General features: G+C 53.7%; 2 protein-coding genes across 4 annotated transcripts in view; both read right to left on the bottom strand.

Moving 5' to 3' along the window:
• LOC144253269 (interferon-induced GTP-binding protein Mx1-like) overlaps positions 1-11,839 on the bottom strand; it is a 27,228-nt gene extending 15,389 nt beyond the window's left edge. The window contains exons 1-8 of one of the 3 annotated variants that reach the window (XM_077795055.1): positions 11,593-11,839; positions 9,317-9,497; positions 6,985-7,177; positions 5,859-5,996; positions 5,008-5,162; positions 3,919-4,057; positions 3,185-3,383; positions 2,548-2,626 (exon numbers count right to left, since the gene is read on the bottom strand). In XM_077795055.1, coding sequence (XP_077651181.1) covers positions 2,548-2,626; positions 3,185-3,383; positions 3,919-4,057; positions 5,008-5,162; positions 5,859-5,996; positions 6,985-7,177; positions 9,317-9,424 — 1,011 coding nt within the window. In that variant the 5' untranslated portion in view covers positions 9,425-9,497; positions 11,593-11,839. The remainder of the gene's footprint in view (positions 1-2,547; positions 2,627-3,184; positions 3,384-3,918; positions 4,058-5,007; positions 5,163-5,858; positions 5,997-6,984; positions 7,178-9,316; positions 9,498-11,592) is intronic. The other 2 variants (XM_077795056.1, XM_077795057.1) reach the window with 2 other exon arrangements.
• Positions 11,840-26,299: 14,460 nt separating this feature from the next.
• Positions 26,300-56,380, bottom strand: Fam3b (FAM3 metabolism regulating signaling molecule B). The gene is made up of 8 exons (XM_026382457.1): positions 56,362-56,380; positions 52,139-52,282; positions 37,501-37,624; positions 32,399-32,457; positions 31,553-31,603; positions 30,973-31,060; positions 29,778-29,910; positions 26,300-26,389 (listed from the first exon to the last, which is right to left on the bottom strand). The coding sequence occupies exons 1-8, from the start codon at positions 56,378-56,380 to the stop codon at positions 26,300-26,302; spliced, it is 708 nt and encodes a 235-aa protein (XP_026238242.1).
• Positions 56,381-70,322: the final 13,942 nt, after the last annotated feature.

Here is a 70,322-nt window from a genome sequence, read left to right as displayed (position 1 = left end):
CTTGGTATATCTTCCTCCCTTCTGCTTGTCATGATTGTTCAGCTAAAATTTTGGGGCCAACAGAGGTGAGGCAAAGAACCTCACCCCCCCGCTGGTACCTCTCCACAGGTGTGGCTGTATACTGGACCGGTAGTCAATGACGGGTAAGATCCAATTACAATGGTACCAACCTAAGACAGGAGGCTGACGCCTTGAGGTCAGCTCATCAGATAATGGGTAAGGACCATATGTAGTATTGGACAACCTAAGGCAGGCACGGTCCCTAAGCCACATGCTTGTTGTTTAAACAGAGAGAGGGAGATGTTGAGAGCCACAGCCAAAGGGGCCCCAGCAAACTTCCAGCTGCCAGCAAACTTCCAGCTGCCGGCTGATGATTGGCTCACAGCGGCCCCAGCAACATCTAGCTGATTGGATCCTCTGCGGTGATGTTCATTGGGCTGTTTCCCTGCCCTTCAGACTACGGAACTGCTCATTGGGGGACTTCTTGGGCTCCGCCCACGCGACCGAGACAATCGGCTTCAAGAGCAGGAGGATTGGGGGAGGTGGTGAGTTTTGTGTGGGGGAGAGGCTTGTGGAAGCCAGTGGTGGCAGTTGGGCTCTGAGGGTTTTTTTTTCTTCCTGAGGAGCTGTTTTGCTTGGCATTTGTAGTTCTAAAAATAAAGTTAGTTTCTTTTGACAAGTGGCTCCTGAATTGTGCCCAGCCAGACTGCGGCAGCCTGCTCCTGCACACAAGCCCAGGAGGTGCACAGAGACGCCCACTCAGCGTGATTCCTGGCCACCTAGGAGCCACCGAGGGGCCACTGCTAATGCATCATGTTCCACGAGCTCTGGTGGTGCAGGGGTGCAGACAGATCCACTGTCTGCAGTTGGAACAACTTGAGATTCCTCAACATTTAGATGTTGTTCTCAGCAGGGAGAAGCTAGCAGGGACTTCTGTTCCTAACAGGTGGCTAGTTATCCCACTACCTGGGATATACCCAAGGGACTTAAAATCAGCACACTACAGGGACACAGCCACATCAATGTTTGGAGCAGCTCAATTCACAATAGCTAAACTATGAATCAACCCAGGTGCCCTTCAACAGATGAATGGATAAAGAAAATGTGGTGTATGTACACAGTGGAACATTACTCAGCCATAGTGAAGAGTCAACCAGGGCATTGACCACTAAAGAAATGGAACTGGAGATTATCCTACTAAGTGAAATAAGGCAATCCAAAAAATAGCAAAACAAAACAGAGGCCAAACATTCTGATATGTGGATGCTAACACCCAAAAAATGAGGAGGGAGGGGGAAAGAGAAGTTCATTGATTTAAACAAAAGGGAATCAAGGGAAGAAATGAAAGATGAGAATAGGGACGACTTTAGAGAGAATCAGACATAATTTACTACATTCATATACATAAATACACGACCAGTGCAATTCCACATCATCACAACCACAGGGATGGGAAGTTGTACTTCACGTATGTAAAATATATCAAAACGCACTCCACCCTCATATATATATATGTAAAAACAACACATAAAAAATGGACTGGTTAAAAATGGGGGGGAATCTGTAGCAAATACCAAAAAATCTACCAAGTTTGTACATAAGTGTCTATTAACTGTTTTCTATATACTTGATATACTTCATATGTAAAGAAATCACCTCACGTCTGAAGCAAAATCAGAAATAAATGCAAAAGTCCTATTTAAAAATAAAAAATAAATACAATAAAATACAAGGTGCCCTGCTGCCCCCAGGTCCCCACCCCTACAGCTTGGAGGGTGCAGCCAGGCCCTCAGCAGCCTCCCTCACATGCGCCCCTGACTGGCAATGTGAGGAGAGAGACTCAGAGTCCGAAGCCAGCTGATGGGCCTCAGACTCACCTTGGGCCTCCCAGGCACTGACCTAGCTAAGAAAAATGAGCTTGGGTTTAGGAGTGTGACCCAGTGAAGGGGCCAAGATAAGTCCCAGGCAGCTCTAAGTGGGCAGTCAGCTAAGGGATGGGCTCTTTCTGCATGACGCTGGCCCAGAGAGCGCCACCCTCCTGACCAGGTCCACCAGACATCACCCTGCTCTCCACCTGCACCCTGAGACTTTGGGAAAGACCTTGAACGCTGGTGCTGGGCAGCATGGCAAGATCTCTACTGAGAATCTGTGCCCACACGGGAGGCAGCTCTCCAACAGGGCTGCTGCCCCAGTCCACACTGGCTGAGGGCCCCCACTGCTGAGAATCACAGTGGTGTGAGCGGGATACTCTGCCAGGTCCGACAGCAGCCCACACTCTTCTCCCTGGAGACCCACTGGGAACCCAGCTCCTAAGGATACCCACCATCAAACCCCAGGACAGACGGACCCACAGCCAGGGTGCCACCCACATCTGCTGTGTGAGGCAGCAGAGTCCCCACACCAAGGCTTCTCGTGCTGGAGTCACCAACGGCAAAGACAGCACGATGTGTGCTGAGAAGCCTTGAGAGGTCTGGGTACAGGACCTGCCCAGCACTGTGGACGGCTGGGTGCCAGGGACCCCTCAGAGAGGACATGGGGTCTGCTTACACAGATGTGTGCAATGAGCTCAGTGGTCAGTCTCTCCGCCAGGCAGGGAATCGTGGCCTTTCCTTCATCCAGCAGAGCCCTGGGAGAGAGCAAGAGGGACATCCGTGTTCACGTGGACAGCACATCAGAGTCTGCATGTGCAGATGGGAGGCCGGGACAGACTCAGGCACTTCCAACCAAACACAAGGGCATACAGCTGGTACCCAAGCAATGTTCAGAGCTGGATCAGACCTGGTTGCCTGTGGGCAGCTCGGGTATGTCCACAGGGGCTGGAACTGTCCCTTCCAGCTCATCAAATAAATGTGTCTACAGACATCCAACTGCAGATTTGGTCTATGAAGCATACACATGCGCTCCTCAGACACCATATGCTTAGATGAGCGCAGCAAGCAGCCTCCTTATTCCCTTAAATTAGGGGGCAACGCCCTGTGCGTCCCTTTCCTCTCAGGACACCTCTGCAGTCAGTGCTGGGGGCACACAGGCTGACGCACACTCACTCCCATGTGCGCGAGCACACTCACACACACACACACACACACACACACACACTGCTAACACCTGCTTTAGCCCAGCCACTCTCCCCGGCAGGGGCGGCCGCCTTGCTTGGGGTGGCCTTGGGGAAGTGCAGCTGACCAACCTGAACTGAGGGTGGTCCTCGAAGAAGGCCTTCTCCTTCTGCAGGGCCTCAGCCAGGCTCAGCCGCGACTGGATGTCCTGCTGGCCGCGGCACTTGACCATCATGTAGCCCTTCTTCAGGTGGCACACGAGGTTCCTCACCACGTCCACCACGGTGTCTTCGGTGCCTTTGTCCACCAGGTCGGGCTTCGTCAGAATTCCTGCCCGCCAGGGACTGGGATCAGAGACCGTGCAGTGTCCCAATGCAGAGGGGAAGAACCAGCCCCCAGGCCTCCTCCCAGCCCAGGTGACAGCATACCAGGGCCCCTACAGAACCCATGTGCCAGCTGGAGTCCCAGTCCACAGAGACTTGCAGGGAAGGCCTCAGGGAGACAGGAGCCATGCTAGAGGGGTGGCCCTTCCCCACTCCTGCACCAGGCCCATGGAGGGACAGGCCGTGTTCTGTCCTTCCTTCACCATGCACAGAGCAGCCTGGCTTCCCTCCAGAGATCTCAACTGGGAGCTTCTTCCTGTTCCTGCCCAGCCCTTGGAGCCCAGGGCGCCTTCCAAAAGGGACATGGGTCAGGAGGCCATGAGGTAGCCAATAAGGGTCAACGTGGCTCCCTTGCTCCAGACCCAGCGGACACGTAACCTACACCTGGGGGAGTTCCTGAGCCATGTGCAGGTACCCTTGGCCATCCAGCCTCTCCCCTGGACTCAGGGATATGGTCCCACCATCAGCTCCCTGCTTCTCACCTATGGTCCTGTCTCCGTCAGGGTCCTCCTCCTGCGCCATGCTCAGGGCCTCCGTGGTGGCGATGTCCACGTTGCTGGGGACCACCACCAGGTTGATGGTCTCCTGCTTTTGGATATATTTCCTGATGAGTCGCTTGATCTATAGGAAACAAGAGGTCGTGACTTCCCAGCACTGGGGTGGACAAGCAGGAGACACACTGGGGTGGACAAGCAGGAGACACACTGGGGTGGACAAGCAGGAGACACACTGGGGTGGACAAGCAGGGGACACACTGGGGTGGACAAGCAGGGGACACACTGGGGTGGACAAGCAGGAGACACACTAGGGTGGACAAGCAGGGGACAGGCCCAGACCATGCACTTGCACTGAGGCACTCAGGGTCTGCAACCGGTTCCCCAAAGGAGAACCCATGGGCAAGTGAACCAGCAAACACAACCCCGTGGCTCTGCCAAGCCAGACTCAGGGCCGTGGTGCCTGCAGACTGTGGAACCCCAGGTCAGGGAAGGCCGTGAGGCTGTGGCTGCCTACTGTCCCTGAGGCCTCAGATCTGAGGGTCCCAGTGGAGAGCAAGACGTCAGACCCACTGCCTGACTCACTTCCTGAGTCTTCCTTCCTGGGGTGAGAGCCACGGAGGCCAGATGTGACCTCCCCTGCGCCTTCACCCTCTCTGCCCACTAGGAGCCCTCTAAGAGATGGCAGGGTGCGTGCCACACAAAACGTCACCGTGACCCAACCCAGGCTCGGCCGAACACACAGAGATGATGCCTTCCTGCATTCTGAGGTCCAAAGTCCCTTCTTCTCTAAGGAAGGGGACGAGGTGACGCGCCGATGTCTGAAATGCTCAAGGAGCGTCCAGAGCTCCTGACCACTCTCTGTGGAGGCTACAGAAGTGCAGGCTGTGCTCCCACAGGCAGGAAGGACAGAGCTGCCTGTCTGCACGGTCGTCTCCGTCCACTGGGGATCGTGACACTGGCTCTCCACTGCCACTCACCTCCACACGCCCCCTTCAACCAGGACCTGGACTCCCGGCTGCACTCATGCAGCGCCCCCTCATCCCGGGCACAGGCAGATGGAGGCTGGAGTCTCACCTGGCGCCCGATGTCAGTGGGCTGATTGCCAACAGCCACCCTGGTGATGCCAGGAAGGTCGATGAGGGTCAGATCCGGGACGCTGGGGGAGCTGACCTCCAGGCTGATGAGCTCGTCGCTGATGCCCAGCCCTGTTCCGGCGATGAGGTTCTGGGCTGTGCAGAGGAGAGGACACGGGGTGCAGCTGAAGGGCGGTGCCCATCTAGGGAGCCTGCCACAGCAGCTCTGACTCGGGGGTCCTGGGGCAGCAGGTCTGGAGCACCGTCCCCTTTGGAGATTGGCCCCATGTTTCCTCAAGAGGTTCTGGGTTCTTTCCCTGCTGTGCCCAGGACGGTCTATAGAGGCACCTGGGACATCTCCACTGGGCCAGCCTAGAGCCCTTCCTGATGGCATGTCCCCTGGGTGTGGGAGGAGAGTCACAGAGAGGAGTGTGAGGACACAGGGGACCCAGGCCAGAGCTGGGGACTCGTTAGGGCACCAGGAACCGGTGAGTTCTGTTAGGAGCCTGCTCTTCTCTGGACCCTCTCGGTATTGACACATTTAGAATGAGACAAGGTTCCTGGGGGCCACCAGGCGCTTCTCAGCATAGACACCATCTCTCTGGAATGTCTGTTACAGTCTAGAACATGGCTGCAAATAATGACGTCCGCATGCAAGGCCTAGGCAGCTCCCTGCTCCTGCAGTACCCAGGTCCCCAAGTCGTGTGGGTGACCCTAACATGAGGCAGAGGAAGTGCAGTAGCTCTGGGGTGGGTGAAGGGAGGGCTCCCGAGGGAGCAGGCCCAAGGCAGGGGAGACGGGGACCCTCTGCACTAGCTGGGCCTGGTGTCCAGGCAAGACCATGGCACTCACCTTTTTTGATTTCCTCTTCCACCTGTGAAGCCTCTGAGAGCTCCAACTCCATGTCCAGGTAACTGACCTTGCCCCTCCACTCATCCTCCTGCCCCAGCTTCTTCATCCTCAGCACAAGAGGGCACCTGGTGACGATACCTAGGAGACCATGCTAATGTCAGTCCTCTGCTCTGCTCTTGAGGCTGGAGGGGCCATGCACCAACAGATCTCCAAGGTTTATGCCATCCTCAGGGGAGATGCCCAGGCAGAAGCCTCTGGTCTCAAAACCCTGCAGTGACCTCTCATGCACCTGGGCACCGGGTCTGTGGTGACCTCAGACATGAGCTTTGGAACAGTCCTCCCAGCGACTTTCTCTCATTTATCTAAACCCATGAACACTTCGGGTTTCAACCCAATGTACTGCCTTCAGCTCAGGTGACAAACTCCCAAACACAGGCAAAGAGCCCTGCCTGCTCCTGAGCCACCCCCCACTCACTGCTCCCCCAGGCCACATTCCCATACAGAAGGGGCTTCTATAAGCCCTCTCTGAATCCTGGCTGTCTAAGAGCTCAGCCTCTGAGCTCTCACAGGCACCCCTGTCCATGCAAGTCAAACGCATCACTCTACAGAGTGCCCATCACTGTCCCCCAGCTGGCCAGTAACCTCGTGTGATGAGCTCAGGAAAAACATCGAAGTGTTCTGGGCAGGGACACTATCCATTCAGACTCTCCACCAACTGCAGACCCCATACAATACAGAAAATCGTGCAACCAGTCGGTGCAAGAGACAGAGAGCTCTTCACCCCAAATGCACAGGCTGAGCCAATCACCCCGAAGTGACTGTTTTTGCAGATGGGGCCACTGAAGACGCAATTAGAGTTGACAGATGTCATCAGGGGTCACAACAGGAAAGCCCTGACCCATGTGATTGGCATCTTTGTAAAAGTAGGTGGAGACCCCAGGAATCTTGCACAGAGAAAAGGCCATGTGAGGTTAGGGCACAGTGAAGAGGTGGCCACCTGCAAGCCCAGAAGGACCCCAGGAGAACCCACATTGACCTTGCACCTGCAGCCTCCAGACTGGAGAATACAGAACTGCTCTGGGAGCCACCAGGTGCCCGAGGACAATAGTTAGAAATGAGTTCTCACCACTGCCCCTGGGGAGAGCCACTCCCGACAGAGCCTCCAGCACAGAGCTCTTGCCCGAGCTCTGGTCCCCAATGACGGCGATGGCAGGCAGGGCCAAATCCCGCTCCACGCCCAGGGCCCGCAGGGAGTCGATGAGGTCGATGCAGGGGCGCACCTTCTCCTCGTACTGCCTGCAGAGGTTGAACTCGGACCCCTGGAGAAGGCCAAGAGGACACTCTGTTATGTGCAGGTCACGCTCCACCAAAGGTGGCACTGTGGACAGGAGTAATACAGGGTCCCTGGAATCCCACCAAGGGGAGGGGGAAATACCTGAAGCACTCGTGCACGCCCCCCTCCATCGAAAGCAAAACATAAACCAAAGGTCCAAAACCCTCATGAAGACCCCGAAACAGGAAATACAAAACAAACTACCTCCATGCACCTTAGAGTCAACTTGTTGTAGCACAGGGCTGAAAGGAAATGCTAAAAGTGGACAGCACGTGAAACACTCTCTACAGAGGACCAAAGACGGGCTAGACAGCGGCTTCCTACCACCCACCAACCAGGTGGGGAGACATTGCTTCTGGTGCGGGTTGGTTTATTTGGTGCTGGGTTTCAGTCCAAGGCTTCCCACTCTACTGAGCACAGCCCTAACCCTGGGCTGTACCCTCCTTCTCTGACAGGCTTAACACACTCAGAAAACCCCAGGAACGTGGGATTCTAGACCCACCAAAACCTCTACTTGAAAAGAAGCGGGATGAGCATGGCTTGGGCGGTGGGTGACCCAGGGACGGAGGGGCAGCGTGTCTCCTGCCAGCACACTTGGCCTTCATCTAGAAGCAGGCAGGAACCAGGCCGGTAACTCTGTTCTATTTTAAGGAGGATTCATTAGGATGCTATTCTTTTTTTAGAAATTGCGTGCCTAGGCCAGGATGTTATGGCCAGTGTGGGATTCCGACAAGGCAAACTTTTCCTGCTCTGCACTCTCCCCTGGGCTGGTTCCATGAAAAGTGATAAACACTGCTGTGCAGGAGGCCTCCAGGAGCACACGGTTCCAGAGGGCGAGAGACAACCCCCGGGCCATCAACCTGATCCTGGCCCCATGCTACGTCTCTAATTCTCCAGGTCTCAGCTGCAGAGGGCCAAGTACCTCAGTTCCAGCACCTTCCAGGCTCTGCGGATGCTGTGCCTGGGGGCTCATTTGAGAACCAGCGTCACTCTTACCTTGAAGTGGACATGGGGTTCACAGACGTACACCCTCACCCAGACTAGAAAAGACCAGCTGCTTCCCAGGCAGGTGGGGAGAGCAGAGGTTACAATCTGGACCTGTCTCCCGGAGGCACATGTGGTGAAGCCTGAGTTCCCAGCTTGGAATGACTGGGAGCTAGTGTGTAGTGTAACAGGTGCGGCCTGGGGGGACGTAGGGGCAGTCCTTCCTCTCTCTTTTGTCTCCCAGCCTTTGAGGGGAGCACCGTGTGTGGCAAGGCTCCCTGCCATGCTCTGACACCACATCTCAAGGTCACAGTAAGTTGTTGTGAACTGAAACCTCTGACACCATGAACTGAGTCAGTCTTGTCCCTCCTGGAGCAGCACAACTGGGTCCTTGCACGCTCTGTTGGGGCCCAGGTGCAACCAAGTGGGTTAGCTCAATGTGGCTGGGCGCCATGTTGTTCTGGGAGACCATGGGGATGGGATGGGCTGGTGTAGGGACAGGGCTGGGATCCAGACCCAGGGCACACTGTGCTGCCCCCTGTCCCACCATGGCTCAGTGTGGAGGTCTCACCAGGACACTCCATCCCTAGGGAAGCCACGTGGTCTCCACAGTGTAGAACGGAGAGCGTTTGGGGACGAAGTAGACACGGGGTAAGGACTGAGGTGCCCTGGAGACTGATCCCAACACTGGCCCTTGCAGCTGGGTGATGGGACAGGTTCTCCTCCCTCGGCAGCTGGCTTCCCAGCTCTAAGGAGGAATCACAACAGGACTGGCTCTCGAGGCCCTGGGGAGCAGTCAGGGCAGCTCAAGCCAGGTCCCTGGGAGGGGCTGGGGTCTTTGCTACTCCGGGTTTGAAATGCTGGCCTCTCGCCTGCTCTGGTGGACTCCATTTCTCAGCAGTACTCAACAGTTGTCCCGTGGTGTCAGCAGCAGTTTGGAAGTCACAGGCAAAGGAGAAGGCCACCGGACGCCTCCTCTCCTTACAGCACCTGCTTAGGGTTCCCTCCCAGACGACCCTCCTGCTGGGTGATAAGTCTTAGGGTGGGGATGGGAAGGACTCACACCCACTGTGACAGCCATCTCCCTGTTACTGTGTCAAAATTCCCCAAATAAAGCATCCCTCTGAACAGAGCCACTCACCAATGCCTCATTTCTCTCTGCCGTGGAAGCATCTCCATTTGGTAAGAGATGGTTGGATTCCACAGCAGCAGGATTAGCACAATTGACTTCTGATGGAGGAGGAATCATCTTCTTCCTTGTCTCCTGTCCACCTTGAACTTCACAGGAGATGTGCCAGTCAGGGAAGGTGGAAGCCCTGGCCCTTTGTAAAGAACACAGCCCAGGCCTCTGTAGAACATCAGCCTCTGCCCACCCCAGGACTGTGCGCCTCTAGGGCAGCATCTAGTCACCCCTGGCCCTCTGGAAAGGGAGGGTGGCTCCTTTTGTATGTGGGAGTGGGGTGATAAGGAAGGTCATGGAGTCAGAGGCCACTTAGGGAGTCTGTCCATCCACAGAACTCTCTGGAAACAACCGCCCTCCACCTATTTTGGAAACAGGATCTGCACCTCACGAGCAAATGTGGGCTGAGAGCTTGGGTTCCTGTGGTGTCCCTGGCTCCACAGAGAAGACCCCCTCCATCTGCCCCATGGATCACCATGTTACTGGGCCAGGATGGCCTCAGTGGGCCTTAGTACACCATCAGGTGACATCATGGGTCCCTGGCCTGCTCTCCATGACCACGGACTCACTTTGAGCAACCAAAGCAGGTCGTTGGGTATATACTCTCTTCCTCTGTTTGTTTCCTATGGAGATTCCTGAGAGCTAATTCCTGTGTGTTTTGTCTGCAAGCCACAAACGTTGTACCTTTCTAGGGTCATTTGATCATCAGGGTGGATTCACAGAAAGGAAATCTCAGTCATTCCATCAGTTTCTACTCTCTCTGCTCTGGGCCTCCAGCTGCCATGTGCACATGGACCAAGCAAACCCAGCACCATGGGTCTTGGTAGAGTCTCATGGTCATGACCCGCAGCTCTCAGCCCACGTTTGCTCGTGAGGTGCACGTACTGCACCCTTTGTTTGTGGGGAGACTGAAAGGGAGCTGGGCCACCTCCCTCTCCTCCCTAGCTCTCCTCCCTCACTACTGCAGACCCCACTGGGCAGGGCCCACAGGGTAGTGTGGTCACATTGTGCAGAGGACTGGGTTTTGCCTGGACTTCTGTTGTCATCACAGTTCAGGGGCAGGGAGGGGTGACTGTCCAGGTGCTGAGGGCTCTTTGTGTTCCTTTCTAGGGCAGGATCCTGCCTTGTGGCCACTGACTGTCCTGTGAGGTTGGGTGGGAGGCTGCTGCCTCTCCACTCCAGATTTCAGGCTGTGGGAGCCTGCACATATCTCCTAGACGAAGGTGCCAGTTCCAGCATTGCTGGGCACAGTGCCCCAGCAGGTGAGGGGCCATCCAGCCTGCTGGCTGGGCTCATCCCATGTGGGGCAGCATCCTCAGCTCAGAGCCCAAAAGCGAGCAGGGAACGCAGGGAGGATTCAGAGCCTTCCCCCCTCAGGAGCCTAAAGGGACCACCTGCCCAGCAGTTCTAGGGACAGCCTAGGGCACTGAGAACCCGCCACCTTCCCAAGGTGGTCAGTCTAGGCTTGAAAACAGCCCTCCCAGGGCTACTTCCCCCTTTCTGTTTTTGTTCTTGAACCCTCTGGGACTGACAGTTAGTGGCCACCAGCACTTGATGGGCTTCCCAGGAAAAACCTTGACTTACAACGTGACCACTCATTCCTAGCACTCCATCTGAGCAGTGGATGGTCACCAACCTCCTGGGGGACAGGATTCCGAGGCCCCTGGGGTCCTCTATCAGTCTGCAGGACTCCTGCCACTCTCCACCCCTCCAGGCCCACCCAAGGCATCTCTGCAAACTGAGTCAGACCCCTAACCTAGTCTGCCCCAGCCACTGACACCCTTCTGTACCCCCAAGACCCCATGATCCTAGGCAGTCCAAGTCCAAGTCCACGGCTGGGGAGGACCTGGAGCAGGGGCATTGTGCACAAGCCAGTCCCTGCCACCCCTTCCTGGGAACCTCCTGCAGGATCCCTGAGGACTCCTCTGCCCTTCCAGGGATCTCCTGGACGTGGCCTTGCTGGCTGCACCTCCTTAGGGGGGAAACACAACCCACCGAGACCATGGTCAGAAGCTGGGGGTGGGCTCGCACCCCAGCAGCCCTGGGTCTGAAACTTTCTCAGGGCTCAGCCTTAGCCTGAGTCCCTCTGGGAGCCCTGCAGTCCCCATCCCTCTGCCTGCCCACCAACACCTGCAGAAAAGCCACTGCTGCCTAGGGGACAGTTTCTCAAGCTCCACCCAAGAGCCTCAGCAGGAGTTAGTTGGTGGGAACTAGAATGAAAGGGGGTCTGAGCTCACCTGCAGCGCCTGTCAGTATCACTGTTCCCCACACTCAGCAAAGTCCCTGCAGGCAGCAATGTCCCCCGCAGTGCCTCCCCTGGGTGGCAGTCCACAGCAGGAATGCACTGTGCTTTCAGGGGCCTCTCTGGACACTCACCTATCCCTGTGCAGCTACAGTGCAGGTGATGTCCAGTTGGGAGGCTTTATGTGGTTCTGACAAACCCCGCCTGCTTCCCAGAAAACCAAGGGAGACAGTCCCTCTGCAGCCCAGCCTTGGAGGTGGAGCTGGAGGTGGAGCCAGGCTCAGAAATGAAACTGATTCCTACCCAGATCAGGCTGCTGCCCTGCAGAGCTCCTCCTCCTGGATCTTGCTGAAAGGAGATGCTCCAGCCAGGCCACCCTGCTGTGTCTCAGAAAAACTTGTGGGGATCTTGATAGGCAGCTTGATCTTTAGGAGAAGCTGGAAGCTTGCTCTACAGGCAGCTGCAAAGACCCCTCTTCAAACCCTGATTCTTACCGATCAAGTCTCAAAGATTTCCTAAGTGTCCCTTAGAATAACAGGACATATTTATTGAAGGGGAAAGAAGAGAACACTCTCAAGAGAGAGAATGGGTGCTCTCAGAGAGGAGAGAGACAAGGGTCCTCTCCTGCACTTCAGTTTGGGCGTCCCAGGGGAGTTCCAAAAGCCCTGCAGAGGTCCTCCTCTTGACTTTTGACTAATCATAGGACAGCAAGGTGACTCTAAGGTCCCCACTGTCATGGAACTTTAGGTTCTAATTGGATTCTTAACCATACATTCTTACAGATTTTATGATTAGGAGGAACTGCCTTTGTCTCTCAGAGTTTCAGGATCTGGTCACAAAAGTCTCCTCCTTTGGAGTACCTTCGTTCCTCTTATCCACACTATTTGGGGCCTGCATTTCTCCTACAGTTAAGAGTAGTTTACTGAGGAAGGTGACATATTCCGTCCACTGAGGCAAGGCAGGGCTGCAGGTAAATAGCTTCTTGAAAAGAAAGCACGTGGGGGTCAGCGCAATGGGGGTCAGCACAGTGGATCTGTTTCATAGAATTAGTTCCTTAACCTCGGGTTCTCACCACTGACGTCTGTCTGTCCCTTGATGCTCTGAGCTGCCTGCGGCACTGGTGGCAGCATGGATGGTCCTTTAACTAGACTCCCTGGGGCCACCCTACTGCAGCAGGGAGTCCAGCTTTCTGTGTTCCAGGTAGCGGGACCCTTGGGCCTCTCCCAGTGCATCTCCTCCTGCCCCTTTACTCTCTGGGGGCTGGGAGGCCTCCCTGCAGTTCTGCCCCCTGACTTCTCCAGGTGGGAAAAGGATGGGAGAACCTGGGCTGGCTCCCAGCAAGCTTGGCCCTCCTTCTGGGGTTCCTGCTCCCGGTGCAGGGGATTGACGTTTCCCTCGGGGAACTGACGAACCCCTCTTCCACACCCCTTAGTTCAGCTGAGGGTTCCAAACCACAAGTCCCCCAAAGTCTGCTGTGATTAGGGATCATCACTCCTCCACCCCTCCACACCACCTTCCCCTGCTCCTTACGGGGTTCCCCGAAACTCAAATGTCTGTGGAAACCAGGGGAGCTCTGCAGCCCGCATCTGCCTGGGCTGAAGTCCTTTGGCTACCCAGGGTCCACCCGTGCTAGGTGTTAGGTGGGAGACCCCAAGCTCTCCCTCTCCCAGGGTCACCCAGGAAGCCTGCAAGCCCACGGAGCTGCTTACCTCCACTCAGACTTAAGAGAGACTCAACTTCTTCTGGCCATGAGCACAGTGACAGAGGTCTCTCCAGGACACAGGTGCCAACATGCAGGCCTTGGGACATCCCCAGATCTCACTCTGGGCAGCTGGGCAGCAGTGCTCCTACAAACCACAGTGACTGTTTTTAGGAAAGTTCATCAAAGCCCCCGACTGACAGCTGGGCTGAGTCTCAGCTGAGCCAGGACTGTGAGAGGGAGGGCCACACGGAGCCCGGGTCCAAACTGAAGGAACCCCCCTCTGGCGGGTGCTGCAGGCCTCCTTCAGTCTGTGCCCTGAGCTTCCCCCACTGTCCTGGTCCCTCTGGTCTCTGGTGCGGGAACCTCATCACTTTTATAAGCACACCATGACAGTGACCTTAGGGCCTGCCAGGGAGTGGGAAGTGGCCGCCACCTGGACCCAGATCATGGGTACTGACTCAGCATGTTAGGCAGCAGCCTCAGAGAGGAATAGGAGTCCGTCACTCCCCCCAGGAGCACACTCCCAGTGGGAAGATTCTCACTCCCATTTCACACAGGAGAAGACTGAGGTCCATGGAGCGGGCCCCTAGCTGGGAGGGAGGGCTTGGCCCCCACACCTGCATCCTTCTGCACTTTTGCCCCTTTGCTCAGATCAAGAGGCAGCGCCTGCCCTCAGGAGCCCCAGCACCTCCCACCCAAGTTGCTGTGGAGGTGTTCCCTCCTAAATAAATGCCAGGTCTCTCTTTTCCATCAACAGAACTTCAAACCCCCAGCCCTGGAGAGCTGCTCCCTGCCCATGCGGGGAACTTGTGTTCCTTTCCCAGCACCCACTGCCCACCACACAAGCTTCTGCCTCCTGAGATCTGTTTAGGAAGGTCCTCCTTCTGGGCTGCCCTGGGCTCACAGACTCCTGGAAAGTCCCCTCCCTGCAAGATCCATGCAAGTCTGCCTGGCTGTGCAGCTGTCCCTGGAAGCCCTTCCAAAGCTGGCTCAGGTGTCTTCTGGGCCCCTAGCGGCCTAAACTCAGGCCAAGATTCTGTTGTATCTCGAGGGACAATGGTGAGAGTGGGGGATATGACCCCCTCCTTCATGAGGTGTCACCTCTGTGGAGACAGGGCAAGGTCTGGTCACACTTGCATTTCCCAGAGACTACCTTGAGCCTGGTACACCTGCAGCAGGTGCTCCGTGGTCACGGGTGACTCTACTGTCTTGAGTGCTCCCTTGTGTGGGCCGGTGGCTCCACCCTGGCACAGGCTGGGTCCTGCCCTCTGTGGAGCTTGCCTACCTCCTGTAAAACACATCTGGCCTGTCCAGTCTCTGCAGGGGAACCTTAGTAGTGGCCAAACCCTCCACTGACCCTCTGCCATCCTCCAGCCCATGCAGCCCTGGGTGTGAGGCGTCGGTTTCTCTGCTCCTCCTTTGCCCTCCACAGGCTGCACAGCCTGGGCTGTGCTGGGCTCACCAGGGACAGGGAAGAGCGGAGCTACTCAGAGAAGCCCTTCGAGGGGGCTCTGTGAAGTCAGCCCCCTTCCTCCAAGCCCATGCACTCTTCCAACCCCTGTGGCAAGCTGGTGGCCCTTGTTCAAACGGCACAGGGTGTCCCACTCCTGGGGAGAGCTCCCCTGCACTCTGCTCAGCATGGTGCACAAGGCCCTGACTGTGCTGGTCCCATGGGCCCCCACACACTTCCTCACTGCACCCCCTCCCCCCACACACACATGAACTTGGTCTAGCCCAGGGGCACTCCTTCTCCCAGGCCCTGAGCCCTGGACACCTGAGCCGTCCTCCTCCAGGCCCAGTGCACTTGCTGATGGAGGCTTTCCCACAGGACATGCCCAGTGAGCAGGCACGGCACGGGGCCAGGTGCCCCTCACCCCAGGCAGCATGGCCCTATCACAGCATCTTGTCCTCTGCTACTAGGCTGAGGACCCCTCAGGGGACAACACCAGGTCCGTGCTGTGGGCTCTTGCCCTTGGCATAAAGCACACCCAGCCTGTAAGGATCCCAGTGTCCCTGCTTTGAAGGGTGGCAAGGGAAGGCTGGTCTACAGCAGCAGCGTGCCCCTCCTGGGCCCTCCAGGGTGACTGGAAGCCACTGGGTCCCCCCCTCCCCGCCAACATCCCATTTCTTGCCCAACTCTCGTTCCCTTTCAGTTTCCTTTCTCCTCTTTGGTTGTGAGAAAGAAGAGCCAGCTGTAAGGGAGATGCCAGGAGCCTAAGTCCCAGGGAGGGAGGGACCGGGGAGTGGGTGGTGTGGTGGGAAGGCCATCCCTGTCCCCCTCCATAAGGATCAGCCCAGGCAGCCTCCTCAGCAGGGCTCTCTGCCTGTGCTGCCCTGGGCTTGGACGTGCTTTGTTGATGCCCAGGGGCTCAAGGGACTGCAGGGCACACCTGGATCCTCCTCTGGGCCCCCGAGTGTGAGTCCTCCTTGGAGCTGCCCTGGCTCGGGAGAGGTCCCGCCAGCACCACCTCTGTCCCTCCTAGGCTGGAGCCAGGGTCTGGTTTCCACGCTGGCTTCCTCTTGTCTTCTGTGCATGGGACCAGCCCCTGCTTCCTCCAGGTGTCCCTGCGCCAGCACTGACTACCTTCTCAGTGTGCTGCCACCACCTGAAAATCCTGAGAAGGGAAAGTCACCCACTGTGCTGTCCTCACCTCAGGAGACAGGGCCTGGGCCAGCCGTGTGCTTGTGGCCAGGACTGCAAGGAGATGCCACCAATCACCTCCTCTTACGGTGAGAGGAAGGTAGCTGGGGGCAGAACTGGCCCTGGGGACAGAAGTCCACCTTAAGGGTATGTTGGGCCACCCAGGCAGGACATGGCCACCTAAGGGGCCAGGTGACCCAGGAGTGGTTTGAGGACTCCTGGGACTCCAGGGAACCCTCACCCCACAGGAAGAACATGTTATCAGTCCCTGGTGGGGCTCACCCTCCACATGGCTCAGCACCAGTGTTCTGTCTTAATGACGGAGCTGAAGGACACAGGCCCAAGTGCCCTTTAAGGAGCGTTTCTCCCTCAAGGACACACGCTGTGTAACTGTCACCCGTCAGCACCACCAGGCCCAGGATCATCTCTGCTTGAGGGTCCCCTGAAATCTTCCCAGGGCTCCACTTCCTCTGTCAAGGTCCAGGCGAGCACTGGAACCCTCCTGCCAATCGGCCTGAGGCCCCTGCCCTGCAGACAGTGCTGGCAGGACACTGCGGGGGTTTGAGATGGTAAGAAGAGAGTCTTGTCTCACAACCTGACTTCTTACCCTCGGGGCCGGGCACGTGTCTGGCTGGTGGAGTGTTCAGAACTTCCCGAGGAAGGACCAGCTTCTCTGGCGGGACCCCAGGTCACTGCAGCCTTCCTCTGCAGTTCCTGATGGAGCCTGGCCAGCGCCTCCCACTCACCCTCCCTCGTTCACCCACCCACAGTTTAGTTCACACTGTCTTGGGTGCCCACTGGGTGCCAGGCACCAGGGCGCTGGTTGTCACAGCGCTGCTCTGTCCACCGTGTTTGAAGAACTCCGTGTGGCCCACAGGGGGGAGAGCCCCGGTTCCTGCCCGGGCTCTGCTGTGCTGGGTGACCCTCCTACAGCTGCTCTGACCTCCCCTCTCTGTCTTCTCCCACTCTCTGTCCCCACATCTTCCCACTCCCGTGGGATTGAAGACTGAATTGTCACTGCTTTTGTGTGACATTTTGTGTTGTCCAGGTTGTCTTCTGCTATTTTCATACTCTTTTTAATTCCTTTGGTTCTGACCGTCTGGTCTAGCACTTTCTGAAACGTTCCAGGCACCCAGCTCAGCAGTTTTATCTTCCTGTTACCAACAGTTGAGAGTATATCTTCACACTCACCAAGAAAGGTGTGTATGTTATGAAGAGAATCATGTCTCTCTGAATCCACCTGTGCACCTTCCATGGATTCAAGATAGGACCTTGCCCTGGGAGGGGAGAAAGCCCCCCGACGTCCCTTCCCTGGGACCACCAATGGCTCATGAGAGCTAGGTCACTGCCCTCTATTCTGAGAGGAAAAGGAAGAGAATCCATTTCCAGGACCTTCTCCATGCATGAGACATTCCTCTTTCCCTTCTCATCTCCTAGAAGCCTGCAGGGTCCTCTTCTACCACCATGGTCAGCTCCATGAGGGTCCTCTCCTGCACCACACTCTGCATCCATAAAGTGGTATGTACATTACAGAAGCCACTCCCAATCAATGGTGTGTTCCTCTGGATAGACCTCCAGAGGAAAGCTTCCATGTGAGGTCAAAGAGACACTCAGGAAGAGCCCCACATCATCACCCACCAGTATAGCCACTTAGAAAGGTAGGATGGTGCGGGAGCCGTGGTGGTCCCAAGGAGGACTGCTGATCTCCCCTGGCCTGGGAGGGGAGGTGGGTTGTCCCTCTTGGTGGGGATTTTCCCAGTGTGACATGCATACCTTTGGGCATCCAGACTCTTCAGATTGCCCACCTTGATGTCTTAATTTCCAAACTACAGAACCCAAGCTTGAAAGAAGAGCAAGCATCCTGTGCTCCTTCTCTCTTCCACAGCAGGTTCCCAGGGTGACAGATCCCACAGCTCTCTGACAGGTCTCACTGGAATGGAGGGATCAGGATGCCTGTGGCCAGGAGGGAACTGTGGGGCTGGTGCCTTGGCCTGGTGGTTGCTGTTAGGGGCTGTGCATGACCCCCGAGGCGCTCCAGCAGCCCACCCACTCTGTGCTTGGGATCAGCCCTGGAGGACAGTATCGAAGCCTGCTGGCCCTGTGTGTTGGCTGGGTTGGGCAATGGTTAGCACTGACAGGAGAAAGGAACCAGGGAGCAGGAGGGGATGGCCGCCCTCTGCTGATGGCCCCCTGTTGGGGCCCTGGGCAGTGCTACCTCTGGGGTTCTGCACACTGCTCCCCCTGTCTCCAGCCCCTCTGCTTATTGCTTCTGCACACCTGCCTACACCTCTGTAAAATCTCTCAGTAAACCCTCCCAAGTGCCGTGTTATAGATTCCATTCCTATCCTTCTGGTTTTTATTTTAAATCCAAACTTGAATTTGCATCTGTTGAAAACTATTAAAGGTAACCCATTTCATAACACCCAGAGACTTATCTTTTTTTCCTTTATAATCACATATTTTTGGACTCTATTATGAGGCAAAATAGATGCCTGTTCAGCAGAAACAGCATTTTGAATTTCCAATTCTGGATTTTCCCAAGCCAGCAAGACGCAGTTCTAGAGACTGTAGGACTTGTTCTGCTGCAGGCTCCTTCTTCTACCACAGACATTGCGTAGTCTGAATCCCTACCAACATTCACAAAAAAAAAAAAAAAAAAACACCAAACACTGAGGCTGAACTTGTCTGACTGTGTAAAGCCCCAACTGTGTTGGCCTCAGTTTTGCAGCTGGCTTTACTAGCCACACAACTTCTGCTTGCCCTGTAAAGCAGAAGGTAGCACCTTAACTCCTGCATCAAGGGATACTTGAGATAGGTGATGAGCGGCTGCTATGCATAGCCTGAAAGACCACTCAGGGCAGTTCCCCATGAGATCATTACAGGATGTGCTGTGTAACCAGCAGCATCTCCCAACCCCCTGGCTCTGCTGTTACGAGCATCTGTAATGATACACTGCGGGGTTCACCTTCTATACTAAGTCTTCAGCAAAAGGAAATAACATCCACACTCCTTCTGACCTCCTGTCTGGCAATGGGGCTGCCTGGAAGAAACAGCCAGGAAAAAACTCTGAAGGCCTCTTGGGAGGGGGCCGCTTCAGGACTTTCTGGTGACCGCAGGGCAGTCAAGCTCAGGGGTGATGCAGGTATTTACGACCACAGTCCACAGGCCCAGAGCAGTGGGTGCGCTCACCCAGCTGACCTGGAACAGAGGCTGAACAGAAAGCATCCAGAGCCAAAAAGAAGGTGGATGGATGGCCCAGAGTGGCAGTCTGTACTGGAGACGATGGGGAAAGGAATAAAGGAGCTCTGGTGATGCCCACCCAACTGACCTCTGTGTGGGCTGGGTTTGGCATGCTACTGATGGCTACGCTCTCTTTTCAGGATTAGATCTCAGCCCTGCAGCCATGTCCCAAGAATTTACTTTTCCCCCGCATTTTCCTTCTTCCTTTAAGCCAACATGCATTTCCCTCAGCCACCCCCTAACAACAGCCCAGATGACGGTCTGTTTTGGAATCTGACCTCTTTCTGGACTTGCCAGTTGCAGGGACCAGAGACATCATGAAGTCCCTTTACTGAATTCCTCATGTGTTCTCTTCAAAGCATGATTCAGTGTGTCTTGATTCTCTTATGGTCATCCAATAAACTGTCCTTACACCAGGACAGACAGGGTGCCACCATGTCACCTATCACCACATATTCAACATATCAACCAGCTCCAGCTCCTGGGGCAGGAAGAGAAAGGTCAGCTTCCATGGCTGCAGCTTGAGGCCTCCGACTCTCCTTGAGATCTGCCCGAACCTTCACCAAGACTGATGCGACCACAGATGCACCTTTTCCATCAATAATCATGATCTCGAGTTCCATCTCTTCTCCACTGATGGGATGCAAGTGGACAAACACCACCAGCACTTGCAGGACAAGCTGGGGGGAGGGGGAATGTCCCTGGGCAGGAAGGCAAGTTGGGAGTGTCCCACAAAGGTGGTCTTTTGCTGGTGGCTTAAAAAGAGGTCATGAGAATTTTTTTCTAAATAACTTCTCCACAAGTGCCATTTTCCTTATATGGTCCCCTCAAGGTGCCATGCAGGTGCAAGGCCTGTGGGGTTCCCAAGCAACTGCAGGGCGTGGGTCCTCTCCTGTCAACCTCTAGTGCTCTGCACAGTGCAAAGCTTTGGGAACCTGGAAGTCTCCACCTCTGGGAGAGCAGGGGGTGGGGGGGACACGACCCTGTCGCACAGTTGTCAGAAGACACTTTTCCCTCACAATAGCTAAAGAGATAGGCCCAGCCACAGGGTTTTGTTCTCCCACCGTCCTGAGATGGATGACCACTCAGCTTTTGGCGACACCAGCTCGCCCCTGAGTCCTGGGGAGCGTGTCACTTCGTCACTCTCGCCGTTCTAGAACAATCTCTTGGGCTGGTTAAAGAAAGGCGTGGCAGAGCACGGGGCTGCGGCAGGCAAGCTCCACCCACCGCCCTGCAGCGTTCATCTGCGCGGCGCCGGCTGCGGCCCCTGGGGGCGCTTGGCTCCGCGCCGCCTCTTGGCTGCCCGCACAGTGGCTGCCCGGGCGCGTGCAGGGAAGGCGGCCGGGGCCCAGCTCTGGAGCAGCGGGAAAGACGCCTTCCCGACAGCCCCGCTCCCTCTGCAGCGGCGGTCGCGGACTGCTGGCCCCTGGGGCTCGTGTCCGTCCCGCTGTAGGCGGCGCCTGTCTGCCCCTACTTCCCCCAGGTGCCTTCCTGTCCAGCGCTTCCCAAGGGAGCCTCGATCTGCGCCTCCCTGCCGGCGCGGCAGCCCCTCTGCCCAGCACCCCACCCCCGGGGCTCCCCACTAAGGGGAAAGCCACATGGTCACGGTGGCCCCAGATCACCCGCAGTCAGCCTCCTGCCCCAGGTGGCAGCCCCGCCAGCCCCATCTGCCACCAGACCTCAAAGCACCTCCTTGTTCAGAACTGGTCCTCATGCCAAGGACAGTTTCCCACTCTGTGGAAACCGGAAACACAGAAGGGCCAGCAGTGGTCATCTCATGGGATTGCGCAGAGGCTGGCTGGAGACCCGTCCTTGGGGTGCAGTCCAGGCCTCCACTCAGCCTGGAGCTTCTGCCTTCCAGGGAAGAAGGAGCTGGAATTCCAAGGGGTGAATGTGTGAAGGCTAAGGAATGGGGTGAGGGCATGGGGGAGAAGAGAAGCCCCTGCCGACCGCGGCTTAGGGATTGTAAAGCTGTATGCAAAGAAATCGCTTCCCCCTGTAGTTTCTGGACTTTTTCCAGCTTTTGGTAGGCCATACATACAAGTCTGAGCTTTCCCAAATCCCTTTGGCTGCCTGGAGACCCCTGGTGGAAGATGGAAGGAAGGGCAGGAGGTACTGGCTGAGCTGGAACTGACCAGGCTTGAGTAATTCAGTCTGCTCTAACCCAGCCTCACCTTAATGTCACCATAGGATCCTGTTTCCCATGAGGCCACTTTCTGAGGTGCTGGGGGTTAGGGACTTTTGAGGGGACCAGGTGAAGCAAGAAAATATGCTTGTGAGTGCCACCTCCCTCCACCAGGCAGCCCCTGTGGTGTTGGGTGGTGGCCCTGCTCCGCTGTCCACTCCCAGGGAGCCCTATGTGACTGAATGTATGTATGGCCCACCAAAAGCTGGAAAAAGTCCAGAAACTACAGGGGGAAGCGATTTCCTTGCATACTTAGAGCCACAGCTTTACAATCCCAAAGCCCTGTGCACATCGCTGGCAGGAAGGCCCTGGAGGGCGGAGATGCAGAGAGCTCCTGACCACCAAGGGCGTGGCCCAGAGCTCAGGAGTAGGGGGGACTCCAGGCACTCTGCAGGGGGAGCCGTCCACCTCCCAGGCTGCCTTTGGTCTGTCTCTCCTAGAATTCTTTTTTTTAACATTTTTTTTTAGAGAGAATTTTTTAAAATATTTCTCTTTTAGTTTTCAGCAGACACAACATCTTTGTATGTGGTGCTGGGGATCGAACCCGGGCTGCACACATGCCAGGCGAGCACGCTGCCGCTTGAGCCACATCCCCAGCCCCTCTCCTAGAATTCTTGAGAGTCTGAGAGGCAGGGGCATGTGGACAGGTGTGAGAATGGGAATCCAGCACTCTCCAGGACACATGGTCCCCCAGCACCTCTCATTAGAGGATATTCCCCTGCCGAGTCTGGAAGTTTAATCTGTCAGGATGAAAGTAAACAAAACAATTTAGGAAAGTGGAAATGGGCATGAGGGACAGGACCTACCCTGCGCAGCAGCCATCTCTAAGGCCATCTGTATCCCCTACATGGGCAGGTCCATCACAACTGAGCTGCAAGCAATGCCAGAGCTCCATGGGGTCCTGGACACCTGGACACTGGGATCTTTTGCTGCTCTGCTGTCTCTATCCTCTCCAGCCCCGTATCATCCACAGTGACATCTGCACACCAGCAGACAGCAAATAAACCTCGTCTCCCAGGGCTCATGCCCCTTTATTACTTTTTAAGGAACTAGTAATTATTCCTCTATTCATTCACAAATATTTATTGAGCACTGGATCCCTGGGATGTGCTTGTGAATCTAGCAGACACTAGTCCTTGCAGAGGGGCTTCTTTCCTAGGGTGAGCATCCAGAGAATATGCACAGAATTTCCTTAAAAAGAAACCCTAAGATAGGAAGCCCTGAGTGCTGCTGGGGAGGAGGAGAAGGTGTGGATGGAGGGCAGGGAGTGAGAGGCTTGCATCCTTCCTCTGTGGCAGATGGCTGTGGACAGAATTCCAATGCAATGGCAAAGAACCGTTTTTAGAACATGCAGCACGAACCCATGTCTCCTTTCTACTCAGTGCCAGTTACAAAGTGGATTCAGCACCCAGCCTGCATGCTGGAGCTGGCTCCTGCTGGCTGAGAACCCGGTGTGGTGGGAGTATTTACATACAAGAGTTGGAGCCAGTGTCCCGCCCATCACCGAGGCCATGTCACTGTGCCAAGAATACTGCAGAAGCGGCATCCGAAGCCTCAGAGACAGGTTTCAGCCCAATGCTTCCCCACCCAGCCCCAGGTTCTGCATGATAGTGAGCAAAGCTATCCCCCAAATCCAGTGGCCTAGGTGGCCAAGAGAAGAATGGAGCCACCCTGTGCCCTGATGCAGCCGTTTCCCTCTAGAAATTGCCAGTTGCATGCAGGGCTGGCCGGTGGCCACCACCACCGCCAAAGCGCCAGGCACTTATCTATATGGTTCCCGCCTCCTGGCACCAGCCAGGTTTACCAGGCACATGCCATGCTGCTCAGAGGACAATGTGGACAGCACATCTGCTGCACTTCAGATGCCAAGGGCTCTCCCTGCAGGACCCACCTCCCACCTGAGCACGTTCAGAACAGGTCAGGGACCAGGCCAGCCATTTCTTCTCTTGCTAGGCTTTGCTTTGCTGTGATGAACCATCTCTGTCCCATCACCAGCGCCCCGTGAGAGGCATGAAGCCAAGTGTCTGGCCACAGAAACACAGCTAAATTGTCCTCATGCTCTCACAATTCAACTGGAGCTGTGTCTCAACCTGGCAGGGCTGTGAAGACAGCCAGGCCACTCCAGAGGTCTGATCCCTCAGGTCAGGGTGGCCCGGAGTCGCCATCGCTGAGGAGTCTCAGGGGAGGCGGGGGGGGGGGGGCTGCACCTGGAGACCCAGCATCTGCCAGCTGGAGGTCCCATGGAAATTGCTGCAGTGACTGCGTGTTGTGCTGGGCCTTTCTGCTCTGCTCCACACAGGTGCTGAGCAGTGCACTGTGGCTACTGTGGGTTGGGATTCCATGTAATTGAAATTAATTTGCATAGCTGTGCGTGGTTGCTGGGTTGGACTGCATAGGCTGACAGGGACAAGGTCTGGGACAGTCTCTCAGGTTTGTGATCTCAAAGCCCTGAGTGTCCATACCATACCACTTTCACCCTTCCCCTAGTTAGGAGCTGGAAACCCAGAGAAGGGACATGGTCACAGCCTCTGGGCAGGAGCTCTTGATTCAGCATCAGGTCAGGGTCAAGCATGCAGCTTGACAAATGCTTGCCTCTCACCTTGCCTGCTGGTCTCCCTGGGAGGGTCACAGCCCCTGTGTGTTGACAGCCCACCGCTACCTGGAGCCATCTAAAAGCTGTCTGGAGCTATCTAGAGTTGTCTGGAGCCACTGGAACTGCTTGGAGCCACGTGCAGCTGTCTGTAGCCACTAGGAAACATCTGGAGCCTTCCAAAGGCAGGTGCATCCCCTCCCCCAGGCCTCTCATCCTGCATTCGCCTTCTCAATGGTGGAAACAGAGATCACAAAACATTCCCCTGGACTAATGAAGCAGAGTAACCATAAGCTGCCCTGCCCCACAGAGCCCAGGGGCTCTGTGCCCTTGGGAGTGGAGTCCACTCATCCCTGTCGTCTGTGAGACCAGGCACACTGATCTCAGCCTCCCTGAGCCTCACCTGCTGCAGTGGGCTGAGTCCTTGTGACCCTGACACAGGACAGCATGAGGGTAACCAGCAGGGCCCACAGCGAGCCCCAGGCCCAGCGAGGATGCCTGGGTGAACATCGGATGCTGCCCTCAAACATGGTGTCCATCTGCGGGGTTGGCAGGACAGGGCTGGCAGTGCCCCTGCCTCCAGGGCTGAGAGAGACAAGGGCAGCTGAAGGGAGGGTCCTCTTCTCAATCCAGAGCAAGCTCCATGTGGCTGCAGACTGTGGTGCCAGCAGCCCCGGGGGTGAAAGGCCAAAATGCCGAGAAATCAGGACTCCCAGGCCATTTGCTCCAGAGAGCTTGTCCTCTCTGTGGAAGGGTCACACCTAGGGGACCCAGCCCACCCCCCACTTCCTGAGGAAAGCCCAGTGGGCCCACCCTTCCCCCCTTGGGGAGCTGGTGGTAGGTTCAGGCTCAAGTCCAAAGTGACCAGGAGGCTCAGCTTGCTGCCCACCTGTCTGTCCTCCTGTGGGGATGCTTTTTTGTAATACACTATTGCTAAGAGCAGTTTTAGGTTCACACAGGATGGAGCAGGAGGTACACATTGCTGAATTTGTCCTGAATACTCACACACAGCGGCCCACCACCAACCCCAGAGGGCACTCTGTGACAGTTGATGGCCTGGGCTGACACGTCATTGTCACCCAGCGTCTGCCTCAGCATTAGGGTTCACTCTCGGTGCTGTCCATTCTGAGGCTTTGGATGATGACCTGGAGCCACCTATAGTCCAATGCACGTGGTGTCAGCCCCTGAATCCCCCACGCGCTGCCCGTCCAGCCCTCCCTGCCCTGGCGGCCACTTAGCCCTCCAATGTCTCCATTGTCCACCTTCTCCAGAAGTCACAGTGATCTCAGCAGCTTTTCAGCGATCACATGGTGCTGACTTCTTGGACATCCCTGGAGACAGGGCACAAGTGACGGCCCTGCCTCCACAGAGTCCATCCAGGGCCCAGGATGCTCAGAGGCCACGGATGGTGCCGAGCCAGAGGACTGCTCTTGGCCTGGGGACTCCAGGGAGGCGGCTCTCTGGCTGTGTTGCAGAGCACGCAGAGCCGGGGGGCGAGCTGCTTTCAGTCCCACACCTTCGCAGCTCCTGGTATTGCTGCAACCTTTCGCGTTTCCCAGCTTGAAGAGGCTTCTCCAGGTCTCTGCCTTCATCCTCCCAAGGCCTCCTCCCTGTGTCCATCTGTGTCCAGGTCTGCCCTTTGTTGTAAGGGCAGCAGTCATATGGAAGAGGGGCCACCCGGCTCCAGGATGACCTCATCTTGACTACAGCTACAAAAATTCCATTTCCAAATAAGGTCACATTCTGAGGTATTTACTGGGCATCAGAACATCAACAAATGAATTTAGGGGGACCCGTTCAGCCCATAACTGGGCCTGGGCCACCATCCCATCCTTGATTTGCTGAGGCCTCTACAAAGACTTGGGCTCCCAAGTGCCAGGGGCAGGCAGCACCCAGGTGGAATGAGTGAATAAATGAAAAAATCCACAGCCCACAGGCAGAGCCCAAGAATGTCACTTGAAGTGACCAAGGATGTCGGCTGCACCCTCCTGACCATAGCTCATTCTCCTAGGAGATGACTTGGGAGCCAGGGCATTCTCGGAGACCTCAGGATAGAGACTCTCCGCAGGACTAGGGGGACCACATGGGCTGCTGCTCCAGACCAGATGTGCAGGGTGCTCCCCACACTCTCCATGTTACATCTGGGGTCCCCCGTGAATTCCCACACATTCGGCTTCCTGTTCATCGCTAGCCTCAGGACACAAGCACCAGTGTAAAAACATCGTGTGCCAAGATTTTATCAACTAGCAAAATATTCTTCAGGGATTGACTGTGGGACTTATAAGATTCTGGGGCCAGCCCAGCTGCCTCCACCCACAAAGCCATTCTCGGGGAACACGTCATGCTACCGCAGGTCCTTCGGTATGCAGCCTTCTATCTGTATCTCTGCCGGCCAGCCAGCATACCTGTTCCTCGAATTATCCGAGTGGTTGATCTGTGTGAGAGGAAAATAAATGTTTTATTTATTCACTAAGCTAGTCAGCAAATATTTAATCTTTGTCACTGAGCAAAGTCACATGAGCAGAAACAATTCCTGGAGCGGGATTTGCTCCAGCACAAGCTGGCTCTTGGATTTCCTCTTTACACGCCTCTTGATAACCCTGAATGTAGCTCGAGGACACTTTGCAGAGATGGAAATGTTCTGTGGCCTATGCTACTCAACGGTCACCACTAGCCACCCTCAGCTGGAGTACCTGGGGTGTGGCTTGAGAGAAGACAATGAACTGTAAGTTCTGCTCCATTTTAACGCACTTAATGTGAATGCAAACCTGACTGGTATCAGTTTTCAGCCAGGAGCAGCACTGTGTGTGTTTCTCAGGGCACTTTAGAGTTCCTTGCTCAAATGATTGTGCTCGCATCGGAGCAGATTTTGTAGGAGGGCATGTTTTCACGCCTTTGGTGCACACTTCGGGTGAGACTGCTGGGTCCTGTGGGAGCTGCTTGTGTAACTTTTGAGGACCTGCCAGAATGCTCCCCGAAGGGCTGCACCATTTTTTTTTTAATTTTTAGTTGTCAGTGGACCTCTATTTTATTTATTTATATGTGGTGCTGAGAATCAAACCCAGAGCCTCACACATGCCAGGAAAGCCCTCTACCACTGAGCCCAGCTCAGCCCAGGCTGCACCACTTGACAGGCCTGAGGATTCTCAATTTCTCTTCAGTGAGTCAGACCAGCTTATGTTAAACTGGGAATAATAGGGCTGTGGCCATCCTGGTATGAGAGGTGGCATGTCATTGGGATTTTATCCCATTTCCCTGATCACTAACGCTGCTGAACGGCTATTCATGAACTTTTGTAACCTTCTTTGAAAAGGAAGCATTTTAGATCATTTGAACACTTTATAAGTTTGTGGTCTTTTTAATATTGAGCTGCAAGAGTTCTTTATATATATATTCTGAACACATTCTATTATTTGCAAATATTTTCTCCAATTCCGTGAGAATTCTCTGATTCTTACTTTCTTTATGGTGTCCTTGAAGCAGGAAAGTTCTGTTTTGATGACAAGCATTGACCTTTGTTGTTAGTGATGTCATTGCCATGAGACTGCTGCCTACCAAGGTCACAAAGATTCACACCTATGTTGTTGTTTTTTTTTTTTTTCTGAGTTGAAGTTCTAGCCCTGACATTCTGAGTTAGATTCTGCACGTGACATGAGGTGGGGACCCAAGCACATTTCTGTACACATGGATAGCTGGTTTTATCTATACCAGTTACGGCCTTGTGTCCTTGTTGAAAGTCAGCTGGTCAAGCCATGAGGACTCCCATTTTATGGAGTCTGAATTCTACTCCCCTGACCACGTGCCTGGCTTTATGCCGACACCACACCATGTGGATGACGATAGCATGTCATGTGTTTCAGAACTGGGACCTGGAGTGCTGTACCTCCATTCTTCTTTCTCAAGACCACTTTGGCTATCTGAGTTTCTTGAATTTTCATATAATTTTTAGGATAAATTTCTCAATTTCTATTTTGAAAAGTCAGCTGAAATAGAGAGTGCTTTAAATATTTAGGTCAATTTTGGGAGTTCTAACTTCTAAACAGTATTAAAATTTCTGATGCATGAACATGGACTATCTTCCCTTTTTCTTAACTTTCATCAATAGTGATTTATTAGTTGTAGTATGCAAGTCTTATTCCCCTACATTAAATTTTTTCCTTTGTTTTATTATTTAATGCTACTCTGAATACAATTATTTTCTGAATTTCATTTTCTGATTGTTCATTGCAAAAAATAGAAATTTAGTTAATTTTTCATTGATCTCATATTCTAAAAACTTGCTAAGCTTTTCCCTTAGTTTAAATAGTTTTTAGTGGATTCTTTAAGGTTGTTTTTATGCATAAAATGGTGTCATTTGTGAATGGAGAGAGTTGGATTTCTTTTCAATGTGGATGACTTTTTACTTTTTCCTTCTTTTTGGCAGTGCTGGGATGGGACCCAGGGCCTGGCACACACAGGGCACACTGTGCAGCCTTCTCCATCTGCCCTCACTAGAATCCTCACTAAAATGAAGAAAAAGGTCGCAATGATGATGTTCTTTTTTTGCTTGATCTTGAAGGGAAATTGTCTGGTTTTCACCCTAAGCATGATGTTAGCTGTGGGGTTTTATAGATGTACTGTGACACAGCAGGAAAGTCCCCTTCTATTCTTAGTGTGTTCAGTGCTTTTATCACTAAGGGGCGTTGGGTGCTTTTCAGTGTCTGATGAGGTAGTCGGGTTTTTCTTCTATTACTGTGGTTTGGTATACTGACGGGTTTGGGGGTTGTTAAACTAACTTTGTAACCCCGGGATAAATCTCACTTAGAGCTACATCTGTCCATCTATCTATCCATCTACCTATAGATCTTCTTAAAACTAATCTAGTGATAAACTTTTTTATTGTTGAGACTTTGGGGATGACAAAATTTAAAGAAAACTGTGGTTCCTGCCTTTAACATGTTATAATCCAGGCAAGAAAGGACAAAAAAACCCGGACACCAAGTCCTGCATGCCTGCTGCAGGGAGCCTGGGTGTCCTGGGCATGCAGGCGGGGACAGAGACCCAGAGGAGAAGCCTGGGCGGGTGCTCGGGGGCCTGGGGAAGCCCTCTGCCAGGCTCGGGTGGAGGTCTCTTGCAGGGCGTGTCCTGGAGTCTAGGCCCCAGCTCAGTTACAGAAGAGCGTCTACCCTCACTAGTCCTCAGTTGGTGGGGCTCGGCTTACAAGACCAAGAGGGTGAACAGAAGCATCTTCCAACTTCCTTTTGCTCTCCAGCAGTCGAGTCGGCCCCGGGGCCACTGACAGCTCTGAGCACCAGGAAGCTGACCTGTGGAACAGCTGCAAGGACTCAATGAATGGGGCTGGTGCTACGGTCCTGAAGGTGACTCAACAATGGCCCTGAGCCACCCTCGGCTGGGCTCTCCACAGGAGACTCGGTAAGTCAGAACCTGGTTCTGCTCTTTCCTTTGCTCTGATAAACAGGGTCCTTAGGGAAGGGCAAGATCTGTCACCTGACAAGGTAGGACAGGAGAGGACGGCTGTACTGATCAAGGGCTGGTCAATGTGGGGCCGCCTTGCCTGGCCCCTGAAGCCCCTCTGTCCCCCAGGAGGGGAGTGCTATCACTGTCCCCAGCAGGGGCCAGGCTGACCTCCTCCGTGGGAGGAGCCTGAACTGCCTGCTGGCTGCAGGGCTGGGAGGCGGATCCCAGGGCCCTCTCAGAATCCTCTATTCAAGAGACTTGAGAGTTCCAGACTTCAGTGAGAACAACCCCAGGGGACCGGGCCAGGCTTACCGACAGCCACTGGCAGCCTTTCAGATCCCAGCCTTAGGCTGAGAAGCACTCACCTTTTCTCTCTGAATTCCTGAAGGGAGTTCAAAGCCTTTTGCTGCAAGAAATACCCAGCTTGACCTGAATTTCATGTTCCTGATTTCTTTACTTCCAAGTGCTTCGATGGCATCCTTGGCGCCAGCCTTCAGTCTGGAGGCAAAGGGGACAGCGTGAGAAAGCCTCCCGAGGACACCCGAGGGGAGGAGGCTGCCGCCGCCAGTCATGCTGGTCCTGAGCCAGGAGAAGCCGGTGCGCCCTGCGGCTGCAGGGAGGCCACTGGAAGGACCTGCTGGTTGGGTGCACAGCAGAGGATGGCATCCAGAGCCCTCAGAGACCTGTTCTGAGGTCTCACTTCTTGGTTCTGAAAGGACCTTGTGTGTGTCTGGTGGTTCAGCCACATCCTCAAACTTGGCCCACATCCTTTCCAGTCCAGGTTGCTATTTTGCTGACTGACTACAAAATAAGGTGGACAGCAAAGCTGGAGGACGATACCAAGGTCCAAAGTGGTGCTCTTCCATAGTCAGAAAATCCAGCATTAGAAAAGGAAAGAAACACAAAACAAAACACAACGCCATCAGGGCGAAATGGTGTGGTGCAGAAGAAGCGAAGGAAGGAGGGAGAACAAGAGAACAAGATGTTTCGATTTTCCTAAGGGAGTCATTTTGATGCATTTTCCAAGCATCATCTAAGGAACTTTGGTGTGTCAGACGCTTCCTGAGAAATGAATCTGAGGTCAGACACATTTGTAAAATGCTTTCCAGGTTCACGAATTCTCCCTAAAGACAGGCGCATGTTGACTTGGCAGATCGCACTCAGAAGTACCGAGCTAAACCAGCTCCTCCGTGAGTGCGGGGTGTGTGTGTGTGTGTGTGTGTGTGTGTGTGTGTGTGTGTTCCTGTACCCTCTGCTGCTCCCCGTGTGGGGAAGCCATCTTCCTGGAAGTCCCTCTCTGGGTTGGCTGGAAAGCTCATACCTCCCTGCGAGCTGCTTGCTGTGGGGGACTGAGCCCTGGGCCAGCAGGCAGGTGCTCCAGCTCCAGGTTAGAGTTCCTTTAGAGACAGCCTGCTTTGTCACGCCATCTGCAAGCCATTCCTGTCCCTGAAACAAGCGCCCCCCTGCTTGGACTTCTGTCTCCCCTGGAGACCAGGAGGGAGGCCCCTGGCGCTCCGCCCTGCTGGCCGCTGGGGCCATGCTGACTCCCCACACGCTCACCTGGTGCTTCCGTCGTCGTGGGTCACCATGAACAGCAGGGATCTCGAGGGAGCGCTCTGAATGAACTTCATCATTGGTCCAGAGTTATCTGTGGGGTCAGTGCAGGCGAGTTTGAGGGTCTTCTCTGCCAATGGAGGCTCCTGCCCTGGCCAGGGCCTCCCTCTGCCCGCGGCCTCTAGGTCCACTCTGCTTCCTAGTGCTGGCCTCAACATGGGATCAGGGCCATCTGGGGCTCACTGGGGGACCATCTGAGGTGAGTGACAGGACAAACAACAGATGTTCTGGGTACAGAGTGGGAAAGGAGCTCTCCAGACCAAGAGCCGAGGCGGGCAGCCCCAAGAGGTCCAGCAACCAACCTCCAACCAGCACAGCTCCTGCAGCACCGGCCAGGGGCCTCTGCAGTCGCTAGCCTGGAGCTGGACTCAGGTGCCATCCCAGAGCAGGGCAGCCACGCCTGCCCGAGGGGCCCGCAGAGAGAGATGCAGACCAGAGCGTCCCTCCTCCTTTCTGAATAAATGCCCAGTCTCTTTAGGGTCTAGTCCATGTTTAAACTTCATCTTAACAGGAAATGTTTTCTTACCACCTCCATACATATCAAAATACTGTGTGGCTATCGGCTTCCCAGTTACATCTGCAAATAAAAGAAATTGTGCTTAAAAAATAAATAATACAGGGTGTGTGGGTGGCCCTGGTTCCTCCTAACAGGCTGTTTCTTGTCTGTGTGTCTGCAGGAAACAGTTGATGGGATGGCCTAAAGAATGTCACCAAGCACAGGGACAGCAGGACAGAGCCTGGCCACTGCTCTAGAGCCGCTTGCAGCCTGCACCCATTAGAGCTGACCTTACCGTTCTGCTCCCCACTGCATCTCCTCCAGGGACAACAGAGACCCCTCAGTCCCTCCAGCCATGTGCGTCAGCCTTCCCTGGGGTCATTCAACAGGGAGAACTGTCTCTCCCCGCAGCTCTTCTGCCCCCGGCCCATGCTGTCTGCTGCCCCGGGGATTCTGCAGGGAACTCCTTCTGACCCTGCTGCAGTTCTGAGTGCTAGGGTTCCCAGTGGCAGCAGGACCTCCGAGCAGGGCCCGGATCTGCCTTCCATGGACTTCCTGTGGCCATTTATCATAAGGCAGTGGGAGCTGGCCAGCAGTGGGACTGAGATGCGACCCGGGGCCCCAGCTGGTGCCTTCCGCCTGTCCCCTTTGTGCTTTGTAAACTCCTTTTGTGTTTGGTCTTCAGTGAGTTTTGTTGTTATTGAAACACAATCTGAAATGTGGGGCTCGGAAGAATAACTAAGTCCATCATTTTAAAATGCATTAAGACAGACCTAAACTAGATCATGTGCAAAGCTCTCCAGAGCTCAAGGTCTGGGTGAAAGACCCAACCTCAGAGTTCTTAGAGACATTTTAAGGAAATCATTTAGAACTTACAGTCCACGATGGCAATGTTGATCCCTCTTGCCACATTCCCCGTCTTTTCTCCTATGAGCCTGAAACGTAACTGAGCGTCAGTCGAGATTCCTTTCCTGCCCAGAAAGGAGCGCCCTGGCCCTGCTCACAAGACCCTCTCTGGGCAGCACGGCCCACCCACCACGGTTTCCCACTGTTTCCTTGAAGAGATCACCACTCTGGAGAGCTGCTGGGGTGCAGCTCCCTGGAGAGTCACCCCACACTCGATCCACCCACGTCTGCCCGAGTTCTGTAGACTCAGCACCCCGCCCCCCGGCACCTGGAAGCTGCATTCAGTCTTATAACTTAGGCAAAGGATAGGGAAGAAAAACCCATATTTGTTTAGCTCAGGCTCTTCACAAATGCTTTTTTACCGAATCTTCAACCAGCTCAGGAACATCCATTTTTGCATTTTATAGATGTGAGGTAGTTAGAGCTCAGTCAACGGGAGATGGGCCCAAACCTGGTTTTCCCAACTCTTCCCCATCTCTACCCGGGGAAGCACTGACGGAGGCGTGGCTTAACTCCAGGCAACTGTTTCACCCAACCACAAGGCTTAGCTAGTTCCTTGAATAAACACTTTGCCGTACCACTTAGAGTTTACTTCTAAAATGCAGAAGACGAGATGTCAGTTTCATGGTGACCGGATCCTGACGTCAGGAAGACCGAGTGACTTTCTGGAGATGGTGATCATTTCTGAGATCACAGGAATTTTCTTTTTCTGTGTGTGTGTGTGTGTGTGTGTGTGTGTACCCTCTGCCAAGTTTTAGAATCGATGATATGGCAATATCACAAAGAGAACTTGGAGTTCTCCTTTTTTCCCAGGTGAACACACACTTCATCACTCTGCTCTGCAGTGTTGACCTGAGCTTCCCCCTGAGTCTCCTGGTCTTAGAGCTTTTGGACAGTTTTAGGGAATGTTCGGTAGGAACCTGAATTTTCCAACAGTGGACACTTGGGTGAGCTGCACCTACCATCCCTGGAGGAAAGCAGGGAAGAAGGACAGGTTTTCAAGGAGTCAACAGAGCCTTCATAAGGGAGCAAATGACTTCCGATGCAAGACCTCAGAGGAGACGGGATTTGCGGTGCTGAGCCCAGCACTTGGGGGCTCAGCACCCCAGGAGCATTTTCCAATCCAGAAAAGGTGCCAAAGGGGGTGAACAGCACTCTGACAACCACGGGAGGCCGAAGAGAGGACCAGGTCAGAGTCCCCACATCTTACATCAGTTTGCTCTTACAAAGGGCGGAGTCTCGAGCCAGAGGAGAAGCTGGGTATGAAGTCAGCATTTGCATGGCCCTTAGCACAGTAGCCCAGAAAGCCTCAGTTGTTGAAATTTATTCAGGCTGTCTCTTGCTCTGCTGTTGGTTCCAGGTCCCTCAGAGCAGCAAAGAAAAATCCTCAGAAGCCACAGAAAATTTTTTCCTGCTTTAGTTTGGATGTAGTTTGAGTGTAGTCCCCCAAGAATTCATGCGTGGTCTCAGTGAGGTGATGTTGGGAGCTGGGACCTTTAAGGAGTGGGGCTCATGCAAGGTAACTGGTCACTGGGGACATGCCCTTAGAAGAAGAGGTCAATGCTATTCTCACAGAGCGAATCAGATCTCCAGAGAGCAGGTTGTTATGAAAGAGTGGGTCTAGCCCCTGAATCTCCCTGGCTTCCTGTCTCTTCATGAAATCTTTTCTGCATGAATTCCCACCATTGTGAAGCCTCCTACAATGAGGCTCACCACAGCTAAGTAGAAGAATCTGGTGCCATGCCCTTGAACCTAAGAACTGTGAGCCAAATAAGCTTCTTTTCTTTTTAAATTATCAAGCCTCAGATATTTTATTACAGGAATGGAAAACTGACTAAAACATATCTCTTGCCTCTATTTAAAAGATAATCTCCAATGTACTGTCTGGCTCACTGTCAAGCATAATCCGGCCCATGAGTAAAAAAATCCAATATAACAAGTACCAATGGAACATAATAGGGACAGACTCACAAGGGGTTAAAATAGTAGAGTTATCCAACATAGACTTCAAAATAACTAGACTTAATATATTCAAGAAAATGATCAACAAAACTGAAAAGTTCAGAACTGGAAATTTAAAAATTGACATGCTGATTTGAAAAAAATGAAGTTCTAAAACTAAATATAATAAGCTAATATCAATGGTCAATGAATGGGTTTAACAGCAGATTAGACACAGTAGAAGAGAATACCACTGAAATGAAGAACAGTTCTGTCCGCAATGGAAGGCAGAGATAAAAAACAGAATAAAAACCAGTGTGGTTTAGAGAATACAGTATTAAGGTCTAAAATGTGCTTCGTTAAGAATATCAAAAGAAAAAGAGAAAGTGAAGGGGAAAGAAAATGTACCAGCAGAAAAGTTGTCAGATACAATGAAGAACTTCGATACATACATGTTTAAGGAGCTCAGGAAAGTACAAATAAGATACACTACAGCACACACATCAGGGTACAAATGCTGAAAACCAAAAACAAGTTAAAAAATCCTAAAGACAATCAGAATCAGAAAGGGGAAAGGAAATTACTTTCACATTTGCAGCAATTAGATTGTTGGGTGATTTCTCCAAAGAAATAATGAAGCTGGAAGAAAATGGAATAACACCTCAAACGTTTCGAAAGAAAATAATGACCAACACATCCGGCCAAGATATCTTTCAGGAATAAAGATGAAAGACAGATATTTCAAAGAAAAATGAAATGCAAGAATTCACCATTAGCAACCCACAAGCAGAATTGGCTCTGTGTCTTTTGCTGTGACAAACCTTACCCATAAGTATAACCTTGTTTGTTTCCTAAGAGTCCTTCTAGAATAAGTGGTTGTGAGACCCTCCTTCACCCTGAACTCCAAAGTCAACAGAAATGTATACACATGGGCACCAAGAGACATAGACAGCACTAGGCAAAAATAATTGGGAATGACCCAAATGCCATTCAACCGTAGAATGGAAAATAACAAGTCAATATTACACAGCAATTCAGATCCACAAAAATAGCTATGCCCAACACCAAGGACAAATCTCACAAATGTCATTTTGAGCTAAAAAGACCCGACACAGAAGAGCATATAATTTATGATTCCATTCATATAAAATTCAAATACACAAGATTAAACAACAGTGTTTTGCCATGTATGCTTAGGCAGTGAAACCATCAAGAAAGGCAAGGACGTGATCACCACAAAAGGGAACAGAGTTCCTTAACACAGGGGCTGCGCTTGGGAAGGGTACACAGAGGGCCTGCGGAGTGCTAGCGATAGTCTACGGCTTAACCTGGATGGCGGTGACACAAGTGACCACTTTATAAGGATCAATTACAAAACCACATACCACAGGTTATTCACAGTAGCATTACTAGTAATACCCAAAGATCTGACACATTAGAACTGCCTGTCAGTGCAAAACTAGTTGAATAAACTATGAAACATCCCTGTGGAATACTATGCACCAATAAAATAAATTAGGGAAATCTCTTTGTACTGACAGGGAGCAATCTCTATTATACTGTGAAGTAAGGAAAGCAAAGTGCAAAACTGTGCATGGAGTTTACCACTTTTATGTAAGAAAGGACATGTCTGTGTGTATATGTGTATATATATATATATGCACACATATATATCTGTATATATACACACATATATGAATGTGTAGCAAAAGAAAAAGAGAAAGTGAAGGGGACAGAAGATATAGTATATGTGCACATATACACACCTATTCATACATGCATATACATGAACTCACATAGGCATGCTTATAAAACTCATATATTGGTAGATCTTCATATATAGAGAGAAAGCTTATTTTGCCAAAAAAGCAAACATTAGAGGGATAGATCAGAAACTAATAAAAAAAACTGAGATGAGAACAGGAGAAAAATTGGAAGGTTTAGGGAAGATTTTTCTGAATGTATGTTTTTGGATACATAATGGTAATTTCTGAACCATGTAAATATATTACACATTCAAAAATTAAATCCAAAGAAAAAATAGAAAAAAATCTTAGAACTAAAAATGAATGGAAATGAACCTAATCATATCAAGTATATCCCACAACTATGGGAAAAACAACTCTTTCACATGACTTCAATCATAATACTGCACACTGCAGTGTGATATTTTTAAAGAAAAAAAGAACTGACAAAAACGTTACCTTCACTCAACAGCTGCATTGAGTTCTCCTGATGCACATTTTGAAAGCAGGTGTTAAACCGCTCTAGGAATGAGGTTCTCAGTGAAAGGAAAGAGTTAAAATGTGAAATCAAAGCTCCTAATGGAGGAAAAATCCTGCAGTGTTAAATGTTAGCTGGAAATACCAGTGCAAATTCTCCTTTCCCGGGAAATGCATTTCTCGCCTCTGTCCACTATCCATGCTCAGAAGTGGTTCCATCACAGCGGCTCCCGGAAAGCACCGGCAGAGGAGCTGCTCACTGGAGAGGTGCTGGGGCGTAGCTCCCCACAGCGAGCCTCCTGGCTTCCAAATCCCACACCCATTAAGGGAAAGGTCTCTTTTGAGAAATGGCTGGTTTCAGGTCTGAACTGAGAAAGACTTCAGAAGAGCACGCTGTGCTCCAGGGCAAAGAAGTGCTCAACAATAAAGAGCAGGTAACGGAGCAGCCCTGATGACCACACAAACGGAGTTTGAGTTAAAAATCCCACCAGGAAAAGTACAGGCCGGATGGCTTCCCTGGAGAAGCGCCAACTGCGCAGATTCTCCCACCTGCACAGGAGGGGTATTCATGGGCCTGTCCCCTGGGAGGTGCACAGAGGGTGGGGACCATAAAGAACCACCCACAAGCTCTGGCTTTGGACTTGGCCACGTGCTCAAAGTAAAGGATGAATTACAAACTATAAAACGAAGCAGCTCAGCACAGGACGCACGCCCACCCACCGCTAGCGATGATCAGCGTCCCTCCCTAGCAAACGCAGACAGCAAGGGGTGATCCTTCCCTCCCAGGTGCACGGGGCCCTAGGCGGGGGCCAGGGGCATGAGTCTCCTCTCGCCAGTCCTGCCACGTGGGCAGCCTCAGAAGGGACTGGTGGGGGACGCTGTGCTTCCTTCCTGAACACCGCTACTTACAGCTCATCCTCAAAGCAGATCTTGGCGTACTTGTCGCGACCCCCACCGCTGAGCAACCGGTAGGCATAGGTGTTGGTGGGGCACGCGGTCCAGTGGTCACATTTCTGCCTTCTGGGGGCAGGGGCTGTAAGACAAAGACCATCACTGTTAGTTAACGGATGCACCTGCTATCTGTCCAAAGGGCCAGCAGCTCCGCTCCAGCACTCCACCGCAATCCCGGGGAGGGGAGGACCCGAGGGGGGCTTCCCGCCTCACTGGGATCACTGCAGTCCCCCTGAAGGTGCACGGTTGACACGACCTGCTTTTTGTCTTGAGTGACACTTCACATGGAGAGGTTTTGAGCAGGTGCAATTTCAGAAGTGTCAGAACCACTGTCCACGGCTGCTCACCACAGCTGGCCTGCTGTGCCCTGCACCCTGGCCTCACAGTAAGAAAAAGACCTCAGATGCTGTGGCTTGGAGGTGAGGTGCCCCCTAGAAGCTCCTGTTAGTGCAGGGACGTTCAGAGGTGGAATGACCGGACTGTGACCTAGGTGACCCAGGCAGTGCAGGACTGTGACCTAGGTGACCCAGGCAGTGCAGGACTGTGACCTAGGTGACCAGGCAGTGCAGGACTGTGACCTAGGTGACCAGGCAGTGCAGGACTGTGACCTAGGTGCCCCAGGCAGTGCAGGACTGTGACCTAGGTGCCCCAGGCAGTGCAGGACTGTGACCTAGGTGACCAGGCAGTGCAGGACTGTGACCTAGGTGACCCAGGCAGTGCAGGACTGTGACCTAGGTGCCCCAGGCAGTGCAGGACTGTGACCTAGGTGCCCCAGGCAGTGCAGGACTGTGACCTAGGTGCCCCAGGCAGTGCAGGACTGTGACCTAGGTGCCCCAGGCAGTGCAGGACTGTGACCTAGGTGCCCCAGGCAGTGCAGGACTGTGACCTAGGTGACCAGGCAGTGCAGGACTGTGACCTAGGTGACCCAGGCAGTGCAGGACTGTGACCTAGGTGACCAGGCAGTGCAGGACTGTGACCTAGGTGACCCAGGCAGTGCAGGACTGTGACCTAGGTGCCCCAGGCAGTGCAGGACTGTGACCTAGGTGCCCCAGGCAGTGCAGGACTGTGACCTAGGTGACCAGGCAGTGCAGGACTGTGACCTAAGTGCCCCAGGCAGTGCAGGACTGTGACCTAGGTGACCAGGCAGTGCAGGACTGTGACCTAGGTGCCCCAGGCAGTGCAGGACTGTGACCTAGGTGACCAGGCAGTGCAGGACTGTGACCTAGGTGACCAGGCAGTGCAGGACTGTGACGTAGGTGACCCAGGCAGTGCAGGACTGTGACGTAGGTGACCCAGGCAGTGCAGGACTGTGACCTAGGTGCCCCAGGCAGTGCAGGACTGTGACCTAGGTGACCAGGCAGTGCAGGACTGTGACCTAGGTGACCCAGGCAGTGCAGGACTGTGACCTAGGTGACCCAGGCAGTGCAGGACTGTGACCTAGGTGCCCCAGGCAGTGCAGGACTGTGACCTAGGTGCCCCAGGCAGTGCAGGACTGTGACCTAGGTGACCCAGGCAGTGCAGGACTGTGACCTAGGTGACCCAGGCAGTGCAGGACTGTGACCTAGGTGACCCAGGCAGTGCAGGACTGTGACCTAGGTGACCCAGGCAGTGCAGGACTGTGACCTAGGTGACCCAGGCAGTGCAGGACTGTGACCTAGGTGACCAGGCAGTGCAGGACTGTGACCTAGGTGACCAGGCAGTGCAGGACTGTGACCTAGGTGCCCCAGGCAGTGCAGGACTGTGACCTAGGTGCCCCAGGCAGTGCAGGACTGTGACCTAGGTGCCCCAGGCAGTGCAGGACTGTGACCTAGGTGCCCCAGGCAGTGCAGGACTGTGACCTAGGTGCCCCAGGCAGTGCAGGACTGTGACCTAGGTGACCCAGGCAGTGCAGGACTGTGACCTAGGTGACCCAGGCAGTGCAGGACTGTGACCTAGGTGACCCAGGCAGTGCAGGACTGTGACCTAGGTGACCCAGGCAGTGCAGGACTGTGACCTAGGTGACCAAGCAGTGCAGGACTGTGACCTAGGTGCCCCAGGCAGTGCAGGACTGTGACCTAGGTGACCAGGCAGTGCAGGACTGTGACCTAGGTGCCCCAGGCAGTGCAGGACTGTGACCTAGGTGACCCAGGCAGTGCAGGACTGTGACCTAGGTGCCCCAGGCAGTGCAGGACTGTGACCTAGGTGACCAGGCAGTGCAGGACTGTGACCTAGGTGCCCCAGGCAGTGCAGGACTGTGAACTAGGTGACCAGGCAGTGCAGGACTGTGACCTAGGTGACCAGGCAGTGCAGGACTGTGACCTAGGTGACCAAGCAGTGCAGGACTGTGACCTAGGTGACCCAGGCAGTGCAGGACTGTGACCTAGGTGACCAGGCAGTGCAGGACTGTGACCTAGGTGACCCAGGCAGTGCAGGACTGTGACCTAGGTGACCAGGCAGTGCAGGACTGTGACCTAGGTGACCCAGGCAGTGCAGGACTGTGACCTAGGTGCCCCAGGCAGTGCAGGACTGTGACCTAGGTGCCCCAGGCAGTGCAGGACTGTGACCTAGGTGACCAGGCAGTGCAGGACTGTGACCTAGGTGACCAGGCAGTGCAGGACTGTGACCTAGGTGACCAGGCAGTGCAGGACTGTGACCTAGGTGACCAGGCAGTGCAGGACTGTGACCTAGGTGCCCCAGGCAGTGCAGGACTGTGACCTAGGTGACCAGGCAGTGCAGGACTGTGACCTAGGTGACCCAGGCAGTGCAGGACTGTGACCTAGGTGCCCCAGGCAGTGCAGGACTGTGACCTAGGTGCCCCAGGCAGTGCAGGACTGTGACCTAGGTGACCAGGCAGTGCAGGACTGTGACCTAGGTGACCAGGCAGTGCAGGACTGTGACCTAGGTGACCAGGCAGTGCAGGACTGTGACCTAGGTGACCAGGCAGTGCAGGACTGTGACCTAGGTGCCCCAGGCAGTGCAGGACTGTGACCTAGGTGACCAGGCAGTGCAGGACTGTGACCTAGGTGACCAGGCAGTGCAGGACTGTGACCTAGGTGACCAGGCAGTGCAGGACAGTGCAGCGTGGTTGGAGGTGGCCCCTGGGGCTGCCCTGGAAGGGTCGCTCTTTCTGAAGCCCCTGCTCTCTCTCTGCGTCCTGGCTGCTGGGAAGGGCAGCTCTCCTCCGCTGGGCTCTTCCCCCAGGACCTACTGCTTTACCTTTGGCCCAGAGCAATGAATTCAGCCATTTATGAACGGAAACCTCTGAAGCTGGGAGCCAAAATGACCTTTTTCTCCTCTAAGTGGTTCTTGACAGGCATTTTGGTTGCAAAGCTAATACACAGGAGTCTAAGAGTGCTGGTGAACACAGACAGACACGCACGGGATCTGCACACGCCCATCCCACAAACGCCACACAGCAAGCCACATCCAACACTGTGCACACCACATCCAGCACACTCTGTGCACACACACACCACGTACCACCAAACGTCATACAACAACCACACAACCACACAACCACACAACATACCACACACACACGTACGACGCACACATGCACTGTACACATAGAATGACCGAGTGTGTCTTTTAAGACCCAGCTGCTGATGAGACCACTTCCCCCGGGGACACCCTGCCGGGAAGTGAGCAGGTGGAGAAGGTGCTCCATGCCATGAAGCCAGGAGGGCGGGTGGCCGCCTGGGTGACATGGGTGAGTCCAGTGCAAAAGGGGTGGGCTCAGGGCCGGGGCACTTGACCACTGTGGCCAGGGCCCTGGGTCCTATTCCAGCACTACAAAAAGGCAGAGAGGTCACCAGACGATGATAAAAAGCCAATTCACCGAGAAGCTGCCATGATTGTAAGTACATCCTCCTCCCACCCTGGACACCTAACGAGGAAGCAAGGACCCAAGGGAGACAGGACTGAGAATAATCAGTCACAGGGACTTCCAGACGCCAGTTTAACAGTGGACAGGTCATCCACACAGGAAGTTAACAAGGAAACACTGGACATTATCCTAGTCCTTAAGGCTGCCATGAAAATCACTTTAAACTGGATATTGATGAACCACACACGTTCACTTCTCAGCTCTGAACTCTGGGCAGCCTGAGGCCAAGGCACCTGCACATTAGGGTCTGGTGGGCTCAGCTGGTGAAGAGGGCCGACACCCTCCCCTTCCCCTCAGGTTCCAAGAGCACGGCTCCATTACGAGGAGCAGCTCCCTGGCCGGTCACTCACCTCTTAACACACCACACCAGCAACGCAGCTTCAGCACACGGATCCTGCGCACACAAACCCACAGACCATCGCAGACTCGAGCTACACCGTAGGCCAAGTGGACCTGAGAGACAGACGGAGCACCCACCCAACACCAGCTGAGCATTGTCCAACCAGAACATAGCGAAGCAGAGACAAAACCGAGCAAGTCCAAGGAGACCAAATCCACACGGAGTGTGCTTCCTGACCACGGTGGTAAGAAATGAGAAATGACCACAGTGCAGTGCAGAGACTCCACAGGCACGTCCAACATGCTCCTGAACAACCACGGGTCAAAGGGAAACTCACACACATCTGTGACCACAGGAGGGGAAGACAACATGCACGTGGCAAAAGTCGGTCCAAGAGAGAAGTTTCTAGAAATAGATGCCTACACCAAAAAAAGCAGGAAGACCTCAAGTACACAAGCTAATCTTCTGCCATCAGGAACAAGAAGAGCAAACTAAGCCCGGAGTTCAGGGCAGGAAGGAAATGACAAGAGGAGAGGAGAAATGATGAAATGGAGACTAAAACAACAATAGAAAGGTCAATGACACAAAGGGCTGTCTGTTGGTTCTTTTAAAGGAAGACCAACTTGACAAACCCTTAGATTAAGAACAGAAGAGAGAAGACCAACTAAAACTGGAAATGGAAGAGGAGACGTTCCAACGAACACGAGGTCACAAGGGGGTCTTAGGAGCAGTTCCACCTACAGACTGCAACCCAGAACCTGGTGAATTCCAACCTACAACCCGCCAAGCCGGAACCGCCAGACACAGGCCAAGGACAACGAGAACGTCCATCAAAGTCAGACCCGTCCAACAGAAGCCCAGTGAGACGGCTTCGCTGCCGAATCCTACCAAACCGCTGGGGAAGAACACACACCAATCCTCTGAGCCCACAGACACTGCAAAGGAAGAGACTTCTGAACTCACTGAACAGAGCCAGAGTCCCCTGATACCCAGCCAGCAAGGGACCAGGAGGAGGCAGAACGACAGACCAACACCTCCTACGGGCATAGGGGCCAAGTCCTTAAGGAAACAGGTTGGATATGACCAAACCACAGACAGACAAACAGGAGTAACAAACTAAAAAGCTTCTGCACAGTCACAGCGATCATCAACAGAGGGAAGGGGCGAGCTACAGAATGGAAGAGAGGATTCCAAACCGTGCATGTCATAAGGGCTAACGTCCAAACATGTAAGGAACTCAAGCAATTCAATAGAAAGTACGGTTTCCAGCCTGACTTCAACTGGGCAATCGACTGAATGGACATTAGTCCAAAGAAGATATACAAATGGCCCAGAGGCCTATGAAAAAGATGCTTGCTACCACAAATAATCAGGGAAATGCCATCTAAAACCACTATTCCATGAGCTGTTACAAAAGAGCCTCATGATGACATGCGGTGGCAGGGTGTGGAGACCAGGGAGCCCAGCACACTGTTGGTGGAGATCTAAAGTAGAATGGCCATTATGGAAAACAATATGGAAGACCCTCAAAAAATTAAAATAACTTCCATATGATCCAAAATCCCCCCTCTGGGTATTTCCAAAGGAAATAAAATCAGTATGTGGGAGAGCCATCTGCATTCCTGTGTTCATTTCAGCATTATTCAAGATGCAAAATCAACCTACATGCCCAGCAGTGGATGAATGGATGAGGTATTTGTCCACAGTGGAATACTATTCAGCCTTCAAAAAGAAGAGGATTCTGTAATTTCTGGTGACATGGATGAACATGGGGACATGATGCTAAGTGAAACAAGCCAGGCACAGAAAGGCAAATACCACACAATGTCACTCATGTGTTGTTATGGTTTGGATGTCGAAGGTCCCTGGAAACATCATGTGGCAATGCAGGGAATGCTCTGAGGTGAAAGGATGAGATCATGAGAGCTGTCACCTTGCCAGTGGGTTAGTAGTGGATCCCTGGGCTCCCACTGTAAACTGGCTGGGTGTGGCCGAGGACGATGGTCCCTGGAAGCAGGCCCCTAGGGTTCTACCTTGTCCTGGCTCCCGACTCTCTGGCTCCCTCCCTCTGCTTCCCAGCTGCGGGGAGCGAGCAGCTTTCCTGTGCTGTGTCTGCCTCACCTCGGCCCAGAGCAAGGGAGTTGACCAGCCATGGGCTGAGCCTCCGGAACCCTAAGTCCATAATAAACGTCTCCTCCTCCGAGGTGTTCTCATGGGGTCTTCTGGTCTCAGTGACTAAACGCTGAGTAACTCACGTGTGGAATCCAAGAGGCCAGACCCAAGCAAGAACCAGAAGGGCGGTTACCAGAGGCTGGACAGGAATGGAGAGGGGCGGGCTGGGGAGACGCTGGCCAGAGGACACAAGTTCTCATTCGGCAGGACACCTGTTCTCATTCATTCAAGAGATCAACTGAGCATCAATCGTCTACTTGGAATTTGCTGAAGGAGCAGGTTTTAACAGTTCTCGACACACGGAAACCAGGATATGAATAGAAGCACGTGCTAATGGGCCTGATTTACCACCCCACAGTGTGGACAGGGAGGAGAGCACCACACTGTGCACCATAAATACGCCCTTCATGGCTTTGTATCTAAAAACAAGTCAATGGATTAGTTAATTGAAGAGGTATCATGACCTGCTGGAGATGGGACTGCAGAGGATCACGGTGACGTCCATGTGCCAGCGCACCACACTGCACGTGGCCTGAGCTTCTTGGTGACCACGTCCTCCTTCCCAGGAGAGGTGGTCTTGCTGGTGCTCACGCTGACCGCCAGGGCTCCCTCACCTCCTCAGGTCTGGCTCTCTTCCCCTGCCCCTGGCTCATCTCTGGCCCTCCTGCCCCACACAGCCCAGCCCCACCGGGTCTCACTTTGTTGTGTTTTATTAATGCTTATCCCTCTGCACCAGCCTCCAGTTCTTCTCAAAAGTCCCCGTGAGAGCAGGGATTTGTCTGTCTGGTGTTCACTGTCCCCAGCCCCTCGCCGCACACTCTGCAATGTTTGTTGAACGAATGGGCGAGTACTGGACCCTCGGTGTTGCAGGAATCTACCATATGTCAGCACTCGGGTCCAGAGAAACAGACCTGCCCCTGCAAAAGCAGCAAGCTAGAGCTGGGCTGCGGCTCAGGGGCACAGCAAGCAGGTAGCGCGTGAGGCCCTGGCTCTGGGCCCAGCTCTGGAAGGAAACCAAGCCGAGCCGTCAACAGACCCAGGGACTGCGCTTCGTGGTGTTCTGAACACGTCCTACCAAAGCTCTGGGCGACCTCCACCAACTTATCTTCCTATCGATTCTGCTTTTTGAACAAGGAAAAACCATGGGACTTTCTTATTCTGCAGAAAAAAAAGTTGAAAATAATAGTAGAGAGATAAAAGGGAACAAAAAATCTTAGATTTCATTTTTACTCTTTGGTGCATTTTTTTGTGGACTTTTTAATGTATGCAATAGACATCTACAAAGGTAGATAAAACAGGTTGAGCATACTTAAAGAGTATGTTATGCTACTTTAATTTTCAAATAATATAGTTAATATGGTTTCGTTTACTTCCAGACACTTAAAGGAGGTGTCCAACTGTTAATATGGACATTACTATAGGTTGTTGTTGTTGTTGTTAGTTTTTAGTTTGAATAATGATGTTTGTTACTTAGGTGTCACCTAAGATACTTTGAACATAGTATTTGAAAATGTAACTCATTTGTTGCTTAGAAGTGGGTGGTCCTGGCTCCCACTTCTGCAGGCACGCTGCGTACACAGACCCGGGTTGGAGAGAATGCTCTCAGGACAGGACACATGGGTGCATCCTCCCCAGAGCCTGCATGTCCCCTTAACCTACTGACTGTCCCTTAGGAGGCACAGACCTGACTGCGTGCCCTGGGCAGGACTGTCCTGGGCAGTGCTGTCCTGGGCATGATAGGTCCACAGTTCCTTTAAGCCCAGAAGACCATCCATCTCCAGGTCTCTGGCCACCCTCACAGGGCTGTCGCCAGTGTGCTGGGTCCCGAGTCCACTCAGCTGGAGGCCAGGATCTGAGCCCATGCAGAATGGCCATCTGTGCATCAGGTGTGCTGTGTCCACCTGGAGGGGGCGCCCCATGCAGCCCTGGCCTGGCAGTCCTTACCAGGGACACCAGGTACTCAAGAGGAAGGTTGCCACCAGGTGAGTCCAGCCGAGTGTCCTGGGAGGTCACTGCTGTGACTGCCTGCTGACTTCCCAGCTTCTCTTACAGTGATCTTACCCACCCCCAGTGTCACATGAGCCAGATTGGTACGTCCCAAAATCAGTGTAGGAAGCAGAGAAGCTAAACTTAAATGAGAAGTCAAATCGCTGAGCCAGGCACAGTGGGGCACACCGTAGTCCCATTAACTGGGGGGAGGGGGGGCGAGATAGGAGTGCGCGATCGGGCCAGCCTGGGCAGCTCAGTGAGACCCTGACTCAAAATAAAAGGGCCGGGGATGGAGCTCAGCGGCCAAGCCCCAGGGGCTTCGATCCCTAGAACCCAAGTACAGTGGGGGAAGGAGAAGGGAGGGAGGAGGGCGGGGGGGTTAGCCCCCAGTCATGGGAAAGAGGAGGCAATAGGCAAAAGAGCATTTCCTTCCAAAAGTGCCAGAAAGGTCGATGGAACCTCGGCGCTCTTACCCCAGAGCTCAGGGCTATGCCTGCCCTACCCCAAAGCTCAGATGTGACTTTAGGAACTCAGTTTTAACTTTTTCCTTTCTGAAGCTAACAGTGAGTGATTCCAGTGACGTCCATTTCAGGTTTTAAAACTTCAGAAGAGAGCTGGGGGCTCCGCATGAGGGCACGTGCTCCGGAGACTCAGGGGGTGCAGAGGGGGGTGTCTGTTCCTCACAGGGGTGGGAACAGGTGCAGAACCCGTGGCACTTCCTACAGTCACCGTCTTTATGAGCCGCCACCGTTCCCTGGACGCACCAATGACCAGGCGGCTGAAGAAGGAGGCCGCTCCTCACTGCAGAGGGCACGGAGGGTGGACACAGCTCTGAGCAATGGCTCCATCCTGTCCCGCGGGGCCACCTCCTGGGGCGTCTCCGGGGACCTCATGGAGGCCCTCCGTGCTTTTCCTGAAACTCCTTCCCAAGAATCTCCATCTTGTTCTGCAGGTTCTGCAGGCTCTGCGAGAAGCCAGGTTTAAAACGAAACAAATACAGGGCTCAACCCTGGACTTGCAGGGTTTGATAATTTTCTGGAGCAGGGTCCAGGAAACTGTTTTAAAAAACACTTCCTGGTTTGGGAATGCTGTTCTCATTCACCCCTTTGAGTGAGGAAGATGATTTCAGAGGTTTAGGGGTGTGGCAGAAGTCACTAGAGTGTTGAGGGAAGACAGGACCCTGTCAGTGCACCCGAGGCACACAGAAGACGGCTGCTGTTCACTTTGGCCACTTCAGATCACCTCTCTGTTCTGTGGGATTAAACTCTGGGCACAGCCATGGGAGGCCAGATCCAGGTGTTCTGTCCAGAGAGGCTGAGCACTTCCCACAGCAGGCGGGCACGGTGCCAGTGTTATCTTTACAGAGCCCATGCCTAAGCAGGGGACACCAGGAGGGAGGAGGAGGAGGGGAGGGAAGGGCAGCCACAGGCAGCTGGACACACGCACGCCCAGCCTGAGGACGCCACCGGAGACAGTGATGGCCAGGAAGGGCCCCGGGGCCAGCAGCTCTGGGACTGGTAGCATGAAGCCAAGACAGCGGTGCCCAGTGATGCCAGTGGAGGTTGGTGACAAGGGGCATCGGACGGAGGTAGGTGGCAGGTAAATCCTCTCCTGTGCTCTCAGGCCCTGGAGCGGCCTCGCTGTGGGCCGACTCCCCTGCAGTTCTTACAGGGCTCAGATTCCAGAGTTCTGCCAAGGCTCTGCAGATGCCCTCCACAAACTGGAGATTTTAAAATGCTAAGTTGATCTGAATCGTCCTTATTTGTAAAATATTTAGATTCATAAACCACAACACGTATTTCTTTAAAAGATAAAAATGTTACAGTAGATAATTTCTTCTGTTCTCCTTCTTTTGGGTCCTGGGGGTTGAATCCAGGGGTGCTCTACCACTGAGCCACATGCCCAGCTCTTCTGATCACTTGTTTTGAGACAGGGTCTCACTAAGTTGCCGAGGCTGGCCTTGAACCTCCCCGTTGCTGGGATCGCCGGTGTGTGGCACCACTCCTGGGTCAGAATTGTCTAACTGAGAAAGCTTAGTTGGTCATTTTCTGTTCCCTTAACAGCTTTGACTTGCCTATCCATTTTTAGGATATGCTTCAGACGGTATATGTTTAGGGACTCAGAAATCCATGTGCTGTGACCTCCACGTTGCCCTGGACACAATTAAAGAATCAATTTGTGAAAAAGCAGTGGGCTTCAGTGTCAGAAAGCCCCTCGTGTATGATCCTCACTCAGGACAGTTTGAGGATGTCACAGGTTGGCGGGACTCTCCGTCAGCCTGAGGGACGTCTGCCTACTTCCCCGCCCATCCTTCCCTGTGGCCACAGCAGTCCTGGGGCCTCCTCTGTCCCCTTGCTTGGCTCAGCTTCACCTGGGGGGTGGCCATTACATTTATGCCTGGTGGATGCTCCTGCGATGGCATGCTCTGGGCTCCTAGGATAACCGTCCACGAGCACCTTGCTCCTGTGGTCAGCCGAGGGCCTTCTTTGAAAGGTAGTGTTTGCTTGGAGATGCTGCCAGCTCTCCTTCTGCTTGTATGTGCGGTTACAGTGTCTGGCAGAGGGCTGGTGCAGAGTCAGGGGAGGGTGAGGCTCAGGTGTTTCAAAGGCACGTTTAACTGGATTTTTTTGTGTGTGCTGGGGATTGAATCCAGGGGTGCTTAACCACTGAGACACGTCCCCAACCTATTTATTTATTGAAAATTTTAAGGGAATAATTTGCTTAGGGTCTCAATAAATTGCTGAGGCTGGCCTTGAACATGTGATCCTCCTGCCTCAGCCTCCCAAGCTGCTGGGATTATTGATATGGGCCACCATGCCCAGCTTAATGCAATATTCTTAAAGATTAAAATGAATGTAAAACAATCCATGATGAACAAATACAAACCTTTTAAAGAAAGGTGGGATTAAATAAATGTGAACACAGACAGGTAGGACCCTGGGAGAGCTTGCTGCCTCGTCCGGTGAGAACCCTGATGGGAATAGTAAGCCAGCCCTGAGTTCTGCAGAGATCCAGGACAGGCAGCCCCTGGGCTCTGCCCCCGTCTGCAGACCCAGCCTGCCACAGTCTCTCCCAAACACTTGAAGCAGCCCACATTGGAAGGCAGAGAGCTCCGCGGGCCACCCCAGGGCCTGCGGGATTCCTGAGGATGTCACGAGGCTGGCAAGGGCTGCCCAGGGGCGTCCTTCAGAGCCCAGCAGGCCGGGCCTCCTGCTCCTGTTGACTCGCGTGTCCACCCTCAGGTCTGTCTTTCAGGGCCTGCTACCTCTCGGCCCTTGCGACTGGCCCAGCACAGGGTCACCTGGCCCTGTTCTTGTAAACGAACACCGAGGTCCTCTCCAGTGGGAACGCGGAGCCCTCCCCCATGAAGGAGGAGCTCTGCAAGTCCCCCCTGGACGGGAGCGCATGTGGGGCTCCTGGACTGTCCCAGCAGGGCCACCCTCCTTTCTCTGGCTTCTCTTCCAGCCACTCATCCGGGAGTGCCCACACTGGTCTCAGCCTCAGTCTGCCTCACAGCCTGATCCTAGGTGCTGGCCACGTCATAGACGGACTGAGGACTTGTGGATGCTGAAAACATACGTGGCCCAGGACAGTCTTCGAGCTGCCCTGCCTGGGCGAAGCCAAGGAGGGCTCGCAGAGCTGGTGCTGACCCCTGGCCCATCCCTGCCCCTCCGCAGCCCAGCGGGACCACATTTTTCCTGCCTGCTTAGGAGGAAGGGGCAGGGGCTCCTAGCAAGAGCCTGGATTCCAAGCAGCATCAGCCGCCCTGAGTGGCTGTGGCCGCAGCACCTGGACAGGAGCGTGCTGGACAAGGCCATTCCCTGAAAGCTTTCCCGCCAACCATGTTGGGGACACCAGGACCAAACACCTTGCTGCAGAACCGGCATGGCCCCGTGAACCCCGTGATCTCCGCGTTCTGTGCGCTGTCTCTCGTGCTCCAGCACGGCACGCGACTCACAAGGCCCACCCCAAACTGTGCCCACAGACACTCCACAGTGGAGCATCCCTCCAGGCGGAGACTCCAGGCCAGAAGGAGCCAGGACGTGGCTGTAACGGCTGCAGCCACCACCTGCCACCCCTTTCCCTCACCCTGGTTCCTGTGTCTGGGATGCAATGTCCCAAGGCTGCCCTCGCCAGAAGCTGAAGCCACCTGGTAATGAGCCTTCTAAGAGGCTGGTCATCGGAGGCGCTGTCTCCAGGACAGACTGCACACTGTATGTAAACAGGGACTGACACAGGGGACTGAGGCCTGGAGGTGTCTTCCAGGTCCTTGTGCGGCAGCATTAGGTCACCTACAGAAGGTAGTGAAGGGACAGCGAGGGGACAGGCTGAGCCAACACACAAACCTTCCTAAGGTCCAACACAACTTGTAGTCAAGTCCTACAGTTCCTTCTTTCCTTGGCCATAAGAGAATATTAAAATGAGAAGGAGTCGCTTCTATAAAAGTTTTTTTCAATTAGTACCTATTTTTTTTGTATCTGTGCAAGTTAATTTGTTATACTTTATGGTCTGTCTTAAAAATATACTGACATCTAAGGAATAATGAAAATGTGGTACATACAAACAATGGAGTACTACTCAGTCACCAAGGATAAAATCGTGGCATTTGCTGGTAAATAGATAGAACTGGAGACTATCATGCTAAGTGAAACAAGCAAGCCTATCCCGGAAAACCAAAGGCCAAGTATTCTCTCTGATATGCAGATATAACAAAAATAATAGGGGGTGGTGTGGGGATTGGACAAAGGGGAATGAAGGGAAGGGAGGAGAGATGGGAATAGGAAAGACAGTAGGATGAAGTGGACATCACTTTCCCGTGTTGATACATGAAGACACGACCAGTGTCACTCCACAACACGTACTACCACATGTACATGTGACATGTCAACTGTCATATGTAACTAAAAAGAACAAATAAAAAAGTAAAATATTTTAAATAAAGAAACTGTTGGAAAATAAAACAAAAACAAACAATATATATAGGCATCTGCTTCCAGTAGAAATTTTTAAAAGGATACCACTTAGTACTCTACTGTTTGTTCCACAGGGCCTCTGACATAATTGTGAAAGCATCTTTTTTTTAATGTTTTTTAGTTGTAGATTGATTGATTGATTGATTGATTTTTACGTGGTGCGAGGATTGAACCCAGGGCCTCACACGTGAGAGGCAAGCGCTCAACCACTGAGCCCCAGCCCCAGCCCCTGAAATCAGCTTTCATCTCTATTCTAGCTGTATTCCAGGTGCACATCCTGCCCTGCACGTGACGTCTCTCTGTTAGGCTCCTACCTGAGCCTGGTGACTTAGCTTTGGGTTCTCTCCTCGCTGACCCTGAGAGCCTTGGAGCTCAAGGGTGGACCTTGAACACACAGGTGTCAGACTGCAGCAGGGAGCAGGGAGGTGCTGATGAACACCTGCTGCGTTAACAAGTGCACGCCTGTGAGGGCGGGCATTCCCTTCTGAGTGAGCATCTGCCCTGGAAAGAGAACTGGCAAAAAAAATTGGTACCAGAAAATAAGGGGCTGAGCAGGAAACGGCTGTCGCCAACACCACATCTGCATGCTCCGGAATCCCCCCTTTCCAGCCCCCAGAGGTGTAACAGACATTTCTGTGGGCTACAAACCGCCCAGTTCGTGGTATCCTCTCCCAGCCACTGGAATGAACTAGGACACCGGGCCTTACACCAAACCTGCAAACTGCCCTCAGAAATGTGCGTGGCTCTGTCCCTTGCTTTACTGACATCACTTCTTGGCCCGGCGCTGTGCCTGGGGAGCAGCAGGCCTAGGAAAGCCCAGGCTGTGGGGCTGAGTCCCCTAAGTGACTGGCAGGCAGGGCTGCACCCGTCCCAGGCTGTGGTGGAGGGGCCGTCCTGTCTACGGACGGAGAGTGTCTCCTTGGCACCCCGCACTTCTTTCCTCTCCATTTACAGACTGGCTTCTGCTCCCCAGACAGGACCTGATGAGACGGCATGGGAGAAGTTCAGTTCTTTAGAAAACGTAAACCATTCCTATGTTTCCCCTGGGAGGAAGCGGAGATCTGCTACCTACAGAGGATAATTCAAGGTCAGGCTGTGGTTTGGGGATCATGGCAAAGCAGCTGGGGCCAACTGGTCCTGTCTCCCGTGCTCGTGAGCAGTGGCACCTGCCTCCACGTGGCGTGGGGACTGCTGGAGTGGCCGTCCCCAGAACCTTCCCTCCCCTGCTCCCCTTAACAGCTGGGGTCAGGTACTCACCCTTGAGGACAGGCCTCTCACCAAGGCTGCGGATGTTATAGGCGGCACTGGACAGATGTGCATCTGGGATGAGCTCTGCCAGCAGGTACCCGGAGTACCAGGCGCACATGGAGGCAAGGACCAAGAAGGCGGCCTTGACAGCACCTGGAACAAAGGTGGACGGTGAGCACTGCCACGGGGTGCACCGGGCGCAGGTGCCAGCCCTCTCTGCCCGCCCAGCCTTCCTTCCCGACCTCGAGGCGTGGCCTCAGCAGGCCTGCTCTGAAGGGGACTTCCAGGAGGGCGGTGCTCAGAGGGGGAGGCGGTGGACAGGTGAGGAGCCCTCAGCTGGCAGCGCTGGGATTCGACGCAGGCAGCAGATAACAGACAAGAGCCGTGTTGCCAGGGCAGGTTGCTGCACGGCTGCTGCGGTCGATGGGCCGTTGAGCACCCGGGGCCAGCACCACCAAGGCAGACCCGGTCACCAGTCGGATCCTAGACCTGCCCACTGAAATCTCTGAGGGCACGTCTCGGTCTGTTGACTGTGGCTACGTCTCCGAGCTGGGAACGGCATGGCACCAGTACACACGCTGTAGGTGAAGCGCAGCCGGCCGTGACGCGGGAAGAGGTCCCCACGGGCATCCCATTGTCAGGGACACTCGAGGTCTCCAAGCAGCCAGTCCCTGGAGACACCTGTGCCGGAGAGCTCGGTGCTCTCTCTCCCTGCCGCAAGAGCTGCTGCTGGAGCTCGGCACCCCCAGGGAAAGGCCTTGCTCCCCGAGTGCGGAGCCCGTGCAGCCCTCAGAAAGAGCACGGGAAGGCCGGGAGGGAAGAGGGAGCAGGGAGCAGGCGGGCATGACAGGAGGGGGGCTCCGCTCCCAGCTGGTCAGCCGGGAGTGCGCAGGTCCCCAGAATTGCAGGAGCTGTTTCTCCCCATCCAGAGCCTCGAGCAGACGAGGCTCCTCACTGCCTGGGCCAGCTGTGAGTGTGCAGCCCTGGAGGCTGAGTTCAATGCTGAGCCTCCAGCACAGCAGCCCCCGGCTCCCTCCCTGCACCAACCCTCTCCCTGCACTGGGCCCAGGTTCCACTCCCCAGGGCCCGGCTGTGGGCCTTCCCTTAGCACTCAGAGGCCCGTTCACCCTGCAAGGACCCTGGGGCAGGAGTCCAAGCTCCCAGGGAGCCATGCTGAAGGACTGACGCGCCCGGGGCCCCTTGGGGTTTTACTGTCCAGTATGCCTTTCAGTGCCAACTCCTTTTCTGTTTTCAAACCACAGTCTCCAAAATTATTGGGACAATGTGCAGGGCTGGCTTTTGTTGGGAAAGGCGGTAGCATGGCCATGTCTTTGCCAGGGATGAAGGGACATCTCAAAGCCAGAAGCAGCCACGGAAAACAAGATGAGGCTGAGGGCTTGGCAGGCCCTCCCTTGCACCTCCCCAGGGCCAGTCACTGTGGGCACATCACTGTCCCCAAATGCTCTGCAGTCCTCACCCCTTGGCCTGCAGAACACTCCCTCCACGCCGTCTGTGGTAGAGCCTGGTGGCACCCTGGGAACTAAAGGGCAGGATGTTCTTGAAAGTTCTTTTGGGTGGACCATGTGCATGGACAGGTGCAGGACATGTCCAAAGACAGCAATAGGTCACAGCTGGCCGACTTTATCCAAGTGGCTGAGAAGACAACTGGCACTAAACAACCTTCAGAGGGTCTTCCAGACCCCATCCCACAGCCTCTTGCACCATGAGCTGTTCAGAGCTTGGAGGAGACAGTGGCCAGCAGTATCACTAGGAAGGTATAGATTGTGTTGTGGTTGAAGAGCGCCGCTGGTGGCCTCCAGGCTGGGGACAGTCTAGCTTCCAGTGATAACAGGTGGCTGATGGCAGAAAGCGAGACCTAGAGCCAGGACCACCTCTAGGGTGGGAGAGTAGACCCAATAGCACCCCTGGAATTGTCCACCATCAGAAGGTGGGCACACACCGGGCTGAGACTGGCTCTATCACAAAGGCACAGAAGTGTCCCAGCCACCAGGAGGACAGGACCAAGGAGCCAGCCCAGGGTGGATGAGACCAGGCAGCTTGGGTGTGTTTCCCAGGGCTGCCTTAGGAGTGCCAGAGGCTGGATTGTGAGGGCTAGAGGTCCCAGATCAGGTGTCAAAAGACTGTTCCTCCAGGGCCACTCCTTGGTCACAGATGGTGTGCTCTGCTGGTCCTCACGGGTTGTCCCACTGCGTGTGTCCTGATCTCCTCTTCCTACCAGACACCAGTCATATTGGACGGGAGCCCACCCTAAGGTCCTGATTTTAACTTAATGACCTCATGAAGGCCGAGTTTCCAAAACACAGTCCCATCATGAGGTTAGGGCTTTAGCACAGGACTTTGGGTGGAAGCCACCGTTCAGCCCCTAACCCAGCATTAGCCTGGTATCAGGCAGGCTGTGGCCTAGGCTCTCTGTGGACTGGACAGGAGGTCCGTCCGTGGGTGACAGCAGAATGGGAAGGACCGGAAGCAGCCTGTCAGGATGAAGGTCGGGACTCAACTGAGCACAGTGCCTCTGGGTAGGTGGGAGGCCGGGCCTCTGAGAGGCTGCTCTGTAGACCAGGTGCTACTCTGGTGGGAAGGGCCCCAGCAGCTGGGGCGGCAGTGCTGAGTCTTGGAGCCCTCCTGGACTCTGTAACCAGGACCTCCTCTCCTCATGTGATTATGCCGCCGCCACCGGCTGGTGGCAGTGTCCCGGGAAAGCGCGAGGAGCCTCAGAGCTCCTTATCTAATTCTCAGTTCACAGCAGTGATGTGATCTGAGCTTCTCAGAGTGACTGTTCTCATGGCCACACGCTCAGATGAGGACAGCCCTGGTGTCCCTGGGAGCTTTGTGTGAAGGGACCACATGGCTCACAAATGAGTCACGAGGGCTGGGTGTGAAGAAGTGGAAGGTGAGGGAGTCCCAAGACCCAGAAAGGATGGAGACGCTCTTCCGACAGCTGCAATGCGTCAGTGCCTGAGGGGGGTGCTGAAGATGCTTCAGTCCATCACTGACCAACAGGACACATTCTGAGGAGCGGTGGGTCTCTGGGGATCTTGTTGTTATGCAAACATCATAGACCTCTAACTGCGACTCTGACTCACTAGGCAGCTTCACGCTGTGTGACCTTATACAGGAACACGCATGCACGTGTCACCACCATTTGCCCCACAATTCACAGCAGTCAGCAAAAGCAACATTGTTCACCCATAAACAGTTTAGTTTTGTTTTTTTTAAAGAAAATAACTTTCCACAAGAAGGCAAAACCTTAAAGTGTGGTTTTCCTACATTTGGGGATGTAGGCTGTGCTGTGGGCTTTCTGGAGTGGACACTGGTGCTGGGAGGGTCACCCTCATGCAGAGACGGACTCAGAGGTAGGGAGGTGACCCCCCAAGGGAAGCTCAGAGCTTGCCCTTCTGAGCTGCCCATGTTTGCACAGGGCTGTGCCCTGTTCTCTCTCCCCTGGAGGAACCGGCTTCCTCCTCTGGTAGCAAGAGAACAATAGCAAAACCCACTAGAAGGGCAGGTGAGCCTCAGGGGACGACCAGTGGGCAGCAGCTGTGAGACCCCTCTGCTCTGAGCCACAGAGTGGCTGGTGGAGACAGTGGGTGCCCCTCCTCCTGGCTATCTGTCTAAATCTCTGTAGTGCCAAGAATTTGACAAAGAGCAAACTAAAGACAGCCCTATTTTAAAAACTGAAATGCCATGGGGACTGTCACAACCAGCCAGGGCCAGGCATTTACTTCTCATGCCACCCTCAGCCCCCTCCTGCCAGAAAGGCTCCTGAGGGTCCCCCGCACTTTCCACAATCCCTGGGCTGCTCAGTTTGAAAGGTGGCCCCTGCCCGGGGGAGTCCCCAGGAGCCCCAACCAGTGGGGAGCCAGCCCTTCCTAAGGTGGGGCACCCCAGGCCCCACCCAAAGGCACTCATTCCTGGCGGCTGCAGTGTGCCGCCTGCCTGCCCTGGATAAGGTGTGGCTCCCCGGCACCAGCCCCAGCAGAGTGGCAGGACTGGCAAGAGCCACAGGTTGGAAATACCAGCCCAGCCCCTCGGAAACCTCAGCCCCTTTGGCGCTGAGACCCTAATTCTGATCTGGGTCTAACAGGAGACGGTGCCCCAGCCCCCACCCTTCTGGCTCAGTGTGGCACCTCCAGAAGGGGCAACAGGTGACTCCCCTGCTCTGGGTCCCTTCCCTCCCACACACTCGGAGGCAGAGGTGGGGTCGCACTCACCAGCAGCCACAGGGCGCATCTTCTGGGTGCTGCTCCCGCCTGCCTGGTCCTGCAATCTGCAGGAGCCACTGACTGGGCAGCAGGAAGGACCTGTCCTGGGGACCGGCAGGAAAGGGGCGGGCCAGTATTAGCATGCTCAAGGTTCAGTGGGCAGGTATGGGCTGGGCAGGTATGGACAAGCAGTGCACCAAGGGGCCCGAGGGCTGCCAGTGCTGGAGGTTAGACACGCCCAGCCAGGCCTGGGTGACCAGAGGCCAGAGCTGATAGGGCCTGGGAAGCCTGGCAGGGTTTGTAGAGGGAGGACACAGTGCCTCTTAATGCTGTGTGTCCCCAGGCTCCAATTTAATGTCCTACACCAAAAAACAGGTGCAATGCACACCTGGCTGAGCCTTTTATACTCAAGGCAGAGTCCCAGGATCAAGGTGCCCTGCACCCAGGCCCCCGTTAGAACAGTGCACTCCCAGGCCAGCTCAGTGCCCACCTCCTTTACTGATGGCAAACTAACTTCAGGGAAAAGAGCAAGGCTAATACCCAGCTTCTTGGCCATAGTCAAGGTGGGCAGTCCCTTCGGTTACAGTGACCAGGGAATCTCAGAGCAGGGGTTGGGCAGGCATGCGGGGGAGATAGCCCTGAGGACATCTGGACATTAGCAGGACAGGGATTTCCTCTGGTTACCTACAAGTCCACTTTTATTCCCAGCACCCACCTGGTTTTTATGCTCCTGACCCACTCTAAACCAGAGGCCATGGGCCACGGGGGGGCAAGTCACGGGTCCAGGGGAAGCGGGCATGTTTGCTCAGACCTCCTGGCTTGGCAGTGCTGCTTTGCTCCCATTTCTCCTCTCCCAAGAAGCCCAGAGGCTTCAGCCACATGACACACAGGGTCCTGGACCACCTGGATCATCCCTCCCCCTGCGGGTTGTCACAGGTGCCGTGGCCATGACCCTCCCTCCTCTGCCATCTTTGCTCCCAAGGGGCCCCCATAGGGCGCCATCCAAGAAAACTGGGGACCCACGTCTTCAATTCATGCCCACAGTTGTCCCCCTAAATCAGAGGGCACGATGACAAGAGTCTTCACAGGAAGCAAAGGTCCCGACCTTGGGCCTGAGCCTGCACATTTCCTCGGGATGCCGCCTTGGACTGGTTCTGTGCAACCTGTGAGCTGCCCTGTCCTGCCGATGCCTGCCGGGCAGGAAGCAAGCTCTCCCACCACGCTCAACTTCTCTCTGGCTCAGAAGTGGGGCTTCTATCTCCGGGTTTGTTTTTACTTTTTAAAAAATCATAGTAAAAAAAATGTATCTGACATAAAATCCACCATCGTTTTCATCTTAAGTGTACAGTTCAGTAGAGTCAGGCAGGCACGGTACTCATCTCCAGAACGTTCTCATCTTCAGAAACTAAAACTCTGTCCCTGCTCAACAATGACCGGCCACTCCCTCAGTCCCGGCCACCCCCGCCCTGAGTCTTCCAGAGGCTCTACATAAGAGAATCAGACAGAGTCTGTCCTCTGTGACTGGCCTATGTCACGCAGCTTAATGACCTCGTGAGTCTGAGTAGAACCCCTGTGTGTGTGGGCCACTGGGGGCTCAGCCATTCTTCTGGCCACAGATGCTGGGCGGCTTCTGCCTCCTGGCGACCTTGCGGGATGCTGCCCCAGGGAGGGAAAGCATCTCCCCCTTCCCCTCTCAGACCTCGTGGGATGCACTCAGAGGTGGCACTGGGGTCAGGGAGCCATTTTCTGAATTTGATTGTTTGAGGAACGGCCTGTGATTCTCCCCAGCGGCTGCAGAGCTGTGCGATCCCTGAGGGCAGTGGGCTTGGTTTCCCCACATCCTGGCCCACACCTTCTCCCCTTCAGGCGTCCAGTGGGATGGCGGTGAGGAGTGCCTCTTCACAGACCAGACTGCATTTCCCTAAAGACTGGCTGAACCCCTTTTCATATGCTTGCTGGACACTCATTTCTATGAGATCTTTCGAGAGACAGAGCTCATTCCAGCCCACTTTAAAACCGGGTTTACTGTTTGTGGCTGTTGAGTTGCAGGAATCTTGGCACATACTGGACACTAACTCCCCATCAGACATTGCTGGTGACCGTGCCCTCCCACTCTGGGGGCTGCCCCCTCACTTGCTAGTGTGCCCTGCAGTACACACAGGCTGTGCAGTGACCTGGGGCCCCTCTAGCTCTGCTTCTGCTGCCTGTGTTTTTTGGCATCACATCCAAGAAACAACTGCCAAACCCAACATCCTGAAGGTTTTCCTCAATGCCCTCCTCTCAGTAGTTCCAATACACGTCGATGTTTAATCCATTTTGTGTTGACTTTTGCCTTTGGAATAAGGAAACAGTACAATTCCGCACTCGTGCACACGGGTCCCACTTTCCCGGCACTGTTTGCTGGGGTGACCTCCTGCCACTGAGGGTCCCTGGCTCCTGGGAAGGTCCCTGGACCCCACAGGCCAGGGTTTGTCTCTAGCCTCTCCCCTCTATCCCACCCATCAACGTGTCCATCTTTGCGCCAGTTACACACTTCTTTTGACCACTGTAATTTCGTAATGAATTTTGAAAGCAGGGCACACAATCCTCCAGCTTTGATCTTCTTTCTCAAGATCATTTCATTTATTTGGCATCCCTTGGGGAATTCACCTGTTTACAATGGATTTTTATATTCCGGGGGCGGGGGGGTTTCCAGACCACAAACCCAGATGTCTTTCCTTTCACCTGTGCCCTCTGAAACTTCCTCGAGAATGCTTTCTCCTTTCACCTGCTCCGCTCAGTGAGGGCTATATTCATTCTGCTTCAGTGATCCTGTGCCCAGAGCCTGTTCCCCATTCTCACAAGGTCTACGGCAAACTCTTCCTCAAGTTTAACCTAGCAAACTCCTATGGCCTTTAAAAAATATGATATAAGTCACTTTTCTGGGGACTCTAACTAAGGACATCTGTTTTAAAAGCGGAAATGCTATGATGGAGGGTGTAGCTCAGTGACAGAGTACTTGCCTGCTGGTGTATGTGAGGCCCTGGGCTCAATCTCTAGCACTGAAAAAAAAAAAAAGAAAAAAAGGAAATGCTGTGTATACTCAGACAGGTGAGGAGTGTAAAGAAACCTGTAGTCAATAAAGGCGGACAGACTGGTGACATAAATAGTGTCTAATCAGTGGAAACTTTACTCCGGAGCTCATAAAGTCATACGTATCAAGATTACTTGTAATATATAGGGGAAGGTACATGAAATGCAATTAAGTGAAAAGGTACAAATAAAAGCAGACAGTTATGTGCTCAAAGAGTAGAAAGAAACACAAAACAAAACAACAACAACAAACTCTTGCACTTCCCAGAGTATCCATGATATTTTTTAAATGAAAAAAATAAGTGTCTAAGTGTTGGGGGTTTTCATCACTGTGACAAATACTCCACTGATGGAGAGAAGAGACTGACTCTGGCCCCTGGCTTCAGAGGTTCAGTGCATGGTCAGGGGCCCACTGTCGCTTGGGCCCGTGGTGAGGCAGACATGATGGCGCATGTATGGCGCAGGAGGTACTCACCTCCTGGTAGCTGGGAAGTGAGAGTCCCCAAACCCTCTACAAGGCACGTCCCCAAGAACCTAACATTCTCCCACCAGGTCCCACCTCCTAAAGGTTCCCCTGCCTCCCAAGAGTGCTACAACCTGACCACCGAGCCCTTGACACATGGGTCTTTGGGGCACATTCAAGATTCAGACTGTAGCAGTGCACTGAAGAGTCCTATGTGCTGCTTCCAACCCACCCTGCCCCTGGGCCCTGGCTCTCTCTTCTTCTAAGAGCACCTTCCCTGCCAAGCCTATTTCAGTGGATTCAACAAGCTGTCACTCTGCCCAAGTCCTAGGCTCCAAGCCCAGAGTGCCCTCCCCAGACTACGAACGTCCCTTTGTGCCCTCAGAGCTGTCTCCGTGCCTGTAGCCCACATCCATGATCCAGTCATTTGGTCCCCATGCTCACGACCTCAGGTACACCCCAGGCCCCGACAACCAACACGTGCCCCGTCTCACTGGGAGGCTGGGGCCTCAACACATTAATTTGGGAGGCAAGGCAGGAGGGACACAACTCCGTCCCAGCAGGATGCCTTGGAAGCCACCCTTGATTCTGGCTAAACCCACGCATTTCCCTCCCTGTTTCCCCAGGAGGTGCCTTGCAGCTAGCTGCACGCCCAGTTCCATGGCATCCCAGTCAGCACACACAGACTTTCCTTGTTCTTAACTTCTACGTTCTGTTGTTGAGATAGACCACGATTCTTTAAATAGGCCTCCAAGAGACATTTTTGCTTATATTTGGTTTTCTGCAATGTAAACAATGCTGCCATGAACACCTTTGGGCATCACCTTGGCATAAACCTGGGGTAGATGTAGAATAAATAATAAGAAGTGGAATGACTAAATCCAAGTGTGTGTGTACTCTGGATTTTAATTAATATTTCCCCTCCAGAGCAGTTAACCACTTCCCTCCCTAACCAGAAGCCCGAGAACTGCCCATTGGCCTAGACTTCTGGCAACTGTACTTAGAAATCTTCTTCACATAACTGGGGAGGTGTGTTAAGTGCTTTACAAACAGCTCTGCCCTCTGAACAGTGAGGTGAACGTCACCGAGTCCATCAGCTAGAGAGCCTTTTGTACTGTGCTCTCCAGTTCACTAACTACCTGTTCAGCTGTGTCTAATCTGCCGTCAAACCTGTGCTCCAAGTTGTTATCATCATTATGTCTATAAATTCTAGAAATTCTACTTGGTACTTCTTCAAAACGACTATGGTACTATATATATATATATATATATATATATAAAATTAATTTTGTTTCCTATGACAGTCATCATCATCCAGCCAGCTAACAGCATGTGTCTGAAAGTTCTAGCAGGTCTGAAGGCTCTGCCAACTTCCTCCTCTCCCAGCCCAAGGTTTCCTGCTTGACCAGTCGTGTGCTGCTATGGGGAAATGTCAGGCTGGGTGGCTTGAACAGCCCACAGCCACTTTTCACTGTCCTGGACACTGGATATCCCAGGCCCCACTGATTAATTTCCTAGTGAGGGCTTTTTCTGGTTTGTAGATCTCCATCTTCTCCATGTGTGGTGGAGAGAGAGTGCAGAAGCAAGCTCCAAGGTCCCCATGCTCATGACTGCGGGAAAGCTTAATTACCCCCAGGCCCCGACAACCAACACTCTGCACCGTCTCACTGGGAGGCTGGGCCCCAACACATTAATTTGGGAGGCAAGGCAGGAGGGACACAATTCAGTCCACAGCAGGATGTCTTGGAAGCCACCCTTGATTCTAGCTAAACACCACACACAAGCCAAAGCCCACCCACAGGAAAATGGATGAACAAACTTTGGTGTACGATGGAATACCACCCAGCAGCAAGAGAAGAGCCAAGGGCATGCAGGCTATTCCGCCGGATCACAGACACGCCCCACTGGGTCTGGATGAACTTCAAGAGCATATCAGAACAGCGCCTAGCAGGGAGGAGTGAGGAGCCTCCCAAGGCCAGGGAGCTCTTTATCTTCATCCTGGCTGTGAGTCCTCCAGAATCCTACAGGGTTAGAGGGCTGGATCTGCTCAGAGGTGGTGTTATCTATGGCATGTAATTATACTGCAATAAATCACGCTATCAAGTGGGGAGCAAGTGGGTCAAGATGACAGAGCTGAACAGGCAGGTCACTGGGTCACGAGGGCACACTCACAGCTGGGGCCGGTGCAGCTCAAGCTCCATCAGACCCAGGGTGTACTCAGGAGGCCTGGTCTTAGCCCTGGCTGCTGCACCCTGCAGGCTGTCTCCACCCCCCAGCAGGGCAGGGAGAAACAGCCCACCGCAACCTAGATGACCTTCCTACTCCACTCCACCCTGCCCACCCCAGAAGGCCTCCCCAGCTCAACTCTGTCAATCCCACGGCAACCTCAGGTGGACAGTCCACACCACCTTGGCCCGTGGTTATCTCTGTGGGGGGTACACAAGTTGCTCCCCAGGACAGCTAGATGTAGTCATCACTTACACGCGCTCCCCAGAACAGTGAGTGGAGACATCTCACACACACACACAAGGAATCCAGAGGGTGTTCTGCTGCTCTGTGTTCTGTGCGGTGTCTTTGTGTGCCTTTCCCCAGTGTCACATACTAAACTCCACAGGCTCCTTTTCTCCTGAAGTTCTGGGATCAGTATCCTCTCACGGGCTATGCAGTCAGGACCACTCCCTTCAAACCGCAGACCTGCAGGGGTCCCAGTGTGCCCCTCCAGGCCCTCCGGGGAGCTCCCAGGGCCCGCTGCCTTCCCACCCTTCTCAGGACTGGCAGGGAGTTTCTGCTGTACACTGGGCAGGTCTGAAGACTCGGTGGCTCTCATTTTCCAAATGACGGAATTATAATACAGAATTGTGCAGGGTCAAAACTGTCCCACCAAAGGGCCAAGTACAAGAACACATTGAACATGACAAAGTTCAAAAATTCATTTTCAGATTCTATGCGAAAATGAAACCTTATATAATCTATCACTTTGTTTCGTCGGCTTTTTCACTGCTGTGACTAAAACACCCGACCAGAATAACTGGAGAGAAGGAAAAGTTTATTTGAGGACTCAGTCTAGAGAGAGAGAGCAGGCTCCATTCCCCTGGGCTCGGGGTGAGGCAGAACATCATGGTGGAATTGTGTGGCAGAGGGAGCTGGCTCACATGATGATCAGAAGCAGAGAGAGAGAGAGAGAGAGAGAGAGACTCCACTCACCAGACACAAAATATATACCCCAAAGGCACGTCCCCAGTGCCCACCCCTCCAGCTACACCCTATCCCCCTTCAGCTACCACTCCCTTAATCCTGTCAGGAGATTTGTTTTTCATGAAAATATTACCACCAACATCCAATGGGTATATTATCGCTCTTTTAAAATAAATCTACAAGTATATGTTTTTCTAATTTCTCACTTTTAACTTCTGGTACGATGAGCATCAATAGCTAGAACCAGAACAGAATGAAGAAGCACGTATGCACAACAGCTCACTGTCCTCAAGCCCTGCAGGTGCGTCAGGGATCCTGAGGTCACAGCATGAGAACCACTGGCTCAGACTGCGACTGGAACACCGAGCAGACGTCCTGCAGACCAGAGGCACCCAGGGGCCACCTGGAGGCAGACACCGGGCTTCACTCCAGTTTCCAGGCCACACTATGGACCTGGAACAACATACTCAACACTCTTGAATCTAGTTTTATTAATTATTTATTTATTTATGTGTGGGATGGGAATAGTGTCTTTTTCAAGATAGTTAAGATTCAATGGGATGACACTTGGACGCACCGGCACAGCTAGGAGGCTCCACTGCTGTTACTGACATCGGCTCACCTGTGCTCTGAGGCTCTGAGCACCATGTCGACATCTGTGTGACCAGCCGTAAGGAAAGCCAAATCTCTGGGTGCCTGCTGGGAACAGGATGGGGAAAGGGCTGATTCTTCTGAGCTTGCCCAACCTTGCAGGTGGCCCAGGTTCATCTTTTGGGGGCCCGGAATCACAGACAGTAGCTTGGTGGAAGGTACAGGTCCTATTTCAATTCCACAGGCCAAAGGCTGACTTAGCACGGACCAGATACCATGCACTGCGTCAGGCCCAGAGGCACCCCATGAACAGGACTGTGCAAAGATGTGGGAGGTGAGGCCGCAGCACACGGGTCCCAGGGAGGCTTGGCCTTCAGACAGGCACGACACCTGTGGAGTGGAGCATAGGCAGGGACCCCAAGGGCCCTCAGCATGGGGTCAGGTGGTGCCAGAGAGAGGCACGGGCGTTGCTTGGGGTGGAGAGGAGGTTCCCACTGTAAGCACAGCATGAGGAGCTAGGGGTGGTGGCGAGGACAGAGAGGAGACCATGCCTTGGAGTAAGATGAGGGAGGGAAGAGAGAAGCTGCCCCCGGCTGGGAGGGCTGGGTGACCACCACCAGCCCCCACCCCTTGTCATCACGGTCAACCGCTTTCTCACAGCATCACCAGCTGGAGGGGAAGCTCAGGAGCCTGTGCGCTTGGCTTGGCAGGAAACCCGGACCTACCCTAGAATCTCTGTGGCAACAGGCCCAGAAGAAGCTGTCCACAGTGAACTGACAGCTGAAACTTAGCTGTGCTGACCTTCTTTTGACTGGAAGACGGACAGGTGCCATTCGGGGCTACTCCAAGTCTCTATGCCTGATGATGCAGCCTGTGGACACAGGCACGGCTCTCAGGGGAGTCTGCCAGGCCAGCGGCCTAAGCTGTGTGCTGAAGCATCTAGTCTTGACCCGCCTGCTCTGGTTGCCAAGCAACCTGCAAGTCTCCTGAAGGTGCAGAGGTATCTATAAAGAAAATCCATGGTGACTCTGAGGCTTTCATTTAGAAAATGTCATCTGCAGAAGCCAAGTACTGGGTCATGCCCTCAGCTGTGGAATCTACCTGGCAGTGGATGAGTGACATTTGGGGGAGCACAAACATTTTTGGACTATTTGACTTCTCGCTACTGGAGCTGTCTGTACCCTGCTGCTCCTCAGGTTCTTATGTGCTTTCTCCACCACAGTGTTGCTCATGGCCAGCGTGGTGGGACTAGGAGCTTAATCCACACAGAACTGAAGCAGAATTCAAGCTGGGCATGGGAGAGGCTGTTGCATATGGGATGACTCATCGGTGGGGAGGATGGCACCCAACTGTCATGAACCTGACTGTCAGAAGTGAGGGCACAACTCCAAGAGGAGGCTGAACATCTGTCATCCCTTTAGAGAATAGTAAAGACGTTTTGGCCAAGAGCAGAATGTCAACCAGCACTGCAGTATACCAGGTCACAAGTGTGGCTAGACCTGCAGGCAGAGCAGCGGAGATCTCCAGTCACCTGCTGTCACATTTAGGATGTACACAGGGTCCCTTAGTAACCCAAGGTCACTTGCCTGACCCTGCTTCAGTGTCCCAGGTCCAGGAACCACACTTCATGGCCCCTTTCATGAAGCTGAATCCAAATTGAGAAGTCACCAGGTCCTCAATGCACAAGGAAGGGTCCGTGCTTCCGTTGCCTCCCGGAGTCTGGGCAGTCCCGACTCTACTCTTCCTCCTTGTTTTCACACTCCTTCGAGCTGCGGACCTTCACTGTTGGTTTGCACCTTGTCTAGGACACATCATGTGAAAAGACCCAAACAACCAGAACACCAACAGCACACGCCTGCCCTCTGCTGCTGCTGATCACTCTTCCCGAGCCATCCTTGTGAGGCTCTGCAGAGGCGGAACAGGAAGCTGGAGGCAGGCCCAGACCTCCCTTTCTGCCCCTCAGCAGCTGGGTGGTCTGGGGCCAGCTGTTTAACTCTTTGAGCCTGGCTTCTGTAGACAGGAATGATGCCCACCTCGGAGGACAGAGAATGGCTGTGCTGATTGAGAGAACAACGCTGGATGAAAACAGGAAGCCACGAACGGTCACTATAGTAGAATTAATTCGCAGGGCTGGGGATTGAACCCAGCCATTTCCATTTTTTAAATTTTAAGACATTCTTGCTAAGTTGCCAAAGCTGGCCTTAAACTTGCAATTTCCCTGCCTCTTGAGTAACTGGAGGAGAGGGCGATGTTTCTTATAGGTCAATCCTTTGAAAAACAAAACAGAAAAGATCCTGACCATATGTGTAGGAGTCTGAAGGGGAGGAATTAAAAAACACCTCTGGAACTCCATGTGGTATGTGGTGCCCATGTTGGGCTGCATTCAATATGGCAGAACTGCTACTGCCTCGACTGACCACAAACCCTCACTGCACAAGCCAAGGGCATACTGCCTGGACCCCACTTTCTTTCCTGCTGCCCTTTAAGGTATCTGAAAGTAACCCCACTCTGGTGCTTGGCCTGCAGAGGCCTGCCCTGCCTGGGGTAGGGTCCCAGGGGATCTCAGTTCCATTGACTCTGTCAATTTCCTTCCCAAATTGACAGAGAACTGAAAATGCAACGGTGCATAAAAGGAGGAAATGTGCTGCTGTGGAGGCCACCCCCTCTATGCCCTCCATGGCGTCCACCTCACCTGGAGCCACCTGAGCCCAACTTCTGAACCCTGCCTGTGCCTGCCGCCAGGCTATGCTGATGCCTCTGGCTTCTTGCATTCATTCTCCCTCTCAGCTTTGACAGCCCTCCCTGCACTGGTTTTCCTTAACAGCACAACTGGCCTCCCTACCTGTCACTTCTCTCCACATGTCCTCAACCTGGCCCCAGGTGAAAACCTGAGATGCTGTCCAATGTCTTCAGGAGAAAGCACAGGGACCCAATCTCCAGAAGCTCACTCCTCCCCTGTGGAAGGTTCTGGAATCCTCTCCCAGGAACGTGGTTCTCTGTGGCCCAGGCGGTGTCAGGGTCTACTCCAAGGTGGGCCACCATTACAGACTGAACAAAGCGGGTCTTGGGCAAGGCTTCAGCTGGGGCACTCTTCTGGCCCCTCTGGGATGGGTGTAGAGTGGCAAGGGTTTGAATCAGAAGGACCTGGAGAGAGACTGGGGTCCCCTGTGAAGTGCAGAGACTTCTGGAAAGCCAGCCAGGGTGACAGCGGGCTCCTCGCAGGTCTCAGCACGAGGTGCCACACGCCTGCGCATCTCCCAAGGCATCTCCCACAGTAGCCCTGCCCCTGTTCCCCTACACCTCACCCGGTCCCCACAGCCTCCACCCACCCCACCCTCCTCACACCCATCCGCCCCACCCCATCTCCCACTCCCCGCACCCGCCCCACCGCATCCTCCTGACTCCATCCAGACCCACCCCGCATCCCCACGCCACCGCAACCGGTTCCCGGCGCCAGCTCACCTCGTCCGCGCCTCCCGGCTCTGCGCGCGGGGGGAAGCTGGCGCCGCCGGGTCCCCGCCATGCGTTCCCGGCCTCCGCGCCTTCTCCGGCCACACCCTCCGCGGCGGCCCCGCCCCCGGCTACGCGCCGCGTCCTTCCCGACCGTCTGCCTCCGGGTCTTCCCTGGGCGCCCCGCCCCCGCCCCGTGCCGCACGCGTGCTTCCTACCTGGTTAATAGAACAGCGGCTGTCCTGACAAGCCCCTGTTGGAGTCTGACCTCCAGCCACCTGGCCACATGCAGTGGGTGCTTCCACTCCCTTGGGCTATGTATATGTTGTATCTTTGAAGTTCTGGTCTTTGGGGACCTCAAAATGGATTCCACTGGGACCAGCAATAAACCAATATTTGGGGTACAACATTTTTTGCATAAACCAACCTTCTTGGTCCTGACTAGTGACTGTTGTTGAAGTTCAGGCCCCAGGGTACAGATGAGACCCAGGAAGAGTGTTGGATGCCATACCTCCCACTACCAGGCCACCGGCCTGACGGGAAAGGCATGTGGCAGCTCAGGCTTTGACAGGAGAAAATGGTTTTGTGAAAGAAAAATGTTGAACTCCTCTCTTCACCTCACTGAGCAGAACCCAGGGACAGGTGCCTGATGGGAACGGCCACCTGGCTCCTTGCTATGCTGCATCACACCAGTCCCGCAGGAACCGGCCCTGTGTTGTTCTTACCATGGAAACATCTGGAGGTGATCAGAAAGGCTGCGCTTCCTCCTCCACCTGAATCAGGGGCAGCGGGTGGACACACACACATGCTTCTATTTTTAAAGGGACAAGAAAAGTCTAAGAATCTACTCAATTAAAATGTCTGCCCTTTTTCTGGGGAGAGAAACAAACAAGACTGCTTTTTCACTGAATCTGGTCAGCCGGGTCCTTCTCCTCCCTCTCTTCCTCCCCTCCCTCCTTCAAATGCCAGGAGTGGTCAGGTGAATGACTGGACGCACACTTTACTTTGGGCCTGCGTCTTGAGACTCCAGTTGATGACCACAGCAACTCAGGGAGGTGGAATTGGAGTACCTTTCTATAGCTGGGGCAGGCGGGATCTGAGAAGGGTCCTGAGCTGTTCAGGGTCTCACAAGTGCCGGGACTCGGACTGAGGGTGGCATGAGGGTCCCCACCATGGTGCGCCTTCTGGCCATTTCCACACTACATTAAAGTCTGTTCCGTTATCTCCCACCTAAGAGCCTTGAGTTACTGTGTGCTAGAGCTCTGTCAGGCTTGTACCCTCCAGTGCCTAACGTGGTGCTTACTGTGTAGCAAGCTTTCAATGCATTTTGAATGGAACAAATAAACTCCATGGAAAGCAATGGAATAATGTGAGGACCTTATTCGACTCCACCCCTCAGCTGTGTCACAGCATAATTGACAGTTATATATAGTTAGAGTGTGCAGTGCGATGTTTTGATATACCTTGTGAAATCACTGTGTCAAGCTCAGTAACATACCCATCACCTCGTGTATTTATTTTGGTGTGTATATAAAACATGTAAGATCTATTATTTTACCAGTTTTCAGTGTAATGTGCTGTTATTAAGTGTAGTTGCTGTGCATAGAGTCGAGCTCCAGAATTTATTCCTTTCATCCAGCTGAAACTTTGGGCCTTTTAATCCACATCTCCCCTTCTCTCTGCCCCTAGCTCTTGCCAGCAACCCCCCTACTTTTTGCCTGTGTGGGTTTGATGCCAGATTCTATGTGTCAGTAGATGATGGAGCGTTTATCTTGTGGACCTACTGTTATTTCTTGAGAAACCTCTGTGCTGTTTTTTTACAGTGGCTGTGACGATCTTTGATTTGAAGTTATAATTTCTAGGTTCCAATTTTAGATCTGCTGCTTCTTTAGCTGACTCACTTAATTCTGCGCTCTTGCTTTTCTGACCCGTAACAGGAAGACTATGCTGATGACTCACTATCCACATCCATTATTTTGAAGAAGATGACATGCAAAAATCCCTGAGCCAATAGTGAGCCAACGGTGACAGCAATGAGGAAGCATGAGTCACCTGGAAAGAAAGTGGACAAGACCCTCTGCTGTCTCCCAAGCACCAGGGAACAGCCACAGCCCATGGGGAGAGGCCTGGAAACCCAGGTCCCCGCCAAGCAGGCCACCTGGCCATTTGTCTTTAGGCTGTTTCACACTGGCTGCTGGTGTTAGCAAAAGTCTGTGCTGTGTGATGGGAGGGAACATTAGAAGTCGCCAAATACCAATCCTCTGACCCATCTCAGAATTCCCACTCTTAGTCAATGCATGTTGAGGCCATTGATTCTCAGCCAGCCTTGTACTTTGGAATCACAGGGCACAGCTAAAATGTGTGAAACCAGTGCTAACCTTGGAGATTGTGGCATCATTTGTGTAGGAGGGGCCCTAGCAATTGGCATCTTTCAGAGGACCCTAGTGTGTAGACAGAGTTAGGTCCCCTGCGTTGGTATGCAGATGTCTCCACCAGGCACGTTGATATTTGGAGCTGTCTGCCTGGTGCACGGTCAGAGGTCGAACAGCAGCCCTGGTCTCTGTCCACTAGATGGTCTGTGCCAATGCCCCAGTTGTGACCGTTAACAAAGTCACTAGGGAAAATTGCCCATCTGAGAACCACTGAAGGTGATAACAAAGGGTGGAGGAGAGAGGACGCCCTGACCCTTGATGCTCATGCAGTCCAGGACCAGCATGGCCGGAGCACTGGTCAGAACCGCAGAACACCCTGCCAGCACCCCACCTGACTTGTCCTAGTAACAAGACCTGGTGCCGTGTGTGCGTCACCACAGGGAGACTGCCAGGCCACCAGGGCCGGCTGTTTTCCCTGTAAACATTATTAACAGGATTAGTTTATTATTAAAATGGTGATGCCCCTCTGAATCCAGGAAACCATGTAGACTGTCAACGTGAGGAACCTTGGAGAGGTCAGCTGCTCCTTCCAGACAGGGCGGTGGTGAGGGCTTGAAGCTGAGCTTGTGGAGTGAGCGGCCAGGTGAGAGGGTGAGGTGTGGATGAGCAGAGCCCTCGACTGTCCTAGTCAGGGAGTGGGGCCAGCGAGTGGCTGCCATGCCAGAGACGGCTCTTCCCCACGTCCTGCCCTCGTGCTGGCCAAGCTTCTGCTGTGTGAACCAGGGGCTGTCCTCAGTGGATTATGGGTAACACAGAAATGTGAGTCG

This window comes from Urocitellus parryii, chromosome 2 (assembly GCF_045843805.1).
Source record: "Urocitellus parryii isolate mUroPar1 chromosome 2, mUroPar1.hap1, whole genome shotgun sequence".
In the NCBI taxonomy this organism is placed as follows: domain Eukaryota; kingdom Metazoa; phylum Chordata; class Mammalia; order Rodentia; family Sciuridae; genus Urocitellus; species Urocitellus parryii.
This window is presented reverse-complemented; position numbering and strand designations above follow the sequence as displayed.

Coding starts and splice junctions, on each gene's coding strand:
- Fam3b (XM_026382457.1), bottom strand. Junction 32,458..37,500: donor ATCTGCTTTGAGGATGAGCT/GTAAGTAGCGGT, acceptor GTTACGTTTCAG/GCTCATAGGAGAAAAGACGG. Junction 31,061..31,552: donor TTTTGATATGTATGGAGGTG/GTAAGAAAACAT, acceptor CTGACCCCACAG/ATAACTCTGGACCAATGATG.